Source organism: Oryctolagus cuniculus, chromosome 11 (assembly GCF_051225735.1).
Source record: "Oryctolagus cuniculus isolate XC-2025 breed Fujian yellow rabbit chromosome 11, ASM5122573v1, whole genome shotgun sequence".
Classification (NCBI taxonomy): domain Eukaryota; kingdom Metazoa; phylum Chordata; class Mammalia; order Lagomorpha; family Leporidae; genus Oryctolagus; species Oryctolagus cuniculus.
This window is the reverse complement of record NC_142877.1, coordinates 53,617,216-53,689,304: the sequence shown is the minus strand read 5'-3', so window position 1 is coordinate 53,689,304 and position 72,089 is coordinate 53,617,216. Positions and strand designations below refer to the sequence as shown.

The 72,089-nt window shown below is 42.6% G+C and overlaps 1 protein-coding gene and 1 pseudogene across 1 annotated transcript; both read left to right on the top strand.

The window, feature by feature from the left end:
• Window positions 1–46,230: 46,230 nt before the first annotated feature.
• On the top strand, window positions 46,231–69,695 carry FAM186A (family with sequence similarity 186 member A). Its single transcript, XM_089308324.1, has 3 exons — window positions 46,231–47,979; window positions 65,974–66,166; window positions 69,510–69,695. The coding sequence occupies exons 1-3, from the start codon at window positions 46,241–46,243 to the stop codon at window positions 69,687–69,689; spliced, it is 2,112 nt and encodes a 703-aa protein (XP_089164450.1). The 5' UTR covers window positions 46,231–46,240; the 3' UTR covers window positions 69,690–69,695.
• Window positions 51,042–53,732, top strand: LOC103348301 (guanine nucleotide-binding protein subunit alpha-12 pseudogene; annotated as a pseudogene).
• Window positions 69,696–72,089: the final 2,394 nt, after the last annotated feature.

The following is a 72,089-nucleotide window of genomic DNA, read 5'->3' as shown; positions in this document are numbered from 1 at the left end:
CCGAAGGCAGGAGCCAGGTGCTTCTCCTGGTCTCCCATGGGGTGCAGGGCCCAAGCACTTGGGCCATCCTCCACTGCACTCCCTGGCCACAGCAGAGAGCTGACCTGGAAGAGGAGCAACCAGGACAGGATCTGGTGCCCTGACCGGGACTAGAACCCGGTGTGCCGGTACCTTGAATTTTAAAAATTTAAATGAAAAATAGTTATCAAACCAAATGAAATCATTAAGTTTAATAAGCATCACTTACAGTTTAATCAAAAAGGAACTATTCTGGGGCCAGTTTTGTGGTGCAATAGACTAAGCCTCCGCCTGGGGCATTGGCATCCCATATGGGCGCTGGTTTGAGTCCCAGCTACTCCACTTCTGATCCAGCTCTCTGCTATGGCCTGGGAAAGCAGTAGACCATGGCCCAAGTCCTTGGGCCCCTGCTCCCATGTGGGAGACCTGGAAGAAACTCCTGGCTCCTAGCTTGGAATCAGCCCAGCTCCAGAAGTTGCTGCCATTTGGGGAATGAATCAGTGGTGGAAGACCCTTCTCTCTGTCTCTCCCTCTATCTGTAACTCTACCTCTCATAGAAAGAAAAAAAATTTAAAAGAAACTATTCTCCTCCATTAACTGGTCTTATGTCTGGATACTCTTGTATATCTTGGCTAGAGGACTGCATCTTCTCTGTGATGCAGCCTCACTGGGATGGTTAGGCAACTCTTAGTGTTTTTGGTCTGTAGTATTTAAGAAATATTTTCTTAGCATTTTCATCTCTCTACTTACTTTGGTTACCTGTTCTTGATTTACTTCTTTCCATTAATGTATCTCCTGGCATATTCATAGTTGTTTTAAATTCCTGTCTTGAAGATTCCAACATCCCTGATATACCTGACTTTACTTGGGATGTTTGGTATGTCACATCAGACTGTCTTTATTTTGGCTTTTATTATACCTTGTAATTTTTTTGTTTAAATGCAGAGATGATGTACCAGGTACAAAGAGCTCAGGCAAACAGGACTTTAGTGGTGTGGTAGTCCGGGAACGAGAGGAAATGTTTTACAGTCCTATGATTAGGTCTTGGACCTTTGATGGGCCTATATCCATGGGTTGTGAAATTCACCAGTGATTCTCTGGTTTTTTTTTTTCTCCCCTTAGGTGGAACAGGATGGCTAGAAGGAGCCAGAGTTAGGTATTTCCCTTCCCCTGGTAGGGGAAAGTTTGGCTCTTGGAAGATAGTTTCTCATAAGGGCAGGCCTTATTAGGAATAGAATACATTGGCATATTTCTAATTCATTACTTTTCTCCTCCCACTGTCAGTCCACAGGGAATTTTCCTCCAATCTTTATTGTGATAAGAGTTCCTTTAGGTAACTCTACAAAAGTGTGCATTCTAGCCCCTATTAGAGTTCCATGGAGTTTATCAGAGTGTCCACATTTTGCCTCTAGCAATTAATCAGTTACAGTTTAGATTTCTTTGCACAACTAATGGGTACCAAGTAAGGTTTTTGCTTCACTAAATTGTGATTCTTTCTATGTACCTGTCTCTAGTTTGGGGAGTGGGCAAGGGTTTCACCTGTGACATCACTTCTCTATCAAATCTAAGTACAGTTATTAGAAATTTTTAAGTTTCCAGATTTTTATTTGTTATTTTGATGGAGTGGAAACTTCTTATATTTATACATGTATATATGTACGTATGTGTATATACTTAACTTTTAAATATATATGCACCCATTTTTGATGCATTTCCCTGATGGCTAGTGAGCCTGAACATTTTCTTCATGTGTCTGTTGGCCATTTGGTTTTCCTCTTTTGAAAAATATCTGTTTAGGTCCTTTACCCATTTCATCATGGGTTTTGTTTTGTTATTGTGGAGTTTCTTGATCTCTTCGTATATTCTGGTTATTAATCCTTTATCAGTTGCATAGTTTGCAAATACTATCTCTCATTCTGCCAGTTGCCTCTTCATTTTCCTGAGTGTTTCTTTTGTAGTACAGAAGCTTCTCAATTTTATATAACCCCAGTTGTTAATTTTGGTTTCATTGCCTGTGCCTCTGGGGTCTTTTTCAAGAAGTCTGTGCCTATGCAAATGTCTTGCAAGGTTTCCTCAATCTTCTCTAATAATTTGAAGGTATCGGGTCGTAGATTTAGATCTTTAGTCCATGTTGAGTGGATTTTTGTGTAAGGTGTAAGGTACTGGTCTTGCTTCATATTTCTGTATGTGGAAATTCATTTTTCCCAGAAGCATTTATTGAATGACTGTCCTTGCTTCAAGGATTGGTTTTAGCCCCTTGGTCAAATATAAGTTGGTTGTAGATGTTTGGACTGATTTCTGGTGTTTCTATTCTGTTCCATTAGTCTATCCATCTGTTTTTGTACCAGTACCAGGTTGTTTTGATTATAATTGCCTTGCAGTATGTCTTGAAATCTGGTATTGTGATGCCTCTGGCTTTGTTTTTGTTGTATAAGATTGCTTTGCCTATTTGAGGTCGCCTGTGTTTCCATATGAATTTCGCATCATTTTTTCTATATGTGAGAAGAATGTCTTTGGCATTTTGATTGGTATTTAATTGAATCTGTAAATTGCTTTTGGAAGAATGAACATTTTGATTATATTGAATCTTCCAATCCATGAACATAGAAGACTTTTCCATTTTTTGGATCTTCTTCTAATTCTTTAATATTTTGTAATTCTCATCATAGAAATCTTTGACATCCTTGGTTAAATTTATTACAATGTATTTAATTTTTTTTGTAGCTATTGTGAATGTGATTGATGTTAGAAGTTCATTCTCAGCCTTGGCATTGTGTATGCAAAGGCTATTATTTTTTGTGTATTGAGTTTATATCCTGCTATTTTACCGAGATCTTCCATGAGTTCCAACAGTCTCTTGGTGGAGTCTTTAGGATGCCTTATATATAGAAACTTGTCATCTGCAAATAGGGATAGTTTGACTTCCTTCTCCATTTGTATCCCTTTGATTTCTTTTTCTTGTCTAATGGCTCTGGCTAAAACTTCCAGGACTATATACTGAATAGCAATGGTGACAGTGGGCTTCCTTGTCTGGTACCAGATCAGTGGAAATGCTTCCAACTTTTCCACATTCAATAGGATGCTCTCCATGGGTTTGTCATAAATTGCATTGATTGTGTTGAAGATTGTTCCTTCTAAACCCAACTTTCTTAGAGTTTTCATCATGAGAGGGTATTGTATTTTATCAAATGCTGTCTCTGCATCTATTGAGATAATCATATGGTTTTTGTTCTTCAGTTTGTTAATGTGATATATCACATTGATTGATTTGTGAACGTTGATTAATCCCACTTGGTCCTGGTGAATGATCTTTCTGATGTGTTGTTATTTGGATTAACTAGTATTTTGTTGAGGAATTTTGCATCTATGTTCATTTGGGATATTGGCCTAGAGTTCTCTGTCTCTGTTGTTTCTTTTTTTAGTTTAGGAATTAGGATGATGCTGGTTTCATAGAAGGAGTTTGGGAGGATTTCCTCCCTTTCAGTTATTTTGAATAGCTTGAGAAGTATTGTAATTAGCTCTTCTTTAAATGTCTAATAGAATTCAGCAGCGAAGCCTTCAGTCCTGAGCTTTTCTTTGTTGGCTGTGTCTTTAATACTGATTCAATCTCCATCTTGTTTATTCATCTGTTTAGGTTTTCTATGTCTTCATAACTAAATTTGGTAGATTTTTTTGTGTCAAGGAATCTATCCATTTCTTCTAGGTTTTCTGATTTGTTAGTATATATCTATCTATCTATATATATATATCTGTGTAGTAGTTTAATGATTCTTTTTTATTTCAGTGGTATCTTTTGTGTTTCCTTTTTCATCTCTGATTCTATTTATTTGGGTCTTCTTCTTTTTTTGGTTAGTTGGTTTTTTTTTTTTTTTTTTTTTTTGTCTTCAGAAAACCATCTCTTCACTCACTGATCTTTAATATTTTTGTTTCAATTTATTTATATCTTCTTTAATTATTTATTTTCTCATACTAATTTGGGGTTTGGTTTGTTGTTTCTCTGGTTCCTTGAGATGCATTGGTAGCTCATTTATTTGGTGTCTTTCCAATTTCTTGATATAAGCACCAGTTGCTACAAACTCCTCTCTTACACTGCTTTGCTGTATCCTGTAGGTTTTGATGTTGTGTTGTCATCTTCATTCATTTAAAAAAATTTTTTGGTTTGTCTCTTGATTTCTTCTATGACCCACTGTTCATTCAGGAGCATGTTGTTCAGTCTCCATATGTTTGCAAAGGTTCTAGATTCTCGTGTCCTTGCTACTCATGTGGAACACTGAGATTGAGTTCCAGACTCCTGGATTTGGCCTGCATCTGCCCTATAGTTTCCAACTTTTGGAAAGTGAACCCTACGATAGAAGCTTTCTCCATATACATATATCTCTATCTTTCAAATAAATTTTAAAAAATATTGTCTAGCAAATAATCAGCTATTGCCAAACTTGCTCTTCCTGATTTTTGTCCTAGGAGATATTCTGCCTCCATTATGTGGCTTTCATTAATATGGATTACATACTGATTTTACCAAGCTTATGTCTGTGGGTTCTAAAGCCACTCTTATTTTCCCTAGGATTTAACTACATTTCCACAAATGCTTTTAAGATCAATTTGTAGTAATAATTTTCTTGTTTTATTTCCAGGTCTAAGAAGACTCCCAAGTGATTGCAAAATTAAGTACAAACATTCTGATAGTAAATTTCAATAAAATACCTACTTTGTTCTGTCCCTTTGATGTTAATTGCTTTGTCCCTCCTTTGCCTTTATATTCTGCCTGTAGTTTCTTAGATTAAACATCTCTATTTCCAGAATACTACTATGACCACTCAGAATATCTTCTGTTCCGGTTCCCTGGAAGCCCCTTGGCATGGGCTGAGACATGAAAGGATATGTCTGTTCCTCTAACAAAATAGCAAACTGTCACAGTCTACTTCCACAGTCCAAACCCAAAGATGCGTCAGAAGTAAGAGGTGAATGGGTATATAGAAGGAAAACAAAAACCAGAAGAATCTCCCAGGAAATCAGAAGGTGGCTATGATTTGGCAAAACACAGGTATTGTAATCCTGTGTAGAGAAGGTACAGGTTTCTCACATGGTGGTAAAATTAGAAAGAAATTCCATGTGGGTTTCTTTTTGGGGTGTTTATTTGCTATGCACCACATTTCCCAGACTAGATCACTGCCTTCCCCTTCAGCCCTACTCCAATCCCAAAAAGAGGGCCAAGACTCTCAGGGGATACTACTGTGATGCTGGCTTAAAATATCCAACCAAACAGTATATGCTGTCTCAAGACCCTAAGTGTTTTCACCATTTCCTTTCAAGGATTAGTTTTCACCTAAATGGTTAGACAAACACATTCTTAGAAAGGAGCAAATCCTAAGGTAAAGTATAGAGAAATTCATTAAAGGGCAAATCCCTCTGGTAGGAGCAACACAAAGGATCTTCAAAACTGTACCCCAAATTCAGCAGTAAAGGCACATGCTAAGGCCTAGGCTTCAATGACTGCTTTGTTCTCTATTCATCACCAACATGAGAGAGGAAAAGTTTTTTCTCAAGTGTGTAGAAAGTAATAAGCAGTTCTGTCTTGGATTGACTTCCTACACTGGCTACTACTCCATTTTTTCCCCTTAAGGCAAAAGTCCTTTTTAAAAAAGTGGTGAAGGCATTTCATGTAGCAGTCCAGATGCTTCCTGGGACACCTGCATCCCATATCAAAGGGTACCTGGATTCCAATCTTGGCTCTGCTCCCAACTCCAGCTTTATGACAATGGGCACCCTTGGAAGAAGATGATGATGGCTCAAGAAGTTGAGTCACTGACCTGGATTGAGTCCTGGGCTCCTGGCTTCACTTTATCACAGCCCTGGCTATGGCGACCATTTGGGGAGTGAACCTGTAAGCTTCACATCTCAGTCTCTGCCTCTTAAATATGTAAAATAAAAATATTTTTAAATGTGTACACTCCATGTCTGCTATTTCTCTCTTTTCCTAAACCAAGGGTTGGGAACCTCTTATACTGCCAAAGGTCATACGGCTACTTCTTTTCTTTAATTGAGAAATATTTTACTTAAGGCACACAAACTTCATGCATTTCATATATACAAATTCAGGAACATAGTGATTCTTCACACCCCACCCTTCCAACCACTCGCCTTCCCACCATTCTTCCTCCTTCCTCTACTCTACTGGGGTGAAGAGAAACCTCATTGTGGTTTTGATTTGTGTTTCCCTGGTGGCTAGTGATCCTGAGCATTTTTTCATGTCTGTTGGCCATTTGGATTTCCTCTTTTGAAAAACACCTGTTCAAGTCTTTGCCCATTTTTGAACTGTGTTGTTTGTTTTGCTATTGTTGAGTTTCTTGAGCTTTTTATAGATTCTGGATATTAATCCTCTATCAGTTGCATAGCTTGCAAATATTTTATCCCATCTGTCATTGCCTCTTCACTTTGCTGTTTCTTTTTCAGGGTAGAAGCTTCTCGATTTGATGTAATCTCATTTATCAATTTTGACCTTGATTGCCTGTGATTCTGGGGGCCTTTTCCAAGAAGTCTTTGCCTATGCCAATGTCTTACAGGGTTTCCCAAATGTTCTTGAATAATTTAGGGGTATTTAGGTTGTAGATTTAGGTTTTGATCTATTTTTGGTGGTTTCTGTAAAAGGTGCAAAATACGGGTCTTGTTTCATACTACTGAACATAGAGACCCAATTATCCCAGCATCATTTGTGGAAGATACTGTCCTTGCTCCAAGGATTGATTTTTAGCTCCTTTGTCACAGATTAGTTGGTTGTAGATGCATGAGTTGATTCCTGCAATTTCGATTCTGTTCCATTGGTCTACCATCTGGGTTTTTTTTTTAATATATATTTATTTATTTGAAAGTCAGAGTTACAGAGAGGCAGAGGCAGAGAGAGAGAGAGAGAGAGAATAAAAGAGAGAGAGAGAGTTTAATATTTTGTAGCCTTGTAAATGGGATTGATCTTAGAAGTTCTTTCTCAGTTATGGTTTTCTCTATATCTACAAAGGCTATTGATTTTTGTGTGTTAATTTTATATCTTGACACATTACCAAACCCTTTTATGAGTTCCAATAGTCTCTTAGTGGAGTGTTTTGGATCTCCTATATATGGATTCATGTCATCTAAAATAGGAATAGTTTGACATCCTCCTTCCCAATTGGTATCTCTTTGATTTCTTTTTCTTTCCTAATGGCTTTGGATAAAACTTCAGGACTATATTGAATAGTAAATGTGAAAATGGGCATCTTTGTCTGGTTCTAGATCTTAATGAGAACACTTTCAACTTTTCCCCATTCAATAATATGCTTGTTTTGGGTTTTCCATAAATTGCCTTGATTATGTTGAGGAACATTCCCAATGTGCTTATGGTTTTTATCATGAAAGGATGTTGTATTTTCTCAAATGGTCTCTCTTCATCTATTTAGATAGTCATATGGTTTTTGTTCTGTTTGTTAATGTGATGTATCATATTGATTGATTTGTGAATGTTGAACCATACCTTCATACTGGGGATAAATCCCACTTGATTTGGGTGAATGATCTTTCTGATGTGTTGTATTCAATTAGCTAGTATTTTGTTGAGGATTTTTGTGTCTATGCTCATCTGGGAAATTGGTCTATAGTTCTTTCTCTGTTCTATGTTTTTCTGGTTTAGGAATTAAGTAGATGCTTTCCCCATAGAAGGAATGTGAGAGGATTCCCTACCTTTCAATAGTTTTGAATAGCTTGAGAAGAAATGGAACTATTCATTTGCAGAATAAGGTCTGTGTTAGGACTATCTAGACCATTTGGGATGGAAATAGTTAACTTCACACCTAGAAAACTGAGTCCAATTAGGGGTGACCCTAAGGATGTCACAGTGGAATTTGATGGCCTAAGATTCTTCTGGCTCTAACTTTCAGTCACCTGCCTATCCAAGACATCCATGGCTGTTAATGGCATATATCATAAATTGGTAATTTTAATAAACATCTGCCAAGGGGGCCTCTTGCCTGGTCAGCTCCACCTTATCATTGTGTATGTGGGTCTTTACAGGCCTTTTCCAGGCCAGGGGTATAAAAAGACAACTTCCAGTCACCCAGGAGGCTAACCTTTCTCTCAATCCCCTGCTCACTGTCCAGGTGTACTCCTCCTACTCAACCTCTTTTTTTTATAATATTCTGTTTGTTTTTTAAAAGATTTATTTATTTATTTGAAAGTTAGAGTTACACAGAGAGAGAAGGAGAGGCAGACAGAGAGAGGTCTTCCATCCGCTGTTTCACCCCCAAATTGGCTGCAACAGCTGGAACTGCGCCAATCCAAAGCCAGGAGCCAGGAGCTTCCTCTGTGTCTCCTGCACGGGTGCAGGGGCCAAAGTACTTGGGCCATCTTCTACTGCCCTCCCAGGCCGTAGCAGAGAGCTGAATTGGAAGTGGAGCAGCCAGGACCAGAACTGGTGCCCAAATGGGATGCCGGCACAGCAGATGGTGTCTTCACCCACTATGCCACAGGACCAGCCCCAATATTCTGTTTTTAATAAAACTCTCCTGCCTCAAACAGTTGCCCTGAGAACAGATACCATGAACTGTCCACATAACTTATAAGAAGAACCCCTAACTCATAGGATTGCTAGGCAGAGGAGTATGTGGCTGTAGGAAAGCAAAAAAGGTATTGAAAAGCAGTTTACTACAAGTAACTACAACCCAAACATTATGAATGAGGCTTTAGAATCTCACCTGAGGTGAAATACAGCCTTAACATAAAATTGCAATCTTGCATAATCTTGGAAAAATTTAACAAATCTAAGCCTCTGTTTCCTCAACTGTAATTTGAGGCAAAAATTCCTTATTTTGAAAATTAAATTATATTCATCCTTGTAAAACAGCTAAGACTCACTAAAAACACTCCATGTTTTCTCATAAAACATGTTGGCTTTAAATGGTAAGTAGCTCTGCTATTGTGCTTTAAAAACTATATTACACGAACACCTGTACATTATTTCAAAATAATTTCAAAATGAGATGAAAAGTTAATTCAGACTATTACATCATAGAAAAATAGCTCCACTGAAAGACAAGTTGATGATAGGGGCCAGCATTGCAGTGTAAAACCACTGCCTGTAACTCCAGCATCCCGTATGGGCACTGGTTCATATCCCAGCTGCTCCACTTCTGATCCAGCTCCCTGCCAATGGCCTGGAATAGTAGCAGAATATGGCCTAAGTGTTTGGACCCCTAACACCCACATGGAAAACCAGGATGATGCTCCTGGCTCTTGACTTCGGCCTGGCCCAGCCCTGGATGTTGCCATCATCTGGGGAGTAAACCAGCAGATGGAAGGTATCTCTTTCTCTCTCTCTGTAACTCTTTCAAGTAAATAAATATTTTCTAAAAAAGTAAATTATAGAGAAGAAAATAAAACTGCAACAAAAGAAAATAAAGAAAATGAGACTACAAAAATAAAACTCATGGAAAGTACATGTATATCCATGAACACAAAGAGGAAAGTAAAGTACTTTATACTTCTGACATTAGCAATCCACTTAAAAATAATGCTCAGTGGCATAATTTTGGAAAACAGCTCTTACTGAAGACTATAAAATGGTATAATTCAGGGCCAGTGCTGTGGCACAGCAAGTTAAGCCACCAGCATCCCATATGGGTGCCAGTTCATGTTCCAGCTCCACTTCTGATCCATCTCCCTGCTAATGTGCCCGGGAAAGCAGTGGAAAATAGTCCAAGTACTTGGCCCCTGCCACTCATGTGGGAGACTCAGAGGAAGCTCCTGGCTCCTGGCTCAGGCTGGCCTAGCCCTAGCTGTTTTAGGCATTTGAGGAGTGAGCCAGCAGATGGAAGATCTCTCTATCTCTGCCTCTCCCTCTCTCTCTCTGTAACTCTGCCTTTCAACTAAATAAATATTTTTAAAAGTTAAATTCATATTTCCACATATTAGCATTTACTTATAAAAAAAGAAATGAGGATAATCCAAAGTCAAACAGATAAGGAACAAAGGAAATTATGACACTAGGCAAAATATTTGTATTACACAGACATATAAAATTATTAAGATATTGCATGACATTTTATAAACTCTGAGTACATACTAACACATCACAAAGACAACACTGCTTTTTAATAAACTATGACACATCAAGTATTGTAAGATTTGAAGTTTCAGAGTACTTGAAATATACAAAAATGTGCATGTTAGGATAGAAGAAATATGGGAAACTAACAAAATTGAAAAGTGTCAATATTTACTCAAACTTACATAAATGTTGACCATCTTCTTTGATCATCATTCTATCTTGCATACAAAAGTTTCTTCTGGAATCATTTTCCTTCTAATCCAAGAAGAATATTCAGACTTTAAAAATATTTATTAACTTATTTATCTTTAATTGCAAGGCAGAAAGACACAGAAAGAAACATAAATTGTCCATCCTCTGTATCGTTCCCTAAATGCCCACCCAAGCTGGGACTGAGGAACTAAGAGCTAGGGGTTCATTCTGGGTCTTCCACACAGGAGGTAGGCATCCAAATACTTGAGCCATCATCTGCTCCTCCCAGTTTGTGCATTAGCAGGGAGCTGGAGAAATGCAGAGCTCCCCTGTGCTAGTTCACTCTTCAAGTGACCACAATGTCCAGGACTGGGCCAGGTGAAAGCCAGGAACCAAGAATCAATCCAGATCTCCCATGCAGTGGCAGGGACTCAATCTCTGGAGCCATTATCAATGCCTCCCTGGGGTCTGCATTAGCAGGAATATGGAGTCAGAAGTAGTGCTGTCAAACCTAAGCACTCTGATATGGGACACAAGCATCGTTACTACTAGAATAGATGTTCACCCCTAAAATGTATTTCAGCTAGTGTTTCAGATTTCTTAGCCCATTTTATGTTGCTATGACAAAATAACTAGGCTGAGTAACTTAAAGAATTTATCTGGCTCATGGTTCTTGTTTCTGAAAGGCCAAACAGCACAGTGCTATAGTCTGATAAAGGCTCCTCTGGCACATACAAGGATGGCACATACAAGGAGAGGGAAAGAGCTGCACACAGAGGGGCCAACCGGGTGAAGTCACGTTGCTTAATAGCAACTTGCTCTGACAAAAACTAATCCAGTCACAGGAGACTTGACACACAACTGCAAGGCAGCACTAATCCACTCACAAGGATGGAGACCCCCATGACCTAATTATCTTCCACATCCCCACCCCAAAATCTTAAAAAGATTCCAGTACCTCAATGCTGCCACAACAGGATCTAAGGCTTCCAGAACTTTAGGAACAAATCATCAAAATCACAGTGCCAAGTTTTTAATTTAAAATATTTCTAGAAAAAAAGGTACCAACATACTATCCTTTTTAAAGATTTATTTATTTATTTGATGGGTAGAGACAGAGAGATTAATCTTCAACCCACTGGTTCACTCCCCAAATGGCTGTAATGGCCAGAGCTGGACCAGGCTAACACCAAGAGACAGGAACTTCATTCAGGTCTCCCATAGGCGCAGGGATCCAAGTACCTGAGCCATATTCTGGGGCCATCTAGGTGCATCAGCGAGGCTCTGGATCAGCAGAGCAGCCAATACACAAACCAGCACTTGGATATGGGATGCCAGCATTGGAGATGGCAGCTTAGCTAGCTGCACCACAGCACCAGCTCCTAATATTTTGTTTTAATAAAGCAAAAGAGTAATTCTGAAAATTTATAAGCAATTAGAGTATAACATAAAAATATAGCTTTATTCTGCCATCCAATAATATGTAATCATCCACAATTTCCTCAACTCTAAAAACATAATGCCTACTGGGACCAGCATTGTGGTGCCATGGATTAAGCTGCCAGGGATTAAGCCACCAGTTATGATGCTGGAATACCATATTGGAACACCAGTTAGAGTCTGCAAAGCCTCCTCATGTGTGTTCTGCCACTAATCCAAATGAAATAGAATAAAAGGAAAATTAATTTTTAAAATTACGTTTATAGCCGGCGCCGCGGCTCACTAGGCTAATCCTCCGCCTAGCGGCGCCGGCACACCAGGTTCTAGTCCCGGTCGGGGCGCCGGATTCTGTCCCGGTTGCCCCTCTTCCAGGCCAGCCCTCTGCTGTGGCCAGGGAGTGCAGTGGAGGATGGCCCAGGTGCTTGGGCCCTGCACCCCATGGGAGACCAGGAAAAGCACCTGGCTCCTGGCTCCTGCCATCGGATCAGCGCGGTGCGCCGGCCGCAGCGCGCCGGCCGCGGCGGCCATTGGAGGGTGAACCAACGGCAAAGGAAGACCTTTCTCCCTGTCTCTCTCTCTCACTGTCCACTCTGCCTGTCAAAAAAAAAAAAAAAAAAAATTACGTTTATAACTTTTTGTTCCATGATCCAAATTCCCTACTCAGCAATAACGTAGTATCATTTATTCTCCCTATACCAGTCTCACTTTTTTTTTTTTTTTGACAGGCAGAGTGGACAGTGAGAGAGAGAGACAGAGAGAAAGGTTTTCCTTTGCCGTTGGTTCACCCTCCAATGGCCACCGCAGCTGGCGTGCTGTGGCCGGTGTACCACGCTGATCCGATGGCAGGAGCCAGGTGCTTCTCCTGGTCTCCCATGGGGTGCAGGGCCCAAGCACTTGGGCCATCCTCCACTGCACTCCCTGGTCACAGCAGAGAGCTGGCCTGGAAGAGGGGCAACCGGGACAGAATGCGGCGCCCCGACAGGGACTAGAACCCGGTGTGCTGGTACTGCAAGGTGGAGGATTAACCTAGTGAGCCGCAGCGCCGGCCAAATCTCACTTTTATATCCTAGTTTATATACTAATCCTTGAAATAATATCTTGAAACTTTACAACTGATTTTTTCCCATTCTGTTATTTTTTTAATCTAGTGAAACTGAAGTTTTAAAAATTTTTATTAGTATAAAGAGAACAGATTTCTTGGATTACAGAGGTACAGTTCCAAGAAGACAACCTCACTTCCCTTACTCCCCTGTTCCATCCACCCAACCTGCTCCCTCACTCCTCTCTCTTCATCAGTTTTTACAAAGACATGACTTTATTCCACTCTATATTCACGGGCTTAATTCAACACTAATCATAATATTCAACAAGTAAAAAGTAGGAAGACCACAGTTCCACAATATAAACTAGGGCTAAGAATGACAATCATATCCTAAAATGTCTATTTAATTTCTTTATCTTTTTTGTATTCTGTGTTAACTATCACATATCAAAGAAAACATATGATATTTGCTTTTTTGAGACTGACTTATTTCACTAAGTATAATGGTTTCCAGTTGCATCCATTTTGTTGCAAAAGACAAGATTTAATCCTTTTTATTGCTTAGTAGTATTCCATAGTGTATATATACCATAATTTCTTTGTCTAGTCATCATTTGATGGACATCTGGGTTGATTCCATATGTTAGCTATCGTGAATCAAACTGCTATAAATATGGGGGTACAAATAACACTTTCATATTCTGATTTTGTTTTGTTTGGGTAAATTCCCAAGAGTGGGATCTATTTTCAGATTTCTGATGAATCTCCATACTTTCTTTTACAATGGTTGTACTAGTTTGCATTCCCACCAACAGTGGATTAGAGTACCTTTTCCCCCACATCCTCACCAGCATTTGTTGTTTACTGATTTCTGTATGAAAGCCATTCTAACTGGAGTGGGGTGAAACCACATTGTGGTTTTGATTTGCATTTCCCTGACAGCTAGTGATACTGAGTATTTTTTCATGTATCTGTTGGCCACTTAAATTTCCTCTTTGGGAAAATACCTGTCCAAGTCATTTGCCCATTTTTTAATTGGGTTGTTTGTTTTGTTGCTGTTGAGTTTCTTGAGCTCTTTATAGATTATGGATATTAGCCTCTTATCACTTGCATAGTTTGCAAATATTTTCTCCTACTCTGTCCGTTACCTCTTCACTTTGCTGAGTGTTTCTTTTGCAGTGAAGAAGCTTCTCACCTTGATGTAACCCCATTTACCAATTTTGGTTTTGATTGCCTGTGCTTCTGGGATCTTGTCCAAGGACTGTTTTCCTGTGGCAATGTCTTAAAGGGTTTCCCCAATGTCCTCTAATAACTTGATAGTATCGGGTTGTAGATTTAGTTTTTTGATCCATTTTAAGTGGATTTTTCGGTAAGACATAATGTAGGGGTCTTACTTCATATTTCTGCATACGGAAATCCAGTTTTCCCAGCATCATTTGTTGAAGAGACTGTCCTTGTTCCAGGGATTGATTTTATCTCCTTTGTCAAAGTTGGTTGTAGATGGATGGAGTTTCTATATTGTTCTATTTGTCTACCCATGTTCTTTTGTTTTTTTGTTTGTTTGTTTGTTTTTGTTTTGTTTTGTTTTTACCAATACCAGGCTGTTTTGATTACAACTTCCCTGTAGTATATCTTGAAATCTGGAATTGTGATGCCTCCAGCTTTGTTTTTGTTGGATAAGATTGCTTTAGCTATTCAGGGTCTCCTCTGTTGCCATATGAATTTCTTTTTTTCTAGATCAGAGAATATCCTTGGTATATTGATTTGGATCACATTGAATCTGTACATTGCTTTAGTTGTATGGACATTTAGATGATATTGGTTCTTCCAATCCATGAACATGGAAGACTTTTCTATTTTTTATGTCTTCTTCTTTTTTTAATGTTTTGTAATTTTCATCATAGATATCTTTGATTAATGGCTCTGGCTAAACTTCCAGGACGATATTGAATAGTAATGATGAGAGTGGGCATTCTTGTCTGGTTCTAGATCTTAGTGGGAATTCTTCTAACTTTTCCCCATTCAGTATGATTCTGGCCATGGGTTTGTTAAATTGCCTTGATTGTGTTGAGGAATGTTCCTACCAAATGCTGAACCATCCCTGTATATCAGGGATAAATCCCACTTGATTCGAGTGAATGATCATTCTGATGTATTATTGGATTTAATTGGCTAGAATTTTGCTGAGGATTTTTGCATCCATGTCATCAGGGAAATTGGTCTACAGATCCTTTTCTCTGTTGTTTTGTTTTCTGCTTTAGGAATTAACGTTATGCTGGCTTCATAAAGGAATTTGGGAGGTTATATTATTTTCTGTATTTTTTAAAGATTTGTTCACTTATTTGAGAGTCAAAGCCACAGAAAGAGGAGAGATCTTCCATCCACCAGTTCATTCTCCAAATGACTATACGTGTTGGGGCTGTATAGGGCTAAAGTCAAGATCCAGCTACTTCTCAGGTCTCCCAGATGGGTGGCAAGGGCCCAGCTTCTTGGGCCATCTTCCACTGCTTTCCCAGGTGCATTAGCAAGGAACTAGACCAGAACTGGAACAGCCAGGACTTGATCTGGTGTTCATATGGATGCCAGCATTGCAGACGTCAGCTTAACCCTTTTTGTCCTAAGGTTGGCCCCTATTTTCTGTATTTTTTTACATTAAAAAATAAGAATCATTCATCCAAAAAAACCACCCTACACTTTAACTGCTCCAGTCTCCTAAATCCTTTCATGACCTCCAGAATTACAGAAGCTTCTCAAATAACTCCTTGTTTCTCTTAGAAAGCAGCCAGCTCTGGGGGATCTGTGTTGCGGCACAACAGGTTAAGCCATCGCTTGTGATGCAGGCATCCCCTATTGGAACACTAGTTTGAGTTCCAGCTGCTTGATCTCTGACCCAGTTCTCTGCTAATGTGCCTGGGAAAGCACCAGAAGATGTTTTCAGGTATTTGGGTCTGTGTCATCCATGTGGGAGACATGGATGGAGTTCTGGGTTCCTTGCTTTGGCCCAGAGGCTCTTGCAGCCATATAGGGAATGAACTAGCAGAAAGAAGATCTTTCTCTGTATTTTCCTCTCTGTTGCTCTGCCTTTCAAATAAATAAATATTTTTTAAAAAGGCATCAATCTATGGAACTTCAAAGCTGTCTTAAGTCAAGATTGTCAACAAAACAAGTTGGGTCCAGCACTGTGGCAGAACGGGTAAAGCTGCCACCTGCAGTTCTGGCATCCCATATGGGTGCCGGTTCAAGTCCCAGCTACTCCACTTCTGATCCAGCTCTCTGCTATGGCCTGGGAAAGCAGTAGAAGATGGCCCAAGTCCTTGGGCCCCTGCACCCACGTGGGAGACCTGGAAGAAGCTCCTGGCTCCTGGCTTTGGGTAGGTGCAGTTCCAGCTGTTGCAGCCAATTGGGGAGTGAACCAACAGATGGAAGATCTCTCTCTCTCTCTCCTTTAAGTAAATATATATATATATATGTATATATATATATATATATATATATATATATATATATAACAAAACAAGTAACCAGGCAGTGCTAAGATTGTGATCTTCATCCCAATATTACCTTCCAAGTTACCACATGTCTAGGAACAGTCCATGGACAGCTGAAGAATTGAAACACACTTATTTCATTATAGGCATAAAATATTTATGCAAAACCACAGAAAAGAGAAGAGCAATGGTTACTTTTGATACACTGGATCTTGAATTCTAACACCTAGATTTCAAGCTCATTTTAGCAGGGCTAAGTCTTCTATTTCTTATAAGTATTCCCATTGTCTGTTCTTTCCTACCCCTCCCAGCCCCTTTCACCTTTCTACTCTCACAATATATGGAATACTCAGCATGTATGGTAAAGTCCCTTTAAATAACACTTGAGTCAGGGGTAAATGTCACAATGGGTATAATGTGACATCACCAGGATTTGGAGGCAGTGGTTAGAAACCAGTTAGTATCAGTGTAAGCCACAATCTCTGGGAGCATAAAAGCCCATTTCTTAGCTTCCTATTAGGTATCTTTATTAGTATTTGCCTAGATTATCTGGAAAAGTAGAAATAAGAGAAAATCACCCCAGTTCTCAATATTTTTTATCAAAATGAAAAATGAAAAAGATAGTGAATCTGAATTAGAAAAAAAGGTTGAAAATTCCCCCATCATGAGAAGAAACCCCCAAAATGAATCAGATCCTCCAACGATCACTACGATTGAAATCCCACATGCAGTACAAGAAATCCTCGCTAGGATTGAGCAAGCACAGCTCCTTCGAGCCAGAGAGGTAGGTACATCACCAGAAGTTTAAGTAAAACTTGTTAAATTTAATTGTATTTCTTTGAGTCCGAGAGACAAAAAAAGAGGATCAGAATGACAGAGATTTCCTGTCTGCTAGTTCACTCCCCCAAATGCTTACAACAGCAAGAGCTGGACCAGGCTAAAGCCAGGAGCCAGAAACCCAATCTGGGTATTACATGTGAGTAACAGGAAACCAACTACCTGACCCATCACTTGCTGCCTCCCAGAGTGAACTACAGCAGGAAGCTGGAATTGGGAGGGGGCCAGGACTCAAACCCCAGCACTACAATATGGTATTCCAGTGACCTGACAGTCTTAACCTCCAGGCCAAATGCCCACCCCACACCTTTTTTTAACTTTCCATGACTGGGTACATCTTTTTGGAGATCACTTTATTTTCAAGATATTTCACTGTGTTTGATGTAACTGACTTGAAATGATAATGTCACTTGACTCTGATTCTGTGGTTAACAAGGCTACAATTGGATATTAATCTCTTATCAGAATTAACCATTTGAGAGATATATGCTGTGGGGTCAAAGATGTGAGGCAGAAGTTTAAGATGCCGCTTGCGATGCCAGAATCCCATATGGCAACTGCTCTGCTTCCCATTCAACTACTTAATAGACCTGAGAAAGCAATGGATTATGGCCCAAGTACTTGGGCCCTGCCATACATGTGGGAGACCAATTGGAATTTCTTACTCCTGGCTTTGGTCTAACCTAGATGTGGCATTGTGACAACTTGGGGAGTGAATCAGCAGATGGAACATATCTATCTATTTTCCTATCTATCTACCTTTCAAATAAATAAATATTTTTTAAATGTCTGAGTAAAAACTTTTTCTGACTTGTGTGAATTAGGACCACCATTATAAACTTGAATTAAAAGAATAGGAACACATCCTTGTTTGTTCTTGATTTTAGGAGAAATCACTTGGTTTTCTGCCATTAGATAATCATGACAGTAGTTGTACATTTTTTTAATGGTGCTTTTCAACTGCTTGGGGAATTTCTCTTCTTGTCCTAGTTAGCTAAGACTTTTATCTGAAATATATAATGGGTTTTATTAAAGGCTTTTACTACATTTCAGCAATAATTATGCAATTGTGCTCTTTTCTTGTTGAATCTGTTAATATAGTGAGTTACACTGATTTGGGGATGTTTAACAAACTGTGGAGTGGGAGTTGAGGAAGGATCAGCCCATTCAAAGGCAGATATTGGAATTCTGGGTGCAATGATATGCAGAAAAATGCATCTTTTAGGGGCAGGACTGTGAACCAGGGGGTTCCTTCTGGTATCTGAGCTAAGATAGTATAGGGATTTGGCACAATAGGGTGAAGTAGAACAACTGCCTCATTAATGGCCCTGAAATATTGAACCAGCCTGTATTCCCATATTTGGTTTCAAACAGGCAGAATGGTGCTATTACAAGGAGACTGACATGCAGCCAGGGCTCCATGATTGAGAAATTTATAAATTAAGGGTTGGAGACCCCTTCCCCCTTAACTTCTGGCTTTAATGGATACTGGCATCATTAAGGGAATGTTGTCTCTAAGGTGATAATTATGAGCACAGCATGTGTGGCTCATCCAGGTATCCCCTAATTACAAACTTCAGGGTCTACTCTATCTTTGATTTCAGCAGGAAGATCATCCAAGAGGGGACTTGTCTCAGTACTCATTAGTATCACTAAAAGACTTAGAGTTGGTGGCAATTAACCTGAGAGAAGTATCCAGGAATGATAGCAAATCCTTGTCAAGTAGCAGTTGGCCACTCAGGCACCACCAAAAACTGGTGAGAGAAAAGAACATCTTACAGCAGTGAACCAAATAGGAAAAGTAAATATCTGAGACTGAGGCCTGGCCATCAGCTCCTGTGATGACACAGCTCTGAGGACAATGGTTCCAAGTGGGAATTCAGTAGTAAGTGGCTCCCTCTTTAGTAGGAAATCAACACTCTGATGAGAGACACAGAAAGTCACCTTGGGCTCTAGGCATGAGATGTTCATACAGGTTGTGGGTGCCACATGAGTTCTGGGGCCCTATCAGTCTGCAGACAAGGACACAAAGGGACTTAGGAGACCTCCCTCCCTTTGGAGCTGAAGACAATCTTGTTTTCAACAACCTTCTCTTTAACATTGAGGGAGATGGCTGGGTAGACTTTTCAGGTAGACATTCCTTGAACCAATGTTTCAGCTTCCCACACCTAAAGCATTTTCTCTTAGCTTGTCCTCCATAATAGAAGGCCCTCTGGGTTGACTATGAGATTGCCAGGCACTGGTTATAGGAACTGCTATTCCATGAGCCTGCAGTCTGGGTTGCCTCGCACTTTGGAGTGTCCTTTCCACTTAATCTCTTTCTCTGTTATTAAACACCTGCAACATCAAACATATAGTTCGTGGGCGTCTGAGCTCCCATGTCCAGTTTCTGAAGCTTCCCAATCACTAAGTAGGCACCCTTAGGGGTGAGTCCACAGGGATGGGTCTAGAATCACCCAGAGCTGAAAGTCTCTTCTTAACCTAGGAAGAGAAGAACAAAGTATGGCTCTGCCTGGGCCCCATTATGCTCAAGTGTTCAGCTTGAACATTGGCATTAGTTGTGATCTGGCATCCCAATATCTCCTCTTGCCCCACAACTTGAGGGCTTCCCAAAGATCCACATCCCAGCCCTTTCCAGGACTCCCTGCAAGTTTGATCCAAACCTGAGTTCTCCTCCCAGATTTCAGATGCACTGCCCAGTGTGCCAATCAATTGGAGAGACTTTATCTCTGCACCCAGGAATCTTGGTCTCTAGGTTGTACCTCATCAGCACTTGACCTAGGGCTCCTTGTCCTAGGGGGTTCTAAACTGCATCCAGGAATCCTTAGACTCTGGAACTTCACCATGTATGTGTTCCAGCTCAAACCCTAGGGCAATAACCTAGCTGAAGCTAAAACCCATATCTGAGGTCCAACTCAAACTGCAAAGATAACCCCACAAGCAGGGATGATGAGCTTGGTCATAAGAGATACCAAGCCCCAGCTAACTACTAGCAATCCCACCCATAAGCCAGAACTTGGAACCAGGTGCCCAGACCTGCCTACCGGTTTGCAGCTGTTGCACCTATTCCCAGGCAGAGCACCCCACATTGACTGCCCATAGAGCCAACTTTCCACAGGGCCAGCAGCATTGTTCTATGTGTCTGAGGGGCAGGTGCAGTGACTGCAGATTCCACCAGAACTAAAATCAAGGACTTGATCCTGCCTCCATGAGCAATTGAATCTGGAAGTCTTTTTTAAACTTCTGATACTTGGAAACTACCCCTATAGCCTTAGAGGCCAGAGCCAAGAACTAAATCCATCATCTCTGGGTGCCTGTTCTTGCAACTGTTGCCTTTCCCCGCCTCTCCTGGCTCCCAGGCACTGTTCCTCCCTCCCTGGGAGGCAAGCAGGGAACAGCAACAAAGGAAAAGAAGGAGTTGGAGGTTCAGTACATGGGGGCTCAGCCGTGGCAGCTCTGCTCCAAAAGCAAGAGCAGGGATTCCCTTGGGGACCCTGGCAGAAGATGGCATCTCTTGCAGCATGAGCTAGCTCCAGGAGCATGATGAGGCCTGCTGACTGTCACCCATGTGCCCTGGGCAGATGGCTACATCACACCCATGTGCTTCCCTCATTTGTTAGGAGGATCTAGGAACTAGCCAAATTCCTGTATTTCCTGCTACTTGCACATGGGCTATTTCTCCTGGGACTTATGTGTTTCATGGGGCTTCCAGTCTAGTAATAGCTGGCTTCCAGCTGCTAAGACTGAACAAATAAGTCCCCCAGTTTAAGATTTCAAGCACATGCCCAGGTGATATGAGCCTAAGACAAAATAGCCCCTTTTAAATGTTTGGATTTGTTTGAGTAGTATTGCCATCTTAACACTCTGTGACATCTTAAAATTCATGAATAATGGGATGTCTTTCCATTTACTTGTTTCTCCTTTAATTTCTCTTGTTAATATTCTGTAGTAAATACTAAAAGTACATAAATCATCCATCTCCTTGCTTAAGTTTATTAACTTAAGAATAAATATTCATATTTTATTCTATATTAAAAGAATTTTTAAAATTTCCTTTTCAGATTGATTGGTTTTAATGCACAGCAAAGTACTGGTTTTTGTGGGTGGATGTTGAATCCTACAAACTGTTAAATTCATTAGTTTTAGCAGTTCATGTGCATGTAGGTATGTTATTTTCAGGAGTATTTTATATATAAGATGATGTCACCTGTGAAAAGATAATTTTACCCCTTCCCAATTTTGATGCCTTCTATTTCTTTTTATTGCCCAAATTCTTTTCTTAAGATTTATGTATTTATTTGAAAGTCAGAGTTACACAGGGAGAGGAGAGGCAGAGAGAGAGAGAGAGAGAGAGAGAGAGAGAGAGAGAGAATCTCTGGTTCACTCCCCAATTGGCTCAATGGCCAGAGCTACACCGATCCGAAGCCAGGAGCCAGGAGCTAGGAGCTTCGTCCAGGTCTCCCACATGGGTTCAGGGGCCCAAGGTCTTGGGCCATCTTCTAGTGCTTTTCCAGGTCACAGCAAAGAGCTGGATTGGAAATGAAGCAGCTAGGACTCAAACTGGTACCCATGTGGGATGTGGGCACTGCAGGCAGCGGCTTGATCCGCTACACCACAGCCCCAGCTCCTTATTGCCTGACTTCCATGTTCAGGACTTCAAAGTGATTTAAAGTAATAGTTTTCAGTATTTCACCTAAAGTATAACATTACTGTGGGCTTTTCATATTAAGGAACTTCCTTTCTCTTATTAGTTTTTTTTTTTCTGTTTGTGAGTTTTTTATTTTTACCACAAGAGAAGGTTGAATTTTGTCAAATGCTTTTTCTGCATTATTTGAGGTCATGCATGCTTTTTTCAGTCATTCTGCTAATTTTGTGTATTACATAGATTGACTTACAAATGTTGAATTATCTTTGCATTCCAAGAATAAGTTCAGGAAACATAATCCTCTTAACATTCTGTTGAATTCTGTTTGCTAGTATTTTATTGAGGTTTTTGCATCAATATTCGTCTGTTTATTGTTTTGTAGTTTTCTTGTAGTTCCTTGGTCTGACTTTGGTATTGGGGAATGTAGGCCTCAGAAACTTGAGTTGGCAAGTGTTTCTTCCTCTTCCATTTTCTGGGGAATTCATGAGAAACTGATATGTGTTAATCTGGGATGCTATTCATCATTTGAGCAAAATTTGTCTCCACTTGCCTGTGCTCCTAACGTCAATGGATTTCTGAAACTCCATCACTTCTGTTCCTGATGGCATTATTTCCAGTACCTAACCTTTGAGTGTTCCATCTACATGAGGATTTGGTTATTAAAATCCAAATCTTATTCTCCTTGCAAGAAGTGTAGAGGGAGTTTGGTTTGTCTGAAGACAAAGCAGAGTAATTGATAAAATTTATCAGATTTATTGTATCTTCTTTTTATACTTTTTCTTTGGTATTCACTCTTTTTCTTACAGTTACAAACTTTATATACTTCATAATTACAACTTTAGGAACATGATGATTCTTCCCACCAGGCCTACCCTCCCACCCATACTCCCACTACTCTTCCTCCTCCCTCCCTATTCCCACTCTTATTTTTTTACTGAGATCTATTTCCAAATGGCTTTATGCAATATGATTAACTCTATGTTAAGAGTTCAAAAAATAGCATGAAAAAAACTGTTCCTCAATAGTCAAGACAAGGGCTGTTCAAGTCATTGCTTCTCAAAGCATCAATTTCACTTCTACAGATTGCCTTTTACATGCTCTAGTAGTTATCACAGATCAGGGAGAATATAGGGTAGTCCTTTGGGACTGGCTCATTTCACTAAGTATGATGTTTTCCAGATTCATCCATTTTGTTGCAAATGACCAGATTTCATTTTTTATACCACTGTGTAGTATTCCATGATGTGCATATCCCATAATTTCTTTATCCAATCTGCAGTTGGTGGGCATTTGGGTTGATTCCATGCCTTAACTATTGTGAATTGAGCTGCAATAAATTTGGGGGTGCAGATAACTCTTTCATATGCTGATTTCATTTCCCTTGGGTAAATTCCCAAGAGTGGGATGGTGGGTCATATGGTAGGTCTATATTCAGCTTTCTGAGGTATCTCCATACTGTCTTCTGTAGTGGCTTTACCAGTGGATTAGGGTACCTTTTCCCCCACATCCTCATCAGCATTTGGTGTTTGTTGATTTCTGTATGAAAGTCATTCTAACTGGGGTGAGATGAAACCTCATTTTGGTTTTGATTTGCATTTCCCTGACAGCTAGTGATCCTGAGCATGTTTTCATGTGTCTGTTGGCCATTTGGATTTCCTCTTTTGAAAAATGTTTAAGTCCTTTGCCCATTTATTAACTGGATTGTTTGTTTTGTTATTGTTGAGTTTCTTGATCTCTTTATATATTCTGGTTATTAATCTTTTATCAGTTGTATAGCTTGCAAAAATTTTTCCCATTCTGTCAGTTGCCTCTTCACTTTCCTGTTTCTTTTGCAGTACAGAAGCTGCTCAATTTGATGTAATCTCCTTTAATTTGACTTTGATTGCCTGTGCCTCCAGGTTCTTTTCTAAGAAGTCTATGCTTATGCCAATGTCTTGCAAGGTTTCCCCAATGTTTGATTACAATGTTTTGTGGTGAAGATCTTTTCTGGTCATGTCTGTTAGGCGTTCTATGTGCTTCTTGTACTTGGATGTCCCTTTCTTTCTCCAAATTAGAAAAGTTTTCTGTTACTACTTCACTAAAAAGGTCTTCTAATCCTTTCTCTCTTTCCATGCTTTCAGTAACTCCTAGAACCCATATTTGGTCATTTTATAGTATCCTGTAGATTCCCAACAACACTTTTAGATTTCTAATTTCTTTTTCTTGACTGTATAATTTCCTGTGCTTTGTATTCTGAGTTGGATATTCTTTCTTATGATTCACCAATTCCCTTGTTAAGGGTTTCTAATGCATTTTTTATTTGTTCTATTGAATTCTTCATTTCCAAGATTTCATTTTGATTTCTCTTTAAGATCTCAATTTTGTCAGATAAATTTTCTTTCATGTCATGAATGAATTTCATTAGTATGTGCAGTTGCTTTTGATTACTTCTAAGTAATCCTGTGATCAATTTTTTTAATTCCATTCCTGACATTTCTTCAATCTCTTTATCATCACAATCTAGTATTGAAGTGTTGTATTCTGTTGGGGGCATCATGTTTTCTTTCTTATTCTGGTTTCTTGAAACAGTGCATTTGTTATTTGGCATTTGTGGAGATATTCATTGGTTTCTTCTTTGTTTTTTCACTGTGGTATTTTTTATCTTTGTACTATGCCTCTGTGGATTAGTGGAGTGTTTACTCTTTCAGGGATACCTAGACGCATGCAGTGGGTGTGGCCGGGAGCTCTGTAAAGTTCTTCAGGATGAAGGGCACACCCAGGTTGGGTGTGCTAAATCAATTTCTCTCTCTCTTTTATCAGATGGGATGTTCTGCTCTGTTGTCATAGACTCGGCTCACCTGTTCTCCTAAAGAGACCAGTGTCTTGGCGCTAGCCCCAGTGGGTAAAATATTTGTTCACTCTTCCCCAAGAACCACACAAAGAATCTGTGCAATCCTCAGTGCAAGCACAGATTCCCAAGCAATGTCCCTCACCAGGAAACCAGGGAGCCCTAGTGTGTGGACCCACCCACAGTGATTGCCCAAAGTCCCAGCCACACCCTGAGCCCTCCCATGCAGACTCAATGTTTTCACAGTTCTAGCACACAAGACTCCCACAGTCACAAGTTCCCAGTCCCCTGTCAGTTTTCCCCACAAGACTCAGGAGTTCCACTCAGCTGGTTGCTGGGCACAGACACAAGCTGGCACAGCTATTATGTTATGTCTAAAATTGTGCCTGCTTTCTATTGGGTTGTTACAGGACATCATTGCAGGGTGATTAGGGAGAGAGAAACGTGCCCATCTTTTTTTCTCTTCTCTAGTTTGGCAGGTACACTATTCCCCACAGGGCTCCAAGCTGGATTCCCTCCAGGCATTTCCTGCAACTTTATCACCAGTGGCTTGGGATGCTGCAGTCTGGTCTCACCTCACTCTCCAAAGATAGTGAGGAGGCTCTCGGCTGCTGGGGTCCTGAGTTGTTTGCATTTACACCCTCCACTTAGGTCCACCGTGTCCCTCTAACTTGTGCAGAGTTTCCTCTGACGTTTTCTCCCCAACTTTTCCCTGAAACTGCACTCTCTCCACTTTTCTCAAACTACCTTCTACTAGACTAGAGAAGTAAACCCTCCCTACTCCGCCATCTTAATCTTCAATCTGGTATTATCTGTTGTATCTTCTTAAAATATTTTAAATATTCTTTTTATTCTTTATTTACAAGATTTATTTACTTATTTGAAAATCAGATTTATAGAGGGAGAGAGAAAAACAGATCTTCCATCCAGTGGTTCACTCCTCAAATGGCTGCAATGCCCAGAGCTGGGCCGGGCTGAATCTAGGAGCCAGAGCTTCTTATGGGTTTCCCACATGAGTGCAAGGGTCCAAGGACTTGGGCCATCTTCTGCTGCTTTTTCCAGGTGCATTAGCAGGGAGCTGGATCAGAAGTGGAGCAGCTGAGATTGGAACCAGTGCCCTTATGGGATGCAGCACCCCTAGGCAGCAGCTTTACCTGCTATACCACAGCCCTTTCCTTTTATTCTGATAAAATGATATTCTTAGATAAACTGTCTATACTCATCCTTCTAAAAAATTAATATAAATGGGAAATCAATTTGTAGTAAAACATTTTTCAATGTGTGAATCCTAGGTCAAACTCAAATAGTAGTAGACTGCGGCTTATTATGTAGATGTAGCTTTAAAATAACTGAAAGCTCCAAATCTAGAATGATAGAAATGCAGCTTATTGTACTGACACTACTATTGACACTAGTGCATTGCTACTGGAATTATGGTGTCCCATAAGGGTAAAAAAAATAAGAGAAATTTTAAATAACATTTTATTTATGAACATAGTACTTTTATTCCTGGAAATGTCAATATACAATTAAGTTAAACCAAGGAACTCTTTGCATTTTCATTTTAGGAGTCCTGTTCTAGGCTACGTGTTTTGTAACCCGCACATATGAATGTCAATTGGGGCATTCTAAAGTCCACAAGATGTAGGACAATATTGTTTTAGACTGTTCATTTGCACTGTAGATTTGGCCATCATCTCTTACCATCCCTTAAGATTTATTTATATATTGAAAGGCAGAAATACAGAGAGAGAAGACGAGAGGAGAGAGAGAGAGAGATCCATCAGCTGCTAGTTCACCCCACAAATGGGTGCAACAGCCAGGGCTGAGCCAAGCCAAAGTCAGGAGCCAGGAGCTTCCTTGGGTCATCTACATAGGTGGCAGTTACGCCATCCTCTGCTTCCTTCCCAAAAGCATCATCAGGGAGCTGGATCATATGTAGAGCAGCTGGGCCTTGACCGGCACCCATATGGGATGCCAGCACCTCAGGCGGAAGCTCAATTTTCTATGCCACAGGGCCGGCCCCTTAGTATCCCTTATTAAATACCAGTAGTCAACCCTCCAAATCACTCTGATGACCAAAAAGCTTTCACAATATTCCAAATGTCTCCATCAATAAATACTGTGATACAGTTATGAATACAAAAATTTACTATAGCTTCTTGAGCAAAGTAGATAAAGTCATATTTGAAGAATATTATGCTAGCCAATTTCCACATGTGAAGGCCAAATTAAAAAAAGAAAAAAGAAGCAACATTTAAAAAAATTTGTTAGCAGTGATGGTTTAGAAATAATTTTTGCATATTATGTATACCTCATATGGCTGTGGATTTAATATCTCCACTCTTTAATTGCTGAGACAGAGGAAGCTCAAAGATGTCAAGTGATTTACTAAAAACTTTTAAAATAAAAGCTAGAGTTAGGATCCAGGTTTGCTTCAAAGCAAATACTCTTATTTCATAGCATTTTTAGGATGATGGAGGCAGACAAAGATTTTTTTTTAATTGAGAGACAGGTAAATAGAGCTGGTTCACTCTCTAAATTCCCACAAGATCCAGAACCAAAAGTTCAGGCTTTAAAATGTCCATGCAGAGACAGAGAAGCATCCCAAAAGGAGAAAGGGAAAAGCAGATACTAATGAGGATGGAGCAGCTATACCGAAAACCAGCTACTCCCAACAGTCCCATCACAGAAAGCAGAAGGCACTGGGGTGCTGCTCGTCACGGGGCAGCAGGTCCGATAGAGCTCCTCAGGGCCAGCCTGGGGAGCTCAGGGGCCGAGCCGGATGATGAGTGTCGGCCGCAAAGGAACCACACCACAGCCGGGAGATCAGTCAACACTCAAGGCGCAGCCAGGTTCTCAACTTTATTGGGAGGGGAAGAGCTTTTATAGACACAGAGAGGGGGCTGTCCAGGGCACAAGGGAACCGAGCCAACCAGCAGAAAGGTAAGGCAGGATGTGAGCCGGGCACACCCTGAAGGGCCTATCACAGCTGAGGACACATACCATGCACGAATACGGAAGTCTCCTGTCAGGCTAGGTACCTCCCCCGGGGGCCATCTTGGATTGTTGGAAACACTGAGTCACTGGGATGTGGAAGTGCCGCAAACTGGAGCAAAGGTTCAGTGGCCTTGTCGAGGGAAGGCTTAGCAACTTTGTTTCCTTTTCAATTGGAGCCCCTCACCCCCCGCACTGGGGCTGCCAGATGATAGCACTGTACTTCTACTGAATGCTGTTTGAGATGCTATTTTCTTAAATCAACCTTTATAAAAGTGTTGAGTATTGGTTCTGCTTTTTTTTCAAAAAAATATGACTTCTCGTTGTCTTATGTGGAAATGGTAAATACCATTAACACTTGTAGAATGTGTTTCATAAACTCAATTGAAATGAAGGAAAAATGTGATTTTCTGTGCTGACTTTTAAAGATTATTTTTGGTTTTCAAGACGGATTTCTCTGACATTCCCATGTTGGTCACTTTGGTACAGAAGCCTTAAAGTGCGGAGAGGTCAACTTTCCTAAGTTCTCCTTCCTGAATGCCATCAGTATAGACTTGACTTCCTTAAGCCAAGAAACTTGATATACTCTTGAAACCCCCAAAATAAACTTTTTGGACAGGTATTTGGCCTAGTGGTTGCATCACTGGTTAGGATGCCCATGTCCCACATTGGAATATCTTGGTTTCCACTGATTCAGACCTGGGAGTCAGTTCATGATGGCTTAAGAAACTAGGTTCCTGCCACCCACATGGGAGCCCTCAATCGATTTCCTGGCTCCTTTGTTCATTCCAGACCATACCCAGCTGTAAGGGGCATTTGAGGAGTGAACCAGTGCACAGGAGTGCTCTCCCTCTCTCTCACTCTCTTGCTCTGTCTCTCAAATGAGTTTTAAAAATCAAGTATGTTGGGGCTGGCGCAGTGGCTCACTTGGTTAATCCTCTGCCTGTGGTGTTGGCATCCCATATGGGCGCCGGGTTCTAGTCCCGGTTGCTCCTCTTCCAGTCCAGCTCTCTGCTGTGGCCCGGGAGGACAGTGGAAGATGGCCCAGGTGCTTGGGCCCTGCACCCCATGGGAGACCGGGAGGAAGCACCTGGCTCCTGCCTTCAGATCAGCGCAGCACCAGCCATGGCGGCCACTTGGGGAGTGAACCAAAGGAAGGAAGACCTTTTTCTCTGTCTCTCTCTCTCTCACTAACTCTACCTGTAAAATTAAAAAAAAAAAAATCAAGTATGTTAAGTAACAAAACTCAGATTTTCTGGTGATATCATCAAAATGATATCACTCAAAAGGTTCAGAATTCTTGTTTGTTGGTTGTGAATTCATCTCATCGAGAATCCTGAAAGTTTTAGTGCATTTCTTCCATGTCAGAGTTGGCCTGTGAAAACCTCTTACATGCTCAGAAAGGGTTGGGGGGGAGAGAGAGAGAGAATATGAATCTTCGATCTACTAGTTCATTTCCCAAATGCTTGCCAATAACTAGGGCTGAGCCAGGCCAAAGCTAGACATCTGGAACTCCATTGGGTCTTCCATATTGGTAGCAGGGGCCCAAGCACTAGAGCCATCATCTTCTGCCTCCTAGGCTGCATAAGCTGAAAGCTGGATTGGATGCACGGAGCCAGGACTCAAACTGGCACTCTGAAACAGGATTTAGACATCCCAAGTGATGGTCTAACCTGCTGCACAATGTCCACCCCTGATGCTGTCAACTTCTATGGTCACTTTTCTGGGAGGGGAGTTTGGAAGTTGTAAAATATTATAGGTTGTCACCTGTGTGTCCTGCCAGAAGTAACTGTTTTTGAAAAGTATCATATAAATCCAGAAGCAAGTTGGCTTGCTAGGGGGAACCACTTCCTACCTAATGTTATGAAGATATTCTTTAGAATCTTGGGAAAGTGTTAGTTTTCCTTTTCACATTTGTCTCTAGCCTACTCTGAACTGCTTTTTATGAAAGTGTTGGGTAGAATTTCAAGTTAATATTTTTTCATATGGATAAGCAGTTGTCCCAGCATCTTTTAGGGGAAACTTCATTTCCCCACTGATCTGTAACACTGGTTCTTTCACAAACCATATTTCTGGATGTGTGTGTGATGTGTTGATGATCCACTGGTAGATCTGCAGTACTAAAGATTACTGATTATTACAACTTTAGAGAAAGGGCTTAATAAGAACTAAGATCCCTCCATATTTTATCATAATGTTGACCAACCCTACTTCCAACTCCAATATCCCTATCAAAATTTTCTTCCTTGCAAGTGTCTTGGCTATCCTTAGCCATTTGCTCTTCTATACAATTTCTAGCACTAGACTAAAAAGTTCAAAATCAATTGTAAAAAAGTTGGGAGATCCATGTGATCTTTACAATGTTGTCTTCCAGTCCATAAACATAGTATATAGCCTACATTTATTTAGACTTCTAAAATTTCTTTCTGTAAAGTGTTTTCATTCTCCCCAAGATAATCTATTAACATATTATCCTGTCTTTTTCTTTAGGACATTAATTCACAAATGAATGACATAATGAACAATGTGCATCGAATAATGGCTCGCTACACTCTTGATTTTAACTTGCAGTCTGAAAGGAATACCTTCCTTAAAGAACATATGAAAAAACAGAGAACCATATTTTTGGATAAAATGGCTTCATATGCTAAGAATGCTGAAATGAGAGAGAAGACACTTGCCTACATTCTGGCCTGGTTGGAAGAATGGAGTAAGTTTCCAGAAGTGGTTCAGCAGAAAACCACAAAAGTTAGAGAAAAGAATGTATAAGTAAATGGTAAAAGATAAGTCATATTAAATAAAACAACACAAAGAGGTTGTTCAGAAAGTGGCTGTTCTCTTTTCCAGTAAGAATAAAATGAGAAAAATACAGATTTGTTCACTTAGTGCCCATTATTCTGGCTTCCTTGCTTTTCTTTAAGCACACCAATAATGCTCCTACCCAATGCCATGATATTTACTATTTTATTATCTGGAACATTTTTCTCTAGATAGCCACATGGCTTATTCCTTTAATAAATTTCACTTAAAATAAGGTGTTCTTGGCCGATGCCGCAGCTCACTAGGCTAATCCTCTGCCTGCGGCACTGGCACCCTGGGATCTAGTCCCAGTCAGGGCGCTGGATTCTGCCCAGGTTGCTCCTCTTCCAGTCCAGCTCTCCTGTGGCCTAGGAGGGAAGTGGAGGATGGCCCAAGTGCTTGGGCCCTGTACTCGCATGGGAGACTGGGAGGAGGCGCCTGGCTCCTGGCCGTAGCGGCCATTTTGGGGGTGAACCAAAGGAAAAAGGAAGACCTTTCTCTCTGTCTCTCTCCCTCTCTCTCTCACTGTCTAACTCTGTTAAAAATAAAATAAAATAAAATAATAAAAAAGATATCTTCCATCCACTGCTTTATTCTCCAAATGATAGTAACACCCAGGTCTGGGCCAAGAGGCAGGAATTCTATCCTGATCTCCCACATGGGTGGTAGGGCCCCAAGTACTTGAGCCATCATATGATGCCTTCCCAAGTTCATCAGCAGGAAGCTAGATTGGAAGCAAAGCAGCTGGGTCTCAAAATGCCATTCTAATATGAAATTCTGTCATTACAAGTAGTGGCTTAACCCATTGCACCACAGTGCCAGCACCAGAACTGTGTGTGTGTGTATGTATGTGTGTGTGCACACGTGCGTGCATGCGTGTATGTGTGTGTGTGTGTGTGTGTGTGTAAAATATATTTTCTTATAAAAAGGAATTTCAGGGGCTGACATTGTGGCAAGGCAAATTAAGCCACTGCTACAATACCAGCATCCCATGTGAGCACGGATTTCAGTACTGGGTGCTCCACTTTTTTTTTTTTTTTTTCATTTCAATGATTATTAAATAAAGCAATAATTTCAATGATACAAGAGATTAAGGTGATTGAAAATTATGGATAAATGAACAAATGAATGATTTGTTTTCCAATACCCTTTTTTGGTTTTTTAAAAAGATTTATTTATTTGAAATTCAGAGTTACACAGAGAGAGAAGGAGAGGCAGAGAGAGAGAGAGAAAAAGTCTTCCATCCGCTGGTTCACTCCCCAATTGGCCGGAGCTGGACTGATCCGAAGCCAGGAGCCAGGAGCTTCTTCCAGGTCTCCCACAAGGGTGCAGGGGCCCAAGGACTTGGTCCATCTTCCACTGCTTTCCCAGGCCACAGCAGAGAGCTGGATCGGAAGTGGAGCAGCCAGGACTCAAACCGGCACCCATATGGGATGCCAGCACTGCAGGTGGCGCCTTTACCCGCTATGCCACAGCTCTGGCCCCTCTAAAACCTTTTCAAATGATCAAATGGAGCAAAAACTTTAAACAAAAATACCTAAGTATGACTTTCCAGTATTTTTTAAAACTGCCTTTTTCTGTGCTCTTATGGAGCAAGCCATAATGAATTAAGGTTGGCTGTGTCCCAATTAAAACTTAGTTTAGGTCACAGAAATGTCAATTTCATCAAATGTTCACATATCACAAAATACTCTTAAAATACTTTTTAAAAACCCATTTAAAAAAAAATGGAATACACATCCTTAGCTCGAAGTCCGTACAAAAATTGACAGCAGGTAGAATTTGGTCATAGCTTGCTGACTTCAGCATTACCTCCCTGGGTTGATGGGAGTTTCCTGTTTGGCCAGATACACTTGCAATTCTACTGTCAAGTGAACTGGATAGAGTTTTCTCACCAGCTTTGCTTCTCACCCAACACTTTGTACCACCCTGCAGGCCTGGAGAGGAGGGAGCTCTATTTCGTGTTCTTATGGCAGGGGTGGCCCTCTATGCTTAGACTGTAGACTTAAGGGCTGTCATTTACAGGCACAGGCAGTGCTGTGAAGGGTTTGAGCTTTTTTTTAACAGAAAAATTTTCTTTAATAAATATAAATTTCAAAAGTACAACTTTTGGATTATAGCAGTGCTTCCCCCCATAACCACCCCCCCCATAAACCATCCCATCTCCCACTCACTCTCCCATCCCATTCTTCATTAAGATTCATTTTTCAATTATCTTTATATATAGAAGATTAACTCTATACTAAGTAAAGATTTCAACAGTTTGCACCCACACAGAAACACAAAGTGTAAAGTACTGTTTGAACACTAGTTGTACCATTAATTCACATAGTACAACACATTAAGGACAGAGATCCTACATGAGGAGTAAGTTCACAGTGACTCCTGTTGTTGATTTAACAATTGAGACTCTTATTTATGGCGTCAGTAATCACCCGAGGTTCTTGTCATGAGCTGCCAAGACTATGGAAGCATTTTGAGTTCGCCGACTCTGATCATATTTAGACAAGGCCATAGTCAAAGTGGAAGTTCTCTCCTCCCTTCAGAGAAAGATACCTCTTTCTTTGAAGACCTGTTCTTTCCACCAAGATCTCACTCACAGAGATCTTTCATTTAGGTAATTTTTTGCCAGAGTGTCTTGGCTTTCCATGTATGAAGTGCTCTCATGGGCTTTTTAGCCAGATCTGAATCTGGCTGCTCCACTTTTGATCCAGCTCCGGCACCTGGGAATCAACGGAGGATGGCCTAAGTGCTTGGGCCCTGTCATCCATGTCAGAGACCTGAATAGCCTTCCCAGGATCCTGGCTTCAACCTGGCTCAGCCCTAGCCATTGTATTGTGGGAGTGAACCAGCAAACGGAGGATTTCTATGCATGTGAGTCTCTCTCCCTTTCTCTCTCTCTCTCATCCCTTCCTCTCTGTAATAATGCCTTTCAAATAAATAAATCTTTTTTTAAAGTCAAAGTTATTTGAAATGTTTTTAAATTAAAAATAAAAGAATTTCATTTTGTTGCAAGAAATTTTGAGTAATGGCATCAGAAAATACAAGAATAGTGGCCAGCATTGCGGCACAGTGAGTTAAGCTGCAACTTGTGACACCAGCATCGCATTTGAGCATTGGTTTGAGTCCCAGATCTTCTGATCCAGCTCCTTACTATTGTGTCTGGGAAAGCATACGATGTCCCAACTGCTTGAGCCATTGACACCCACCTGAGAGATCCAGATGGAGTTCCTGTCTTCTGGCTTCAACCTGGTCCAGCCATAGCCATTGTAGCCATTTGGAGAGTGCACCAGCAGAAGAAAGATGTGTGTGTGGGGTGTGTGTGTGTGTGTGTGTGTGCGCGCGTGTGTATGTGTGTGTTTCCCTCTCTGCATGTAACTGTACCTTTCAAATAAATAAGATAAAACTAAATATTTTTTTAAAAAGGAAACACTAGACAACTTGCCAAAGGGATTGATTGGGATTTAAATACCCAATATTGAAGCAGTACTCACATTTTGATACCCACTTCCCTGGAGTATAGGAGCTAAACCCAAGAGACTCCTTTAAATTTGATTCACAAGTCTTACTGCCCAACCTCCTATTTAAAACCTGTTTTAACTTTTTTAAGAGAAAAGCCTCAGAATACCAGCAAGTGAAAGATAACTATACTCATATGCCTGAATACTACTATTTATTGAGAAGTTATCCAATATTATGAGGCTACACGGTTATAATTATTTTTATGCACAAAAATAATGTTTTACTCTCTTCAAGATGCTATTTTGTCTGACATAACCGCAACTGATATTGATGAGCACTACCATTGGATAGTACAAATGGAGCTATTTCCAGACACACTGAGAGCTATTGAGAACAATGTCAATATACTATGTAGAATTAGTACATCTTTCCTTGAAGAAAAGAAGAAACACAAGAAAAAAATACGTAAGTGTGTTTTATAACTTTGCAAAGAGTTTTATCTTTTCCAAAAATGAAGTTTTGTTGAGGTGTAATTGTATATCATAAAACTCATAGATATTAAATATTGGATTAAATTATTTTCACTAAATTTAGAGTTCTATTGATCATCATAATCCAATTTTAGAACATTTTCATTATTCCTTGTGTTCTTTTGCAACCAGTCTTCATTCTCATTCATTTCTCCAACCACCCACTAAAATAGATTAGTTTATTAGATCTACTTTCTGTCTCAAAATTTGTTCTTTATGGATATTTCATATAAATAGAATAATTAGGTCACTTATGTCTGCCTTCTTTCAACTAGCATGTTTCTGAGGTTCAGTCATGTTATAAGATATATCAGTAGTTTTTCCCTTTCAATTACTGATTGTATATAGCTGTCTACATGGATCACATTTTTAGACCCATTCACCGGTTTGTAGATACTTGGACTATTTCCACTCTTTTGGCCTTTATGAATAATGTTGCTATAAGTGAATATGGGTAAGTCTTTATGTGGATATATGCTTTCACTTATTTGGGGCACACATCTCTGACTAGAACTGCTGAGTCATCTGATCAATTTAGTTTAAACATTTAAAGAAACCATCGACTATTCCAAAGTGACTAAGTGACTTCATCATCTTGCATTGCCACCAGCAATGCAGGAGAGTTCAGTTTCTCCGCCAGTTCAGCAGCACTGTCACTGTCTCTCTTTTCCACTTTGATTGTTCTACTAGATCCAAAGTGGCATCTCACTGTCGTTTTAATTTGCATTTCCCTAGTGTAAGCAGTACAGATGATGTTGAACATCTTTTCATGTGCTTGTTAGTCATTCCTATATATTTTTGATGAATTGTTGAGTCAAATACAAGCTCATTCTTGTTACTGAGTTTGAAAATTTCTTTATATTTCTGGATGTAAATCCTTTATCAGAAAAGTGATTTGTGAATCAGACTGCAAAGGGTTTTTTGGTGCCTTATAGCCCAAAAATATTTGCTTTTGATGAAGTCCAATCAATCTACCAGTTATTTCTTTCATGAATTGTGATTTTAGCATTGTATTTAGAACTCATATCAGTCAGGACTCAATGAAGTGAAGCAGAACTAATGGATTATATATAATCCATATGCATATTGCACGATTGGGGAATATATTTTGTATGACTTCAATTCTTTTAAATTTATTAAGACTTGTTTTCAAGCTAACTATATGGTCTATCCCAGAGAATGGTCCATGCATACTTGAAAATAATATATATTCTGCTCTTGCTGTGTAGAGTGTCCAAAAATTGGTTTACAGTATTCAAGGCTTCTAAATATTTCCTGATTTCCTATTTTTGAACCCATTATTTGGATGAGAAAATGAATACCCCAACTATGATTTCTGAACTATCTATGTCTCTTTTATATTTTGTCAGTTTTTACTTTGTGTATTTCAGGGCTTGGTTGTGTATGCTTGTAATCATAAAAGTTTGGTGAAAGACTGACAGGTTATTATGGTAAAATGTCCCTTATTATCTCTATAAGTGCTATTTTTACTTTATTTAAGGTACACAAATTTAATGTATTTCATGCATACTAATTAAGGAACATAGTGATACTCCTCACTCTTCCCTCCCTCCCATCCACACTCCTAGCCTTCTTCCTCCTCCCTCTCCTATTCCCACTCTTAATTTTTACAAATGTCTATTTTCAGTTTACTTTATACTCATAAATTTAACCTACACTGAGTAAAGAGTTCAACAAATAGTATGAACAGAAAACACTGTTCAACAACAGTCAAGACAAGGCTGTAAACACATCATTGAATCTCAAAATGTCAATTTCACTCCTATGCATGACCTTTTAGGTACTTGATTATTTACTACAGATCAGGTAAAACATATGGTATTTGTCTTTGGGGGACTGGCTTATTTCACTAAGTACCATGGTTTCCAGTTGCATCTGTTTGGTTCCAAAAGACAGAATTTCATTTTTTGTGCTGAGTAGTATTCCACAATGTATATATACCATAATTTCTTTATCCAGTCATTAGTAGATGGACATCTGGGTTGATTACATATCTTAGCTATTGTTAATTGAGCTGCAATAAACATGGGGGTGCAGATCACTCTTTCATGTGTTGATTTTATTTCATTTGTGTAAATTCCCAGGAGTGGGATGGTTGGATAATATGGTAGGTTTGTATGCAGATTCTTGCAGTATCTCCACACTGTCTTCCACAGTGGGTAGACCAGTTTACATTCCCACCAATAATAGATTAGGGCACCTTTTCCCCAATGTCCTCACCAGCATTTGTTGTTTGTTGATTTCTGTATGAGATTCATTCTACCTGGAGTGAAATGAAACCTCATTATGGTTTTGATTTGCATTTCCCCGATGGCTAGTCATCCTGAGAAGTTTCCCAAGTGTCTGTTAGTCATTTGGATTTCCTTTTTTTGAAAAATACCTGTTGAGCTTTTCCCATTTCTTTTTTTTTTTTCTTTTTGACAGGCAGAGTGGACAGTGAGAGAGAGAGACAGAGAGAAAGGTCTTCCTTCTGCCGTTGGTTCACCCTCCAATGGCCACCACGGCCGGTGTGCTGCAGCCGGCGCACCGCGCTGATCCGATGCCAGGAACCAGGTACTTATCCTGGTCTCCCATGGGGTGCAGGGCCCAAGGACTTGGGCCATCCTCCACTGCACTCCCTGGCCACAGCAGAGAGCTGGCCTGGAAGAGGGGAAACCGGGACAGAATCCGGCGCCCCAACCAGGACTAGAACCTGGTGTGCCGGTGCCGCAAGGTGGAGGATTAGCCTAGTGAGCCGTGGCGCTGGCCTGAGCTTTGCCCATTTCTTAACTGGATTGTTTGTTTTGTTGTTGTTGAGTTGCTGGAGCTCTTTATAGATTCTGGATATTAATCCTTTATCAATTGTATAGTTTGCAAATATGTTCTCCCATTCTGTCAGTTGCCTCTTAACTTTACTGAGTGCTTCTTTGGCTGTGCAGAAGATTCTCAGCTTGATGTAACCCCATTTGTCAATTTTGGCTTTGATTGCCTGTGCTTCTGGGGTGTTTTCCAAGAAATATTTGCCTATGCCTAGTAATTTATTGGTATCAGGTCATAGATGGAGGTCTTTGATCCATTTTGAGCAGATTTTTGTATAAGGTGAAAGGTAGCAGTCTTGTTTCATACTTCTGCATGTGGATAACCAGTTTTCCCAGCACCATTTGTTAAAAAGACTGTCCTTGCTCCAGGGATTGATTTTAGCTCCTTTATCAAATTTAAGTTGGTTGTAGATGCATGGATTGATTTTGGGAGTTTCTATTCTGTTCTATTGGCCTATATGTCTTTTTTCTGACAGTCTCAGGCTGTTTTGTTTAAAATCATCTCATTTTCAAATATGGATAGTTTGAGTTCCTCCTTTATAATTTTTATCCCTTTGATTTCTTTATCTTGCCTAATGGCACTGGATAGAACTTTTAGAACCATATTGAACAGCAATGGTGAGAGTGGGCATCCTTGTCTAGTTCCAACTTAGTGGGATTGCTTCCAAATTTTCCCCATTCAATAAGAAGCTTGCTGTGAGTTTGTCATAAATTTTTGATTATGTTGAGGAATGTTCCAATTTACTTAAGGTTTTCACTATGAAAGGTTGCTGCATTTTATCAAATGCTTTTTCTGCATCTATTGAAAAAAATCATATGATTTTTGTTTTTCAATTTGTTAATGTGAAGTATCACATTTATTGATTGTGAATGTTGAATTATCCCTGTATACCAGCAATAAATCCCACTTAGTCTGAGTTAATAATATTTCTCATGTGTTGTTGGATTTGATTAACAAGTATTTGGTTGAGGACTTTTTGCATCTATGTTCATCAGGGAAATTGGTCTATTGTTCTCTTTGTTGCATGCTTACCTGTTTTAGGAATTAGGGTGATGCTGACTTCCTAGAAGGAGTTTGGGAGAATTCCTTCCCTTTCAATAGTTTTGAATAGCTTGAGAAGAATTGGAATTAGTTCTTCTTTAAAAGTCTGTTAGAATTCAGCAGTGAAGGGCCGGCGCCCTGGCTCACTTGGTTAATCCTCCACCTGTGGTGCCGGCATCCCATATGGGCACTGGGTTCTAGTCCTGGTTGCTCCTCTTCCAGTCAAGCTCTCTGCTGTGGCCCAGAAAGGCAGTGGAGGATGGCCCAAGTGCTTGGGTCCCTGTGCCCGCATGGGAGACCAGGAGGAAGCACTTGGCTTCTGGCTTCATATCGGCACAGCTCTGGCCATAGCGGCCATTTGGAGGGTGAACCAACAGAAGGAGGACCTTTCTCTCTGTCTCTCTCTCACTGTCTAACTCTATCTGTCAAAAAAAAAAAAAAGAAAGAATTCAGCATTGAAGCCATCTGGTCCAAGGCTTTCCTTTGTTGAGAAGGACTTTATTACTGATTCAATCTCCATATTGGTTACTGATTTGCTTATTTTTTCTATGTCTTCATGACTTAATTTTGGTAGATTTTATGTGTCCAGGAAGCTACCCATTTCTTCTAGATTTCCTGATTTATTAGCAATCAGCTTTTTGTAGTAATTCATGATGATTCTTTTTATTTCTGTGGTATCTGCTGTTACAGTTCCTTTTTTATCTCTGATTTTATTGATTTGAGTCTTCTCCCTCTTTTTTTTTTTTTTTTTTTTTTTTTGTTTAGTCAGGTCAATGGTGTACCAACTTTGTTTATTTTTTCAAAAATCAGTTCTTCATTTCACTGATCTTTTGTATTGTTTTTATTTAGATTTTGTTATTTGTCCTCCTCCTTTCTGCTCCTCTCTGATTCTAAGTACTCCTATGATTAATCTTTTGAATTCTGAATCAGGCATTCCACCAATGTCTTCATCTTCATATTCTAATATTGACCCCTTGGGGGAAGGTGGTCATGTTGTCTTCCTTATTCTTGTTTCTTGATTTTTTTTTCATTTATTTTTAGACATTTGGGATGACAATTGCTTGTTTTTTCCTCTGATGGCTTTTATCTTTGAACTATGCCTCTGTGGCTTAGTGGACTGTGTGCTCTTTCAGTAAATACTCAGAGGTGTGTGTTGGATGTGTCCAGGGTGCTCTGTCCCACGCTCCAAGGTGGGCAAGTATCCAGGGTGACACCCAAGTTGGGCATGGTAGATCTCTTGTTAGCAGAAAGGAGGCTAGGAGCACCTCTTTTGGTGTAATCACACCCTCACCTCCTCTCTTCCAACCTGATCAATGCCCAGATGTTAGTATTGGTGCAATACTCATCCATGCATCTACATGAACCACACAAAGGATCTGTGAAGACTTCAATGTGAGACATTTTAATGTCCCACCCCAGGCAATCAGAGAGCTCTGAGCATGTGGAGCTAAACACAGTGATCGCCCAGAGACCCAGCTACAATCTGCTACCTCTAGTGCAGTCACCAAGATCCCACAGTCTTAGCACACAGGACTTCCACAGGCACGGGGTACAGAGGATCCACTCCACCCCACTAGCCTATCTCATCCACAGAGAGGCTGAAACATTCCCAAAGACAGCTGCTTGTTGGTCCTCAGCTTAGGCAGCTTGAGCCCCAGAGCCTAGGACATGTTGAGAGGCTGGGGGCTCCTCACAGTCCTACATGGGTACCCAACCCCCTGTCAGTCCTCCAAACCAGAATCAAAGTCAATTGGGGCCGGCACCGCAGCTCACTAGGCTAATCTTCCACCTTGCAGTGCAGGCACACCAGGTTCTAGTCCTGGTTGGGGCGCCGGATTCTGTCCCGGTCGCCCCTCTTCCAGGCCAGCTCTCTGCTGTGACCAGGGAGTGCAGTGGAGGATGGCCCAAGTGCTTGGGCCCTGCACCCCATGGGAGACCAGGAGAAGCACTTGGCTCCTGGCATCGGATCAGCGCCGTGCGCTGGCCGCAGCACACCGGCCGCGGTGGCCATAGGAGGGTGAACCAACGGCAGAAGGAAGACCTTTCTCTCTGTCTCTCTCTCTCACTGTCCACTCTGCCTGTCAAAAAAAAAAAAAAAAAAAAAAAAAAAAAAAACACACAAATAAAAAATAAAAAAAAGAAAAAGAAAAATGCATCTGAAAAAAAAAAGTCAATGGGACTGCATATTTTTCCCTTTGATAAAATCCCTGGATCACACACAGGCACAGGAGCTGCCAGCCACAGCCCCTACTTGTTTCACAATGGTGCCTTCTCCTCAGAGCTTGCAGGGTGTGCACAAGAGCCTCTGCGGTACTGATGCCAGAATGGCTCCTTCTCTCTGCCCATTGCCAGGTGCGCGCACACAGCTGCTGCCACTGCTATTGCTGTCAAGATGGCGTCTTGCCCTCTGCAGTTGCTGGGCGTGCACACAAGAGATGCCACAGCTGCTACCTATGTCCAAAATGGCGCCTGCCCTCTCTCTGCCAGTAGCCGGGTGCCATTATTGGGGGTAGGAAGAGAGATAAACATGCCCCCTTTTTACACTAGGTTAGCAAGTACCCTGCCCCCCTCAAAGCTCCAGGCTGGACTCAAATACAGTATAGCCCGCCAGACTTTCCCACCAGCTATATCACCTGTGGCATGGGCTCCTGCAGTCTGAGCTCACTTTGTTCTCCAATACAGGCACTCTCTCCAGCTCAGGGCTGCTGGGGCCATGTGGTGTTTGCGTGCTCTTTGCTGCATGCCCATACCTTCCACACAGATCCATGGCATCCCTCTTCCTTCCATAGAATTTTGACTGCAGTTTTTCTCTAACTCTCCCCTTGAGAATGTACTTTCTCCACTTTTTTTCTTACTGATTCCCTCTAGCATAGAGCAGTTTGCCCTTTCCCTACTCTCCCATCTTGGAATCCCTCTAGAACTATTATTTTTATATTAAAGTCTATTTTGTCATATACTAGTATAGTCTTCTCAGCTCCCATGTTGTTACTGTCTTCAAAGTGTATCATTTTCTGTCATTTTACTTACAATCTGTGTATTTGAATCCAAGGTATATCACTTCTAGTTGGGCCTTTCTGGGACTTTTTTCTTTGGACACACATCTGACAATCCAGGTCTCCCTCACAAGTGGCAGGACTCAAATATTCGAGTCATTGCTCTTTGGGGGAAATGTTGCTCTGTTTCTCACTCAGCCATTCTGTAAATTCCATTAAATGTCTGTCTTTTATCTGTTTCTTTATGAATCTTTCAATAAACAAAAGGTAGAAAAGAGGAACAAGAACACAAGAGAGAAAAATGAAAGCATCAAGCATACCAAAAGTCAAGGGAAGTTTGGGCTTACATTATATGTCATCCTGAAGTTGTGAATGAGAGTTAAGGTCATGGCTGTGTTCATATCCTTAACTCTAGAAGTAGAAGTTCTAGATGATTGTAGAAAAGCAGTCATTCTTTTAAAAACAGAAAAATGTTTTCTGATCAATCTTCAACCAATAGTTATCTGTCAGTCTAAATTCTTTAAGCACAGAGTATAGCACAGAAGGATAAATGCAATCTCACTGTTTTGTGTTTTTTTTCTTCCAGTATCAAGAGGTGCTCTATGGAAAAATTGGAAAGAAAGAGCTATAAAACGACCTGCAACAACCCATGCTTTAAGACCAGATCAGATGATTGCCGACCAATTTGCAATAAATACAAAAGTTTCAGAAATTCAAAATATGCTGCAGGAACTCATAGGCACTGGAATATTCAACAAATTAGAAAACACTGCTATTAAATACATATCATCCACAATACTAAATCTTTTAAAAGCCTTGACTGTCGTAAATGATGAATTAAAAATTATTAACATCCGAAGTGGTAGTATATTTACAGAGACATATGTAACAGAAAAAGAGCTGTCCCTAAAGATGATTCAAGACCTTAGTCAACAAAATGAGATACTTCAACAAAAATTGCAAGAGGCAGAAGAAAACTATGAACAACTCATTCAATTCAAAGGTATTACAGACCGCCAAGAACATACACCACTACCTGTATCCACAGCCATTATCAAAGATGATAACATGGAGGACAGTATGGATAATATTTTATACAAAGAATTTGAAAACATTGCTGGTGAGTTCAAAATAAAAGATAAGAAAGCCCCTGGGAAAAAGTGGTTCTCCAAGCTTTCACACGCAGCCCCAGACGACATGACTCCAGATGTGACTGCACAGCACCCTGTACCTGAAAACCAGAAAAGAGCTTCCAGGGTTTCTGAAGAAATTACTGAAGATAAAATGCCACTGAAGAAAGATGATGTCTCTCAGAAAGATGGGGCTGGTCAGTATCAACCACAGCAAAGAAAGTATACGAAAGGCCCTCAGGTAGAGGAGACCTCTAGGTCAAAGCTGAGGGAGGATGTCGGTGAGGATATAGGATTAGAGGCCAAACCTAATCAGTACTCCATGCTACAAGTGCCAGAAAAGAAGAGAAAAGAAATAAAACTATCTTCTGAAATCAAATCAAAGTCAGTCACTGAATCAAAAAGTCAACACTTCCTTCCCACTGAGACAAAGAGCCGGGATGGCAAAAGTAGAACAAGCGGTATGCAAGAGAAACCCAGAAAACTCAAAACCAGATCTTTAGTAGACAAGAGTTCAGTTTTGCTAGAGGATACTGAGTCAATAGACAAACAGGGGAAAAGTGAAAGTGACAGCTTATCAGAGTCACTCAGTATGACCCAAGTGAAACACACATCTATGCCGCTTAAAGCTGAGATCGAAGGAAAGACACAGCAAACCTCTTCAAGCACTACCATAAGCAAAGAAGGAAAAACTAAAGGAAAAGAAATGCTAACCAAGTCCAAACTTGATAAATCGCACTCAAGGACAGCTAAAGTGACTCCAGAAACTATCCAAGATCTAGGAGCTTCAGAGAGCAAAAGTGAACGGAGTAATGTAGAAGCGTTTCAGAAAGCCATAATGAATTTCTTAAAGGAGAAAATTAATAACATACAAAAGCCCTCTGATAGAAGCACCATGCTGAAAGAGGAGGGGGAGGAGGAGGAGGAGCTATTACAAACAGCAGAAATTGAACAATTAGGGATCATAAAAGAAAAGATAGAGGAATATTTCAAAAATGTAACTGAAATTGTTACTAACATCCTGAGGAAATATCAGGTTTCAAAGAAGGAAGAACAGGTTGAAGAGAAACCTATGAAAGAAAAAAAGGAAGCTTCGTTTAAACTGGCATCGCATTATCCGAAGTCATCAATTACTACTGCAGAGTCCGAAATTAGCACCTTCCTCTCCAATGAGAGTGTAGATCCCGCAATTAAACATTTAATACAAGTGGTTTTAACTGAAATGGAGACTGCAAGAGATGCTACAGCTCTCCCCACAGTAGCGAAAGACCTGAAGAAGGAAAAACAAAAGCAGGAAGAATATTTAGAAGAGGATCAAGAAAAAATATACGAAGAAGCAACTCTCCATAAGAAGGATTATAAAAAAATCCATAAGACCTTGAGGAAGAAAAAGGAATTGTTCCAGAAGGAGGAGGAAAGCCAAGGGCAGGAGAAGGAGAAGCAGGGGCCGGAGGAAGAGCTGTGGGCGGAACAGCAGAAACAGAGGCTCCTGAAGCAGACTGAGCAAGAGGAGCAGCACAGGGAAACGGGAAAGGAGAAGGAATGGAGGGCCAAGCAGCAGGAGGAGGCAGGCAAGCAAACCACGAAAGAGGGAGGCGCGCTCTTGGAGAGGGAGAATGAAGAGGCGATGAGCCAGGCTCCAAAGGCAGCGAGACACCCGGAGCCGAAAATGAGAGGAAAGAGAGAGAAGCAGAAGCCAAGTGGAAGGGTAGAGAGCCTGGAAGGGCAGAGGGAGAATGAAGCAAAGGATCAGAAGTTGAAGGGGAAAGAATCTGAAGAGCGCTTTCGAATGGAGGCCCAGACTCCCGCAATGTTAGATGAATCCCAGTTACACCACGGAGACAACTTCTACAGAATCTTAGAGCTGCTTCGGGGGACAAGTGGCTCTCCCGCCTCCACCCAGTCCTCACCATATGCAGCCCTTCCTATTTATCCAGAGCCCCTCCCAACATACCAAACTCTCACTCCTCAGCAGGCCCAGGACCTGATGACCATTCTAGCTCCTCAACAGGTCCAGGACCTGACAACCCCTCTGATTCCCCAGCAGATCCAGGCCCTGGGGACCACTCTGACCCCTGCACAGGTCCAGGCACTGAGAAACATTCTGTCCTCACCACGGGCTGTGGCCCTGGGGCCCATTTTAACCCCTCAGCAGGTTCAGGCCCTTGGGACCACGCTAGCTCCTCAGGAAGCCCAAGAACTGGGGGCCACCTTGACCCCTGAACAGGTCCAGGTGCTGGGAACCATTCCGTCCCTGCCACAGGCTGAGGCCCTGGGGCCCACTTTGACCCCTCAGCAGGTCCAAGCCCTAATGACCACTCTGACCCCTGCACAGGTCCAGGCCCTGGGGACCATTCTGTCCCCACTACAGGCTGAGGCCCTGGGGACTATTCTGACCCCTCTGCAGGCCCAGGCCCCAGTGACCACTCTGACCCCTGCACAGGTCCAGGCCCTGGGGACCACACTGACCCCTGCACAAGTCCAGGCACTGGGAACCATTCTGTCTCCACCATGGGCTGAGGCCCTGGGGACCACCCCAACTCCTCAACAGTCCCAGGCCCTGACAACCACCCCAACTCCTCAACAGTCCCAGGCCCTGACAACCACTCTAACTCCTCAACAGTCCCAGGCCCTGACAACCACTCTGACTCCTCAACAGTCCCAGGCCCTGACAACCACTCTAACTCCTCAACTGTCCCAGGCTCTGACAACCACACTGATCCCTCAGCAGGCCCAAGCCCCAGTGATCACTCTGACCCCTGCACAGTTCCAGGTGCTAGGAACCACTCTCACCACTCAGCAGGCCCAGGCCCTGACAACCACTCTAGCTCCTCAGGAGGTCCAGGGCCAGGGGCCCACTCTGACCCCTCTGCAGGCCCAGGCCCCAGTGACTACTCTGACCCCTGCACAGGTCCAGGCCCTGGGGACCATTCTGTCCCCACTACAGGCTGAGGCCCTGGGGACTATTCTGACCCCTCTGCAGGCCCAGGCCCCAGTGACCACGCTGACCCCTGCACAGGTCCAGGCACTGGGATCCATTCTGACTCCACAACAGGCTGAGGCCCTGGGGCCCACTCTGACCCCTCAGCAGGTCCAGGACCTGACAACCACTGTGATTCCTCAGCAGATCCAGGCCCTGGGGACCACACTGACCCCTGCACAGGTCCAGGCACTGGGAACCATTCTGTCTCCACCATGGGCTGAGGCCCTGGGGACCACCCCAACTCCTCAACAGTCCCAGGCCCTGACAACCACTCTAACTCCTCAAGAGTCCCAGGCCCTGACAACCACTCTAACTCCTCAACAGTCCCAGGCCCTGACAACCACTCTGACTCCTCAACAGTCCCAGGCCCTGACAACCACTCTGACTCCTCAACAGTCCCAGGCTCTGACAACCACACTGATCCCTCAGCAGGCCCAAGCCCCAGTGATCACTCTGACCCCTGCACAGTTCCAGGTGCTGGGAACCACTCTCACCACTCAGCAGGCCCAGGCCCTGACAACCACTCTAGCTCCTCAGGAGGTCCAGGGCCAGGGGCCCACTCTGACCCCTCTGCAGGCCCAGGCCCCAGTGACCACTCTGACCCCTGCACAGGTCCAGGCGCTGGGATCTATTCTGTCTCCACCATGGGCTGAGGCCCTGGGGACCACCCCAACTCCTCAACAGTCCCAGGCCCTGACAACCACCCTAACTCCTCAACAGTCCCAGGCCCTGACAACCACTCTAACTCCTCAACAGTCCCAGGCCCTGACAACCACTCCAACTCCTCAACAGTCTCAGACCCCAGTGACCTCTCTGAGCCCTGCACAGGTCCAGGCTCTGGGAACCACTCTCATCACTCAACAGGCCCAGGCCCTTGGGACCCTATTCAGCCCTCAGCAGTCCCAGGCTCTGATGACCACCCTGATGCTTCAGCAGCCCCAGGCCCAGGGGACCCCTCAGACCCCTCAGCAGATCCAGGTCCTTGGAACAACTCTGACCCTTCAGCAGGCTGAAGCCCTGGGGACCACTGTAACCCCTCTGCAGGCTAAGGTCCTGGAGCCCACTCTCACTCCTCAGCAGGCTCAAGCCTTGGGGACAGCTGGGGCTGAGGGCCTGAAACATACACTGACGCCTAAGCAGGCACAGGCCCTGGAAACAATTCTGACCCCTGAGCAGGCCCAAGTCCTAAGGAACACACTAATGTCTCAACAGGCCGAGGCCCTGGGGCCCACGCTTACCCCTCGGCATGCCCAGACTCAGGGGACCCCCTTTATCCATGAGATGTACCAGGGTTTGGATATGGCACCCACTCATGATCAGGCCAAGGCATTGCAGGCTCCTCTCACTCTGGAACCAGCCTTGAAACTGAGAGTCCCTGGTGCCCCTCAGTATGCCCAGACACTGAAGACAGCTGGCACTTTACAGATCCAGGCAAGGCAAATCCCACTAACTGTGAAACCGACTCAGATATTTGGGGTCCCTGGCACTCAAGAACAGGCTGAGCTTGCCCAAGCAATTGGAGCCACCCTCACTCCTGAGCTGGCTCGGGCAACAGAGGTCCCTCTCACTTTTACTCAGGGACAGTCCTCAGGAGTCTCTCTTATACCTGGGGCCCCTCCCACTCCAGGGCAACCCCTTGAGCTGGAGGCTCTTAGCTGTAGGCAGTTATTTCTGTCTAAGCACCCTCTGGCCCCTCTGGCTCCCAGGCGGTCTCTTAAATCAGAACTCCCACCCTTTTCTGGAAAGATTCCCAGTCACTGGGCTCCTCTCCCTTCTTGGCAGTCCTTGGCTCCTGGGGCCCCTTCCACCCATGAAGAACTCTTGGAATCTGGACCCTTAGCCTTTTCCGGGAAGCCTCAGGCTTTCTTACCTTCTGTCTCTGCTGTAAAGTCTCCCTCTCTGCAAGCCACTGCTGCCCTCGGACAGTCCCTGGCACCGTCGGCTTTCCCTGGGCAAGCCTCCCCACCACAGATCCCTCCCCTTTCTGGGCATCTCCCCACATTATGGACCCCCTCCGTTGCTGGAAAGCCCCAGAAAGCTGAGTCCTCGTTTGATAGAAAGAAAAGATCGACATCTGTTTCCTTTCTGAAATCGCAATCATCATTGGTCCAACACAGTGTTCCAGATTTCAAGGCAATTCAAGCTCCTTTCACTGCGAAGAAGATCCGCATTTCCGAGGTCTCTGTCACTGCTGAAGAAACATTTCAGTCCTATATCACCAGTGACAGGGCACCGGTGTCACACACCTCTTACATTGAGGAGGAGGCTCTTATTCCGCAGAAACCTAGGACAACGCTACCTCCTCTCACTGCGCGACTGCTGAAACCATCGCAGTTACCAGCTCTGCAGAGGCGCTTGAGAACACGACTGCCCTCTATAGACAAGCCTTGGATCAAGACTTCAGCTTTAGGTATCAAGGAGACCAAAATGATGGTGCCCCCCTCCTCTCCTCAAGAACCTGAAAAGATGACGTATTTTGTTGATGTGGACGCTCAGAGAAAGAACCTGATACTGTTAAATCAGGCCATAAAAACTTCCGCAGCTCCTTCACAGCTACACGTAACAGCTAGGAACCTCATAATTGAGACCCTTCATGCGGACGCCATTCGGCTGGGATTCCTGTTCCACAAGTACATAGCCTACAGGCTGATCCAGCGTGCCAGGTAGATAATTCCCTAGTTGTCTAGTGTCATATGCACAATTTTCTGATACAGTTCTGATATCAAATATCCTCCCTCATTGCCATAGAAGTATATTCATATTTGTCAGATCGAAAAATCCTTTTATAGAGGTTTTATTTTCTTTTATTTTCAGGTTCCAAAAAAAAAAAAAAAAAACTTTTATAGAAGGTCTGTGGAAGGGAACCCTGTTTAAGACAGCAAAAGGAAACATGTCTTTAGGGAACAAGAAATGGCATATAACATGACCCACTTCATTTATATCTCTAGTAGAGATGATAAGATATGTCTGGTGGATCATAAGCTTTAAGATTTATCAATATTCTTAATAATGCTTGGTGCTTTCTCAAGAAAGGCTCTCTCTCCAATCTAAGATATATTTAAATTTTTCTGGTTTCTTTTGACCCTTTTTAGGTTGGTTATTAGGTTTTTTGGTTTATCTTCTGGTTAAGTCTGATTCTAAACTTCCTACCTTAAGATACTGACCTTACTTTTTTTTCCTATAAGGTTACTTCGTTGCACCATCACCCTTTATAAAATAATCCAATTTTCTCTCTACTGATTTGAATGCACCTTTATCATAAACTTTCATACAATTTGGAACCACATTTGGGATTTTTATTATTTTCTATTGCTCTATTGATGAGTGACTTCCATACTATATTATTTATTGTAGTTTCTTTAAAAGAATACATACTTTAATTGGAGAGGTGAAGAGATCTCCCATCTGCTGGTTCACTCCCCAACGTGCCCACAATAGCCTAGACTGGGCCAGGCTGAAGTCAATAGCACAGAACTCAATCCACGTAGGTGGCAGGGGCCCAATGACTCGACCCATCACTTGCTGCCTCTTAGGGTGCACACTTCTGGGAAACTAGACTTGGGAGCAGAGTCAAGACTCAAACCCAGGCACTCCAGAATGGGAAGTGGGTGTCCACGTGGTTTCTTAACCACTAGGCCAAGCACCCATGCTTGTAGTTTTATTTTTATGATGCTGAGTCTTTGCAGTAGTTATTATTGCTGTTTCCCCACATGTGTCATTGAGATGTGAGCAGAATTAATGTGTCACTTATGGGCTGAGCTTTTCATTGCTGGTTAAAGACCCTCTAGAACAAGACCCTTCTTCTGGTATGATAACCTTCGATGTACAAGGAAATGGCTATTCTGCTTAGGCTTTGTCCTGAGAGAATACAGCAAAGCTCCCTCCCTGCAGGATGGCATAGGATTCATTGTGTGATTGCCAAGTAAGCTTTTAGGATTTTGGGAGTTATTTGTTAAAACAGTAAAATCTAACTCATCTTAACTAATATGGTCTTCCTATTCAAGACTGTGGTGTACCTGTCTTTTCCTTGATGCTTTGTGTGAGAATTTTAAAATCTTCATCTAGCCCTTGCATATCCCTTTGTATTTTTTTTATTTTTTTGGTGTTAATATTACAAATGAAATCTTTTCTTCTATGATATTTTTGAACTGGTTATTTGTTTAAACGTTTCCATTATGCATGTAGCCATTTTACTGAATTCAAGCATGTGAAAGTTTTTACACCGATTTTCTTGAGTTTTTGAGGTATGCTATCTCACCTATAAATAATTTTTGCATCTAGATTTTCCAACTTTTTGAAAGGTAGTGTTACAGAGAGAAGGAGAGAGCACTTCCATATGCTGGTTCACTCCCCAAACAGGCACAATGGCTGGGAATTGGACCAATCTGAAGCTAGGAGCCAGGAGCTTCTTCTGGGTCTCCCACATGGTGCAGGGGCCCAAGGACTTGGGCCATCTTCTGCTGCTTTCTCAGGCACATTAGCAGAGAGCTAGATCAGAAATGGAGCAGCCAGGACTCGAACCATCACCCATATGAGATACTGGTGCTGCAGGCGACCACAACCTGCTGCACCACAGGACTGGCCCCAATTTCCCAACTTTTAAGCATCAAATTTCTTTTTTTAACGTTTATTTAATAAATATAAATATCCAAAGTACTACTTTTGGATTATAGCGGCCTTTCCCCCCATAACCTCCCTCCCACCAGCAACCATCCCATCTCCCACTCCCTCTCCCATCCCATTCTTCATTAAGATTCATTTTCAATTATCTTTATATACAGAAGATCTACTTAGTATTTACTAAGTAAAGATTTCAACAGTTAAGCATCAAATTTCTGTCTCTTGTATATGAATTGGTTAGCACCCCCAAAACTTTAACTATAACGGTGACATGGAGATAGGCACAGCAGTTGAGCTATCGCTTGGGACTCTGCAATCCATATCAGAGTGCCTGGGTTTGAATCCCAGTTTGCTCCTGATTCCAGCTATCTGGTAATGAGTACCCGAGAAGCAGCAGGTGATGGCTAAAGTGGCTGGGTTCCTGCCCTTCACGTGGGAGTCTTGAATTGAGTTTCCACCTCCTGGCTTTGGCCTGATCCAATCCCAGCTGTTGAAGACATCTGGGGAGTGACCCAGCAGATGGAAGCACTCTCTCTTTCTCTGCCCTTCTCTCTCCCTCTGTGTGTGTGTGTGTGTGTGTGTGTGTGTCTGTCTGTCTGTCTCCCTGTCTCTCTCTGCCTTTCAAATAAATTAAGTAGATAAGTAAAAAAAAAAAATTAAAGCTATCCACAAAGCTATCCATGGTCATTTTACTTGCCCTTAGTAACAGCTAGGAGTGCCTTTCCATGGCCACATGTTTGTTTTGTTTTGTGCTGGTTCACATCTTAAATGGCTATAACAGCCAGCCTGCAGACAGGCTAAAGCCAGGTGCCAGGAACACCATCTAGTTCGCCCATGTGGTTGAAAAGAACTCAAGTACTCTAGCCATCATCTGTTGCTTCTCAGGTGCATTAGCAGGGAGCTGGATTGGAAGCAGAGTAGCCAAGACTTGATCTGGCACTAGCTACAGGAATCAGGCATTTTAAGTGGTGGCTTAGCCCACAATGCCACAGGTTTGCCATGTTATTTTTGTACAGCAAAATTTCATCTTCAAGAGTTTTTAGGGTGATGGCAACAGCGGTGGACTTGGAGCCTAGCCCAGCTCACCCTAGTCAGCAAAGAGTCCATGGGCCTCGGGGCCCAGCCATGGCCTCAGAGTCCATGTCCAGGTTGGTGCAGATCCTCAACTACAACTTGCTGCCAGCAGGGGCCAGAGCTGGGGCCAGCAAGTGCAGGGCAGGCAGCACAGCCACAACATCGAGGTGGTGCTGGCCAGCCAGCTGCACCGCCATGTGGCACCTTGCCAAGATCCTGCTGCCAGGAGCGGGTGAGAGTGACAGTCCATGTTCCTGAAGCAGAGGTACATCCTCCATGACCGTGAGTTCGACCAGAAGCCACTGCTTGAGTTCCCTGATGCCATCTTTGACACAAAGGCTTCTGTTGATGCATGAAACAAGCTTGGTATTCTTTGGCAGTATTCTCAAAATGAAAAGCATGGCATGTTCTTGATGGCCTTTGAGACACACAAAGCAGGACTGCCTGTGGAGTCTGCCACCGTGCCTGCCCTGGGCGCGCTCCACAGGGGCTCTGGCATCCAGGAAGCTATCCGCCAAGGAAGCAAGTTTCAGCTGGGTGAATCAGTGAAGTACTTCCCATCAACCTGGACCAGATTGGCCAGCTGAATTACCTCCCCAGTTAGTAAGACATCCTGTTGGGGAGGAAGGCCACCAAAAGGATCATGGAGCATGACTTCATTATTTTAAAAAACTCCCTTCAAGGCCGGCGCCGCGGCTCACTAGGCTAATCCTCCACCTTGCGGCGCCGGCACACCGGGTTCTAGTCCCTGTCGGGGCGCCGGATTCTGTCCCGGTTGCCCCTCTTCCAGGCCAGCTCTCTGCTGTGGCCAGGGAGTGCAGTGGAGGATGGCCCAAGTCCTTGGGCCCTGCACCCCATGGGAGACCAGTACCTGGCTCCTGCCATCGGATCAGCTCAGTGTGCCAGCTGCAGCGTGGCAGCCGTGGCGGCCATTGGAGGGTGAACCAACAGCAAAGGAAGACCTTTCTCTCTGTCTCTCTCTCACTGTCCACTCTGCCTTTCAAAAAAAAAAAAAAATTCCCTTCAAGATGGTAGACGTGGCTGGCCAGTGGTCTCAGTGCTACAGGTGGTTCCGGGCCTTTGCTTTGATGGGATCATGTCCATCCTCTTCATCTCCTGCAGCGAGTACCAGGCCCTCATGGAGGACAAGCCCACCAACCGGCTGGTGGAGTCACTAGCCTGTGAAATCTTTGAGACCACAGTCAACAAGATCTTCTTCCACCCCTCCACAATTGTCTTCCTCAACAAGACAGACCTCCTGGTGGAGAAGGTGAAGACTGAAGGCATCAAGAAGCACTTCCCAGGTTTCAAGGGCCACCAGCCCGGGGCCCAGGATTTTGACAGAAAGAGATGGGATCACGGAAAGCCCCTGTGACACCACTTCACTGCGGCCATAGACACCCAGAACACCAGATCTCTTTGGCGTGTATTCTGTCTTTCAGTGGCTGTCTGAGATCCATGCCATCGAAAACCTGGCTTGTGAATGCTGCCAGACCGGCCGCACCAGGGCACTCGAGGCAAGAGCACCCTGAACCAGGGGATGTTAGCTACTGAATCCTGGGGACTGTGAAACTACCGAAAACACCGGCAATTACTTTGGTATTAATGTGTGATACTTAATAACACAAGTTTCTTTTTACTAAAACTTTATTCCTTTTCTGACACAATTTAATCAAGGATTGTGTGTATCATGCACATACAAGCACACTCTTTAATGACAAAAAAAAAAAAAAAAAAGGCAGCTGTAACTTGCAAGTCTTCACCGGGACAAACTAACCTGGAAGCATTGCCTTCCAGTAGCTGTAGAGATGCTTGCTGGTGCTGCTAACCTCAGAGTGCCCAGGCAGCCTGGTCACTGGGTCTGACTGCCACCTCCCGAAGGGAACACTGTCTTTTAAAACTGCCTTTTAAAACTCTCGTACCAGGGGCTGGTGCCATGGTTCACTTGGTTAATCCTCCACCTGCAGCACCAGCATCCCATATGGATGCCGGATTCTGTCCCGGTTGCTCCTCTTCCAGTCCAGCTCTCTGCTGTGGCCCGGGAGTGCAGTGGAGGATGGCCCAAGTCCTTAGGCCCTGCACCCGCATGGGAGACCAGGAGGAGGCACCTGGCTCCTGGCTTCAGATCAGCGCAGCACGCCAGCCCTAGTGACCATTTCGGGAGTGAACCAATGGAAGGAAGACCTTTCTCTCTGTCTCTCTCTCACTGTCTGTATCTCTACCTGTCAAATAAAAAATAAAAAATAAAAAAAAAACCTCCCGTGCCAGAGTTCTCGGAGCCCCAGGTCCCAGTATTTTCGATTAAACTGAGGGACCCCCTCCTGCTGCCCAGGGCAGGTTGGGAGCTTTGCAGGTATGAGCGGACCTGCCTTCATGTCCCACCAGTGTGCTCAGTGATTCCGCCCTGTCACACTGCCCAGCGACATGGCATGGAGATGCCGCTGTGGCTGGGAGCACACAGGGATGCTTTTTACTCCTTAACCTCTCCCCGCCCCCACCCAATGGCAGAGACCAGTGGCCTTGTGGGAGTCCTCTTATGTGAAATTCTTCTTCTGACACTCCTTTTGGAAACAAGGAGCCTCACTCCCTGCCTCTGGGGCCTCTGAAAGCCTGTGAGATGACAGCAGCTTTGCTGTCACCACAGCTGCCTTTCAGAAAGCTCCGAACCCTGGAGAGGTCCGAGTTTCCCCCCAGCTGCCACTACACCGATGCCTTTGCATAGCTGTCACTATTCTCAGCTTTCCTTGAAGTCTCATTCCCGTCAAGACCAATGGCTTTGGTGCTGTGGCACAGCAGGTAAAGCCACCGCCTGCAGTGCCAGCATCCCATATGGGCGCCGGTTCAAGTCCTGGCTGCTCAACTTCTGATCCAGCTCTCTGCTATGGCCTGGGAAATCAGTAGAGGATGGCCCAAGTCCTTGGGACCCTTTACCCACATGGGAGACCTGGTAGAAGCTCCTGGCTCCTGGCTTTGATTCGCACAGCTCCAGCCATTGTAGCCATCTGGGGAGTGAACCAGCGGATGGAAGCTCTCTCTCTCTTTCTCTCTCTGTCTCTCTGTAACTCTGACTTTCGAGTAGAAAAATAGACAAATAAAGAATCTTTAAAAAAAAAAAAAGAGAGTCCACCAGTGGCTTATATTACTGTACACACAGAACAAGAAAGCAGTGTGAGATGTGACTCCCATTGGGGTGTCTACCTATTGTTTTGGGGGCTTTTCCTTGCATTTAAAAGAAACAAAAAGGTCTCCCCTTAGCTGGCCGCAGAACGTTTCTGCCGAGGCCCTGTCCTGTGGCTGCACCATCCCTGGCCCTGATGTCCCTTTGTGATCTCACTCGTGAGTTGTTTTCAGCGAAGACGGGTGAATGGGCACCTTGTGGGCAGCTGTGGAGGTAGAGAAAGAGAGGCAAGCCTGCCTCTGTGTGGCCTTTGCATCACACGTTTTTAGTTAGGAGCAGCATGAGACTTTCCCTGTGGCTGCTCGCGAGTGTCGTTTAGGGTGCGCTTTTTTTTTTTTTTTTTTTTTTTGGCTGGAAAAAATGCTGTTGCTGTTTCTGGACTGCTTCCTGTGACTCTTCACAAACTGGAAGGATGTGACCTAGGAGGAGTGCAGATGGCTGAAGTCAAAGGAGAGAGAATGCGCTGGGCAGGGCTCAGCAGACACATTTTCTGTGGAGTGCGGGGAGCGGTCCTTGCCCTAACCAGTGTTCCGTGACCCCTGCGTTTGCTAGAATCCAAAGCCCGCAGGACATGCGAGCTGTGCCTCCACCGACTTGGGAGCTACTCCAGTGGCTCTGCTGGAGGTAGCAGCCCTGCGGCCTTGTTTGAAACAAGAGCTGAGGTCAGCCTTGTCAGTGAGAGCTGTTCCTCTAACAGGCTCATCTGTTTACTAGTCGCTCAGGAGAGATGAGACATGGTGATTTCCGTATTACTGAACAGACAGGGGATGTCCGGGGCTGCTGAGGGCTTGGGGCCTCGGGCAGCTCAGCTCCTCAGCCCAGGCCCTAGTTGCAGCACTTGGTCTGGCAGAGCCTAATGACCTCAGTGGACTGGAATGTCTCTAACCAGATGCCCCACTCTGAGTTCTGGAATGTGTTGTGATTGGAGAAGGCAACTATTTACAAGACTAAACCAAAATCATTCACAACTTTTCTGCCCATGGATTATAGTCATGTTTGTCTCCAAAACTGTAGGCTTTTGTATTTTTTATTTTAATATCACTGTTACCCTTAATCATTGTCTCTTTTAGTGAGATGTGGAGAGGCAGGAGGTAGGTGTACCTCACCTAATATTGCAGAAATGTAACAATAACCTTCCTTGGAATTTAAAAAAAGTGTCTTAAAATACCATTTGGATTTATATTCTCCATTTTGAAAACTTGCAAAGCCTTCTTTTTTTAATGCTTCAAAAACTTATTGCCATACCAACCCACTGGTGCAGTGCATAGAAACAAACAGAAAGTTGCCCCCACCCCGCCGCCGCCCCAGGCAAACACATCCAGCTGTACAGACAACAGTGACATCCTTAGCTTGATATGGCTAAGGTGACAGTGACCTTGATGGAGGACAACTATGTGTGCCTTCTCAAGTGTAGTTCCTTATATACCCAGCCCAGTTCTTCTCTAATGTCTCCCCTTGGCATTGTACTGTTTTCATTACCAGTCTTAGTGGAATGGGGCAATTTCATTTTTGTTTTTTTGGTTAGGAACCTCTTGATCCTGAAAGTCTAGTGAGAAGGCATGACAGGAAGAGAGGCACATTCACCCCAAAACACAAAACATTCTTAATTTTTGTCAGTTTTGCATTTTTTTACTTTCTCCATTCATGTGTAATTCAGATTGGCAAAATTCTTTCTCTCATTACCAATTAGTATTATACAATTAGACATTGATTTTGAAAATTTGTGGTGACAATGAACTTCTTTCTAGTATTTGTCAGTAAGAAAAATGCTGACTTTGGGTTTGAAGTACATTTGATCATATTAAAGAAGTATCCAGGGGCAGGGGCTGGTGCAGCAGTTAAAATGCTGCTTGGGGGTCCCTGTAAACCATAATCAAGTACCTGGGTTTGAGGCCAGCGCCGCGGCTCACTAGGCTAATCCTCCGCCTTGCGGTGCTGGCACACCAGGTTCTAGTCCCGGTCCGGGCACCGGATTCTGTCCCGGTTGCCCCTCTTCCAGGCCAGCTCTCTGCTGTGGCCAGGGAGTGCAGTGGAGGATGGCCCAAGTCCTTGGGCCCTGCACCCCATGGGAGACCAGGAGAAGCACCTGGCTCCTGCCATCGGATCAGCACGGTGCGCCAGCCACAGCGCGCCGGCCGCGGCGGCCATTGGAGGGTGAACCAACGGCAAAGGAAGACCTTTCTCTCTGTCTCTCTCTCTCACTGTCTACTCTGCCTGTCAAAAAAAAAAAAAAAAAAAAATCAAGTACCTGGGTTTGAATTCCTGCTCTGCTTCCAATTTCAGCACTAATGCCTACCTAGGAGCCAGCAGGTGATGGTCCCAAGTACTTGGGTCCCTATTACCCATATGGGAGACCAATATTGGATTCCAATTTCCCGGCTTCAGCCTAGCACAGCTCCATTTTTTTGGGGGAACTGGGAGACTGAACCAATGATTGGATCTCTCTCTCTTTCTCTCTCTCTCTCTCCCCCTCCCTCCCCTTCTCTTTCCATCTCTATGACTTTCAAAAGCAAGAAGTGGATGCTTCTGTTTCTGTTCCTTTTTTTTTTTTTTTTTTTTTGACAGGTAGAGTGGACAGTGAGAGAGAGAGACAGAGAGAAAGGTCTTCCTTTGCCGTTGGTTCACCCTCCAATGGCCGCTGCGGCCAGCGCACCGCGCTGATCCGAAGCCAGGAGCCAGGTGCTTCTCCTGGTCTCCCATGGGGTGCAGGGCCCAAGCACTTGGGCCATCCTCCACTGCACTCCCTGGCCACAGTAGAGAGCTGCCCTGGAAGAGGGGCAACCGGGACAGAATCCGGCGCCCCGACCGGGCCTAGAACCTGGTGTGCTGGCGCCGCAAGGCGGATGATTAGCCTAGTGAGCCGCAGCGCTGGCCCGTTATTTTTTAAGCCAAGAGTGGATGTCAACTTTTATTCAATTTGTTAAGTAACATTTTGTTATTGTGACTTCAGCTCTTAATTTTCATATGTATTAAAGAAAATACTAAGAGCTGACACTGTGGCACAGCAGGTAAAGCTGCCACCTGCAATGCCGGCACCCATGTGGGCTCTTTCATTTCTAATGTCCTGGCTCTTTCATTTCTAATCCATCTCCCGGCTAATGGTCTGGGAAAGCAGTTGAGCATGGCCCAAGTGTTTGGAACCCTGCCACCAATGTGGGAGATCTGGATGAAGCTCCTAGCTCCTGGCTCTTGGATTCATCCTGGCCCAGCTCTGTCCTTTGCAGCCATCTGAGGAGTGGACCAGTGAATGGAAGATTCTCTCTCTCTCTCTCTCTCTCTCTCTCTCTCTCTCTTTCTCTGTCACTCTCTAACTCTTTCAAATAAATAAATAAATCTTTAAAAAAAAAAAAAGGAAGAAAGAAAAGAAAAAGGGCCAGCACTGTGGCGCATCAGGTTAAGCCACTTCCTGCAGCGCCAGCATCCCATTTGGGCACTAGTTCAAGTTCCAGCTGCTCCACCTCCCATCCAGTTCCCTGCTAATGTGCCTGGGACAGCAGCGGAGGATGGCCCAAGTGCTTGGCCTGTACCCATGTGGGAGACCCAGATGAAGCTCCTGGCTCCTGGCTTTGGCCTGACCCAGCCCTAGCTGTTGTGACCATTTGGGGAGTGAACCAACAGATGGAAGATTTTCTCTCTCTCTCTCTCTCTCTCAAACTCTGCCTTTCAAGTAAATAAAATAAATATATTTTAAAAAAAGAAAATACTACTTTTCTTCTTAGACTATTACTATAATTAGTTATATTAAACCATTTATTCCTGGTATGAATCCATATATCATTATTGTATATTTTATTATTATTTTTATTTATTTTGGGAAGCAGTGACAGAGATGGAGAGGGGGCTTCTGTTCTTTTTTCCACTCACCCAAATGCCCAAAATGGGCTGAGCTGGGTCAGTGTGAGGGCCAGGAGCTGGGAATTCAACCCAGGTCTCCCATGTAGGTGGCAGGGACCCAATTACTTGAACCATTAAGCATTGTGGCCTCCTAAGTTCTGCATTGGTGGGAAACTGGAGACAGGAACTAGGGCAACAAATCAACCCAGACAGCTGGAATGTGGGACCTGGCTGTCTTAACTAACCATTTGGCTAAATACCCACTGTCAGGATATCCTTCTTTGAACATGTTGTAGAGCTTGTAATATTCTATTAAGGAATTTTTCATCACCATTAATAAGTTTGTCAAGTGGTTTACTTTTTGTGGGTTGTCTTTGTCAAATTTTATGATTTTAAACTTGTACCATTAAGTAAGTGTAGAAGATTATCTTTTTTATGCTCTAGAACAGTTTGAATAATAGTGAAGTTAACTATTATTTCACTTATATTATAGAGAGTTGGTACTTTCGGGGGGGGGTTCTTTAACAGCTTTCTCAATGTTCATATGAATTTTGATTGACAGACTTATTGAAGATTTTGAATACATAAATGAGATGATCACTTTTTTCAGCAAAATAATCTAAAAATTGAAATATATTGATCAACATTCCATAACAATATTGAACTTTATACAATTATAACTCCACTCCCATTAAAATAAATCCAAAGAGCTTTTCAGAAAGCTCTTTAATTTTTTTTAAAGATTTATTGATTTATTTGAAAGGCAGGGGCCAGCGCTGTGGTTGACTGGGTAAAGCCTCCACCTGCAGTGCTGGCATCCCATATGAGTGCTGGTTTGAGTCCCAGTTGCTCCATTTCCAATCTAGCTCTCTGCTATGGCCTGGGAAAGCAGTAGAAGATGGCCAAGTCCTTGGGCCCCTGCACCCATGTGGGAGACCTGGAGGAGGCTCCTGGCTCCTGGCTTTGGATTGGCGCAGCTCCAGCCGTTGCGGCCAATTGGGGAGTGAACCAGCGGATGGAAGACCTCTCAGACCTCTCTATCTCTATCTCTCTTTCTCTCTCTCTCTCTGCCTCTCTCTGTGTAACTGACTTTCAAATAAATAAATAAATCTTAAAAAAAAAGAAAGAAAGAAAAGAAACATTTTAAAAAGGTTTCTTTGTCGCTGGATTCTGTCCCGGTTGCCCCTCTTCCAGGCCAGCTCTCTGCTGTGGCCAGGGAGGGCAGTGGAGGATGGCCCAAGTACTTGGGCCCTGCACCCCATGGGAGACCAGGATAAGTACCTGGCTCCTGCCATCGGATCGGCGCAGTGGCCACTGGAGGGTGAACCAACGGCAAAGGAAGACCTTTCTCTCTGTCTCTCTCTCTCACTGTCCACTCTGCCTGTCAAAAAAAAAAATTTTCTTTGTTTATTTGAAAAGCAGAATGATGGGGGCCAGCACTTTGGCGCAGTGGGTTAAAGCCCTGGCCTAAAGCGCTGGCATCCCATATGGGCCCCAGTTCTAGTCCCGGCTACTCCACTTCCGATCCAGCTCTCTGCTATGGCCTGGGAAAGCAGTAGAAGATGGCCCAAGTCCTTGAGCCCCTGCACCCACATAGGAGACCCGGAAGAAGCTCCTGGCTCCTGGCTTCAGATCGGCGCAGTTCTGGCCGTTGTGGCCATCTGGGGAGTGAACCAGCCGATGCAAGACCTCTCTCTCTCTTTCTGCCTCTCCTCTCTCTGTGTAACTCTGACTTCCAAATAAATAAATAAATCTTAAAAAAAAAGAAGAAGAAGAAAAGCAGAATGATGGATAAAGAAATTGTCCAGCCACAGTTTGTTCCCCATTTCCTACAACAGCCAGGGCTGGGCCAAGCAAAGCTGGGAGCCTGGAACTCCATCCAGGTTTCCCTTGTGCATGGCAGAGACCAAGCACTTAAGCCGTCATCTGATGCCTCCCAGGATGCACAGTAGCAGGAAACTGGATCAGAAGTGGAATAGCCAGACTTGAATCAGGCACTCTGATATGGGATGCATACTTCCTAAGTGACATCTTAACCAGTTGAGCCACAATGCCTGCCCCATTTTTTAAATGCTCATTTACTTATTTTTACCTACTTGAAAGGCATAGAGAGAAGGAAAGAGACACAGAGCGACATCTTCCATCTGCTGGTTCACCCAAATGCCCACAATAGCCAGGGCTGGGCTATGCCAAAGTCAGGAGCCAAGAACTCCATCCAGGTATCCCACATGGGTGGCAGGGGCCCAAGCACTTGAGTCATCATCTGTTACCTTCCATGAAGTATAAGCAGGACCTAGATCCAAAGCAGAGTAGCTGAGACGATCTGTCACTCTGATATGGAATATGGATGTCCCAAGTGGTGGCTTACAGAGTGGGATGAAAATGCCCACCCATCTAATATTGAATGCTGTAATAAAATAATAAATACATATAAAAGGAATAAAATATTGACAGATTAAAGGTTTTATAACAAGGATGGATGGAAAAATAAAATTCTAAAATTATACATGTGAGAAAATACTATAAATTATTTTCAAACAAAAATGTTCTTTAGAATCCCTATTAGCAAATGCTACATTGTATTTTAGAGGGAAGTCATTTAGCACTGCAGATAAAATAACACCTGGGATGCCCATATGCAATATAAGAGTGCCTGGGTTCTGGCCCTGGCTATGCTGCTAGTGCCAACTCCTGCTAACTGCCCTAGGAGGCAGCCATGGATGGCTCAAGTAGTTGAGTCCATGCCTCCCATGTAGTAAACACACAATGAGTACCAGGATCCTGATTTCAGCCAGATTCAGTCCTGTTACAGGCATTTGTGGAGTAAATCAGTACATAGAAGATATTCTCTCTTCTCATTCTCTCTCTCTCTCTCCTCCCTCTCCCTCTCCCTGTCTCTCTCTCCTTTTGATTTAAAATAAATAGAGCTGTCTTATCACATGATTAGTGAAATATATCTAAAAGGGGATGAATGGGAAAATGTAAACTAAGATCAGATGATAGTGAGACATTTCATTATCATATATATTGAATAAAGTCCTCAAAAGTACTAAATATTGTAGTGATTGAAAAAGATATTTAAGTTCCTCAATATGTTTTGAATATCCACTACTTGTGGAGATGGTGTTAATACAAAGGGGCAAAGGACAGAAGGATACAAAGATGGATAACTCATATGCCTGCCTTTGGACAAGGCACCAAAGTCTACTCCGAAAGACAGTAATACATAGAGATGATTATAGAATATGACATGCAAAGAACAATGATGGCAAATACACAAAATATATAGAAGTGGGCTGAGGAAATGGTAGAGTTTCTTGGAGTCTGGACCAGCAGAAGACAGTCTTACAGAGGTCATGGTATAGCAGAGCAAAGAAAGGTAGCAAGAAGAAGCAGAGTGTGTGTGTGTGTGTGTGTGTGTGTGTGTATGTAGGTGTGAAGGTGTAAACTACTTTTGCTGGTAGGACAGGAAAAAGCAGCTAAGTGTGGCAAGTGACAAGACTGGGAAGAGGTCAGACCAAAGAGAATCCTAACTACCATGGGAAGGAACATGTAATTCATTCTGTACATAACAGAGTATAACTGAAGAATTCTTAGCAAAGGAAGTAAAATGTCATTCACCTGGAGCAGATTTAAGCGGAGTGAAGTTTCTGCAAGGGCTTAAGTTAGGACCAGAGGGCATCCACCCAAACCTTTTGAAGGAATATGACAGTAAGAATGAGATTACTAGTCACGTATTTCCTGTTGTCTTCAAGGATCCTATGCCATGGCAGTATCTCAACATTTTAACTCTTACTTAAAAAGGGAAATGTTGTAGAATCTAATTAAAAAGTAGAATCACTGTTCTCTTGAAACAGCAAAAACTGATAGGTTAAAGAAATATGAATTTTTTAGGTGGGGTGGGCATTTAGCCTAGCAACATATTGGGGTTAGCATCCCATATTGGGGTTCCCCGGGCTCAATACCTGGCTCTGGCTCCTAACTCCACCTTCCTGCTAATGTGCACCCTGGGAGGCACTGGTGATGACTCAAGTAATTCAGTTCCTGCTCCCCACCTGGGAGAGCACTACAAGGAACAGGGGCTTTAGATACATTATTGTACTCACCTTGTCTATGAGGAATGAGGTTCACAAAGTTCATCCTATTTGGCAAAGTCACAGTAAATGATAGAACTGAATTTTTAAAACTCATTTCCAAAGGTAATACCATGCTATACTACATATTATATTACATTGCCTTGAAGTAGGAAACCATAATAGTTTTATGTTGAAATCTTAATCATGCTTTCTCTTAAACATACACTTTGAAATGTCCAGTTCTGAACCTCTCTGAAATGCAAATGTGCTGATTACAAAATGGATATAATTTTTTTTTTTTTTTTTTACAGGCAGAGTGGTCAGTGAGAGAGAGAGAGAGAAAGGTCTTCCTTTGCCATTGGTTCACCCTCCAATGGCCGCCGGTAGGACTGGCGCACGGCGCTGATCCGAAGGCAGGAGCCAGGTGCTTCTCCTGGTCTCCCATGGGGTGCAGGGCCCAAGCACTTGGGCCATCCTCCACTGCACTCCCAGGCTACAACAGAGAGCTGGCCTGGAAGAGGGGCAACCGGGACAGAATCCGGCGCCCCGATCGGGACTAGAACCTGGTGTGCCGTCGCCGCTAGGTGGAGGATTAGCCTATTGAGCTGCGGCGCCAGCCCTGGATATAATAATATTTTTAAAATGCTGGAGGGGCTGGTGCTGTGCACAGCAGGTTAAAGCCCAGCCTGCAAGCACCATATCTCAGCTGCTTCTCTTCCAGTACAGCTCTCTGGTTATGGCCTAGGAAAGCAGTGGAAGATGGCCCAAGTACTGGGTCTCTGCACCCGCATGGGAGCCCGGAAGACCCTCCTGACTCCTGGCTTTGTATTGGCTCATTTCCTGCCATTGCAGCCATTTGGGGAGTGAAACAACAGATGAAAGACCTCTCTCTCTCTCTCTCTCTCTGTTCCCCCCCACCCCTTAACTCTGTATTTCAAATAAATAAGTCTTTAAAAAGAAAAGAATACTTGGCCAGCGCCGCGGCTCAATAGGCTAATCCTCCGCCTGCAGTGCCAGCACCCCGGGTGATCCGAAGGCAGGAGCCAGGTGCAACTAGAGTTTGTCAGGGTACATATCTTATGTAATTCTCTCAAGCTTTTTTTTTTTTTTTTTTTTTTTGCCAAGCAGAGTGGACAGTGAGAGAGAGAGACAGAGAGAAAGGTCTTCCTTTGTCGGTGGTTCACCCTCCAATGGCCGCTGCGGCCGGCATGCTGCGGCCGGGGCACTGCACTGATCCGATGGCAAGAGCCAGGTACTTATCCTGGTCTCCCATGGGGTGCAGGGCCCAAGTATTTGGGCCATCCTCCACTGCACTCCCTGGCCACAGCAGAGAGCTGGCCTGGAAGGGGGCAACCGGGACAGAATCCAGCGCCCCGACTGGGACTAGAACCCAGTGTGCTGGCGCCGCAAGGTGGAGGATTAGCCTAGTGAGCCGCGGTGCCGTCCAAGATATGTGAAGTTTCTAGCATAATGTCTGACTCATAGCAGACACTCACTAAATGCAAAATATTGTCCATATAAAAAAACCCCTAGGATGAGAGCAATATTTTATCAGTATAAATGACACAGAGTAGAAAACAAAAGGTAAGGAGGATAAATAGCCATGTTTCTAGATACAGATTTTTAAATAATGAGATACCCCATAGTTATTCCTGAACTGAGTATTAAAAGTATTAAAATGAATTATCTCTAAAGATCTATGAAGAGCAAAATTCCTAAGACTGAAATGAAACTAAATGTTTCCAACTAGTGAAATATCATTTCAATAAGGAAAAAATATGGTGAAGTCTCAAAATAATATGTAGTAAATAGAAAATGATAGGAAAGTTTGGGTTTGAAATAGAGGTTTACTGGAAAATTAAAAAAAAAACATATTTAAGCTTACATGTACAATAGATTCCAAAGCATTAATTATAACCACTCACAAAAGAGGCATAAGAGCTGAGTTATACTCCCTAGGTAGGTAGGTAGGTATAGATAGAAAGAGGTAGGTATAGATAGTAGGCAGATAGAAAATTTTTCAAACAAATTTTCAGGTAAATCTTATGAATTCACCTAAGAAAACATATTACACACACACACACACACACCACAAAGGTACTTCAAAAAGTTAACAGGAAATTGTGTTATAAGCTCCTTTTGGTGCCAAAAAAATTTTTGAAGTTCATGGATATGAAAAGTTTTCAAAAAGTCATGGGAAAAATGCATATTATGAAAAATCTATGCATGGATTTGAAAATTTATATATATTGAGAAAAATATCTTTGATGGTCTGTATCACCTATAGAATAAAATCCAAATTCATTAACACATGTTTTAAGGCCTTTAATAATCCCTCTGTTTTAGTCCCCTTCTTCCACTACATCTTGTCACATCCCTTCATACACCTGTGATCTCCCAGACTACTCAACACTCCCAAAATATAACTATCATTTTCTGCCTGTTTACAGTATTCTTTCAACCTGAAATGCTTCATCTTCTTCTTCATTGTTCTGTTGGTTAGCATAACAGTTTTCAAACTTTGGTAAGATTTACTTGAGATTTTGTTTAAAATGTAGATTCCTGCCACCAAGGTATTGATTCAAAAGGTCTAGGGAAGCACCTGCAAAGCTTTAAACAAGCACCTCAGGGCCAGCGCTATGGTGTAGCGGGTAAAGCTGCCGCCTGCAGTACTGGCATCTCATATGGGCACCGGGTTGAATCCCGGCTGCTCCTCTTCTGATCCAGCTCTCTGCTACAGCCTGGGAAAGCAGTAGAAGATGGCCCAAGAGCTTAGGCCCCTACACCCATGTGGGAGACCCGGAAGAAGCTCCTGGCTCCTGGCTTCAGATCGGTATAGCTCCGGCTGTTTCGGCCAGCTGGGGATTGAACCAGCAGAGGGAAGACACCTCTCTCCCTCTCTCTCTGCCTTTCCTTCTTTTTGCGTGTAACTCTTTCAAGTAAATAAATCTTAAAAACAAACAAAAAACAAGCACCTAAAATGCTTCAGTTCAGGTGATCAGGGTCCACATATTGGGAAATCCTCATATTGGCATTATGGAAAGAAAGATCTGGATCTCAATTTTGCTATTTATTAAACATAGAACTTCAGAAAAATCAGTTAATTTTGTTGAGATTCCTTTCCCAGAAAGAGAGAGAGAGAGAAGAGGCATAGAGAAAGAATTACGACTCTTCTTCAATATTCTATTTGATACTTCCCTTTAAACCTCTGTTGGAATGGGCATCTGACACACAGGTAAGACACCTAAGTGCTTGGGTCCCCACTAACCAAGTGGGAGACCTGGACTGAATTCCTCTTGGCTCATGGCTTTGGCCTGGTCCGTCTATGCTTGCTTTGGGCATTTGGGGAGAATGTTTGTGGATGGAAGATCTCTGTCTCTGTCTTTCAAATAAAATGAAAATAGATTTTGAAAAGTTGGGCCATCCTCTGCTGCTTTTCCCAGGTTGTTATCTTTGAACTGGATAGGAAGTGGAGCAGCCAGGACATGACCTGGTGCCCATATGGAATGCTGGCATCATAGGCAGTGGCTTTACCCACCATGCCACAATGCCAGCCCCTCCTATTGCTATTTTACAAATCAAGTATTTTGTCCTTTAAGGTAATTTTATTATAATTATGCATTTTAATACATTGAAATAATAATCAATACTTTTTTAATAAGCAATATTTTTTAATGTTAAAAAGAAATGAAGAGTTAATGAAACTTCCATACCCATATAGACTATTCAAAGTTCATTCAAATAGAACAGTAGATTAAGGTCTTGTTAAAAAAAAATAGCCTCCTGTTGCATCACTTGCAAGAGATGGTGTGAGAATTGAAAAAATATAGGCTCAGCACCTATATCAATCTAATTCTTGTTAATTTTTTTCCAAGAAACAACATAATTCGTCGAGTAAAAGCCATCCAGAATACGGGGAGAGGTTATGAGACCAAGAACCTCTATGTCATGCTGAGCAGGATTGATGACTATCAGAAAAAGGTGATGCATATCTGGACCGAGAAGCAGAAACTTCTAGAGGAAAAACGGAATCAGTGCCTGAGGATGATGATACCCGTATTTAGCCAGGTAACCTGTTTTCTGTCCCCTTTCTCCGGTGTCTTGTGAAAAAAGATGAAGAAGAAGAAGAAAAGGCTAAGCTATGAAAGTAACGCTAACCTGGGGAGAGGGGAGACGTGTATGTTAGTTTTCTAGGTTGTCAAAACAAATTACCACAGACTTGATGGTAGAAAATAGAAGTGCATCCCCTCGAGTTCTAGAGGCCAGGATTGTGTAAAATCAAGGAGCTGCAGGGCTGGTTCCACCTGCAGGTTCTCACGGAGAAATCTCTCCTACACTGACTGAAATGCCATTGGCAATCCTTGGCATTCCTTGGTTTGTATCTGCTTAACTCCCATCTTTGCTTCCATCCTTCAAACGGCCTTCTTTCTCAGTATGTGTTCTGTCTTCTGTCTCTTAGGAGATCACATGCCCATCAAACATAGGACCCAATGGCATCCTGGTTAATCCAGTATGATCTCATCTTGAGATTCTTAACTTACATTTGCAAAGACCCATTTTCCAAAGACACAGTCACAGGTTCTGGGTGGACATATCTTTCGGGGGGCCGCCACTCAACCTACTGCTACATCATGACCAGTGACACTCCTCCTATATTGACAAGAGGAATACCGACTAGATATCTAGGTAAGAAAAAATGTTAGGCTAGAGAGAGTTCCAGAAATGCTCAGCTCCTGCCTGGTCAACACCCATCTACCAGGCTCCAGCACTGAAACCTCCTTAAGTCACTCCTCCCTGACTCCACATGACTACCTTTCTCCTCAAAACTCTCAGCAGGCTAAGTTTACTATCACGAGTTCACAAGAAAGGAGATAACTTGTTTTTACAGAACCAGGCACAGATGATTCTGTTCAACCCTGACATCCACTCATTATGACCTAGAACCCCTTCTCAGACAACCAGCAATATGCTTTAGGGAGTGACAGTCACCTTCCAAAAGATTGTAGAGCTGAGATTAGAATTCTTTACCCTTGGATTGCATACTCAAGAATGCCTAGCGCAAACAGAAGTTCTAATTATAAATAACACAAGTTGGAGTTCTAAGAATGTTTTGTATCTAAATAGTCTAAGAATGTTTTGTATCTAGTCTTTCCTTTCATCAACAGTGATTAGTTGATATGATCAGTCCATTTGTTACTTTGGAAGGTACAGAGAAACATCTCATCATAGCCTGACCAAATCCAACATTTAATCTGAATTTTCTAGAAGCTACTTTAAGATATTATAGCTTTTTGTTAAAAAGAAAAAAGAAAGAACATTTCTCAGTTTTGGTTTTGCAAATATGGCCAATGTACATGGATCAAAGCAAGATGGGTTGGCAGTGACATGAGCCATCTAACAGGAATCACAATGTCTGGGCCATTTCAGAGGATGAGTAATACAGTAATTTCAGAGGATGAGGATACAGAAATAAGAATATGAATACATTGGGTTTTTCAAAAATATTTATTTATTTCTGAAGGGGAGAGTTAGAGGGGGGGATCTTCCATCGCTGATTCACTCTCCAGATTGCCACGATGGCTAGGGCTGCGCCAGGCTGACGCCAGGAGCCAGGAGTTACATCCAGGTCTCCCATGTGGGTGGCAGGGGCTCAGACATTTCGGCCATCTTCTGATGCTTTCTTAGGCCATTAGCAGGAAGCTGGATAGGAAGTGAAGTAGCCAGGACAGGAATTGGCACTCATATGAGATGCCAACCTCACAGGAGGAGGCTTTACCCACTATGCCACAACATCAGGCCCAAAACTATGAATATATTGTTTTCAACACATTAAGAAGGAAGAGGAAAAAGCACAATGGATAAGAGGGCAGATAGGAATAAACGTCTTACACTGAATCAGGGTGATGGTTAACATACTCTGCTACCAGACTAGGAACAATCACTTTCACCTCATGCTGGCTAAGATACTTGGACACCTTAAGTTTTCATAGCCTCAACATGGTCAGGTGCTCTAGCCTGGTCTCCCACATGGTTGGCAAGGACTCAAGCACTTGAGCCATCTCTGCTGCCTCCCTTGTGTATTAGCAGGAAGCTGGATTTTAAGGCAGAAATGGACTTGATCTCCAGCACTCTGATATGGGAAATGAGTATTCCAAGTAGTAGTAGCTTAATCTGCTGCATCACAACACCTGCCCCAACACTTAAAGTTTTCAGAGCCTCAGTTCCAACATATGTAAGACAAGGATAATAACACCTACATTGAATGCTAGTTATAAGTCAGAAATGAGCCAGTGTCTGGAAGGTGCTTATCTCAGTGTCTGGCATGTAGTAAGTATTTAGTAAATGTTATGTATTATTACATTTGCATAGTGCTTCACAGTTTATATTCTGTGTATGTTGTTGTTTTATACAACGTTAACAACCTTGTGTCATTATTCCCATTTTTTAAAATGAAGATTAAACAGGTGCAGATAAATTAAGCAACTAAACAAAAGTCTCATAGCTACAACTAGGACTGGAGCTTAAATAGGACCAAGGTTTTTACATGTCATACCTGCCACCTCTGAAATTAAACATGTTGGATGTGGGTTGGAGGTGGGTTGGAGGAGGAAGAGGACTTGCAAATTTATGAAAGAGGGATTGTAGTTCCAACAAGAGCAAGTACAGAAGACCTTCTTAAAGATTCTGTTTCTTATTGTACTTTTTAAATTTTTTTTAGCTCCGAGAGATGTATAAATTGAATCTTAGTCAACCTACCCCGTTGATCACTGACAAAAAGCAGATCCCTGTCTCTACCAAATACGTTCAACAGCCAATCCAAGAGTTACCAGTAGAAAAGGACAGACTATCTGATAAGAAGATCAAGTATGTAGCAGAAAGACTGACACTAAACATTGTTTAGAAGATATGTGAGACCTGTGGCCTATTTTCCTGTCCAAGATTTGCCCCACAATGATGATACAGTGCAGTGGAGTCTAAAGGAGTACTAAGTTTTTTAGCTAATTTATCAACAGTTTTATATACTGGTTGTGAGTCTCTTTTCTTTAAAAAAAAAACTGATTCTTCTTTCCTAAGAAACAAATTGTTTTAAGAATGTATAATAAAGAACATTAATTCCTGCAGGAGCTTTGGGAAGGGAATGGGAAAGGCTGCATGGTCTGTATACTCCATGAAGCTAAGAAGGCAGTTTTACTGTGAATTTCTAGGTGAAGTCATAGAAATGCAGCTTTGTTAACCATTTCAGTAAAGTCTGCTTTTTCAGCCACCTCTGTGAAAGTGGGCATAGTTAATGTTTGTCAGTGCAAGGGGGAGGGTATTATAGGACAGCTGGGGTAAGAGATGTGGAGAGAACAAGATTCATACATTTAGATTGGCTATGGAGCTCAGGAGAGCTGTGTCTCTGATTCTATAGACAACAAGAAGACCAGTTGAAGGCCATCTGGAATGCCGATCTGTCCACTTCAAGCTACCCAATAACAGAGAAGACGCCAGTGAGCTTGCTCTGGGCCCAGCTGGGTGGGTTTCCAGATATTCCGAGGCTGCTCCAGTTAGATATCCAGTCTACCTACAGGAAATCCCTTGCATCCCTTAAGACACGGTAAGTGAAAGACTGGGAGCACTCAGGTAACTAGACCTCTAGTCATATGTCTACTGTTTCCCTAACCTGACTTTCTCTTGCAGCACCAAGGACTTGCCAAAAGTAAGTGTTTGGTGTGAGGTTAGACTCACTAGCCAGAAAATAATACAGGTAAACACAGCATTAGTCTGTTAGTTTTTCTCTTCAAGGGCCTGAGGATGCCACCTATGAATAATACTAAACAAGCAAACACAAAGCTCGTCATAATTCTAGGACTCTAACCTGACACCAGACAGGCCCACTTCAAATTCCACCCTTAGAGAAGCTACTGGAAGAACCAAGAAGACCAGAGTAGAATGTCTCTGTCCACATTATGGCTCAGTGACATGACCTTAAAAGCAGTTGTCATATCTAGGCAGAATCTGCGGTAACTTATGGGATATATTCCTGACTGTACTGACGAGACTTGGAGAGAACAGGTAAGGTGATCAGGTGGCTCCACATTCCCAAATTCTATTGAACTCAGTTCTTAAACGAATAGAAGTTTCAGAAGTGAAGAGCTTTAGAGTTGCATTACCTCTTTGAGGACAGAGAATTATTTAATGACCTAAACCAAAGCTTAGAAAATTGAACACTGAACCTCTGAGAGTTCACAGGAGCAATTTAATGTATTTTAGTGAATCCCAGTCCCAAATTAAGTACTATCAACTTACAAATTTGGTCAGGTGGCAGACATCATGAAATAAGGCATTTAAAATTCTATAATATGATAAAAATAGCAAAAAATGACCACATAATGTATATAATATAAAATCATATACCAGGAGCACATGTGTTTATTGAAAAAGTTATCAAACCAAACATAACCATTAAATTGAATAAGCATGAGTCACGGTTTAATCAGAAAGAGAACTTTTTAAAAAAGCTTTATTTATTTGAAAGGCAGAGGGACATAAAGAAAGGGAGAAACAGAGAGAGGTGTTGTATCAACTGGTTCACTTCCAATATGGCTGCAACAGCCAGGTCTGAGACAAGCCAAAGCCAGGAGACGTTAATGCCATTCAGGTCTCTCATATGGGTGGCAGGGGCCCAAGTACTTGTGTAATTTTCCACTGCTTTCCCATGTGCATTAGCAGAAATCTGTATCAGAGCAGATCAGCCCAGACTTGAATTCGTACTCCAATAAAGAACTAGCTTTACCTAGTGCACCACAATGCTGACCTCGAAAGGAATTTTCCCCCCAACCAGTAGACAGTTTCCTGACCTAACCATCCACTTCTTACTCATAGGAAGTTCCTATAGACTGGGGCTGGTGTTGTGGCATAGCAGGTTAAGCTGCTACCTGTGATGCCAACATCCCATATGGGCACTGGTTCAAGTCATGGCTGTCCCACTTCTGATCCAGCTCCCTGCTAATAAGCCTGGGAAATCAGAGGAGGATGGCCCAAGTTCTTGGGATCCTGCACCCCCATGGGAGACCCAGAAGAAGTTCCTGGCTCCTGGCTCCTGGTTCCTAGCTTAGGATCAGCCCAGCTCTGGCCATTGAAGCCATCTGGGGAATGAACCAGTGGATAGAAGTGCTCTTGCACTCTCGCTCGCTCGCTCTCTCTCTCTCCCTTCTTCCCTCCCTCCCTCCCTAACTCTGCCTTTCAAACAAATAAATAAATCCTTTTTAAAAAATACCTACACAATAAGGAAAATCCCTGTTTCCAGTTTATTATTTAGCCCCTTTCTTACTATTTAATCATAATCAGGAGCTTTGACTGCTTTGGGAGATTTTTTAAGTTTGTTTCTAGATTTTTTTTTTTTAAGGAATGGGTATAGTTTTGAGTTTTGACAAATGTCATGGCAGCCACTAACCTATTTTCTGTCTGTATAGTCTTACATTTTCCAGAATGGCATATAAATCTAATTTTAGCATAATTCCTATAAAATTCATCCATGTTTTCATGTTTTTATTTACTTACTAGTATTATTCCATTGTATGTCTGTATCATGTTTGTTTAACCACTCATTAGGTGAGGGACATTTGTTTCCAGTTCTTGACAATTATGAATAAAGTAATTGGGTTTTTGAGTGAACAGAAATTTTCATTCCTCTTATATAAATAAGAGTGGGAGGGTGGTGCTATTTGACAAGTGTATGTTTAACATATAAGAAATTTTCAAAAGTGCCTGTACATTCCTTTATATTTCTTTGGATGAAAATCTAGTTGGTCCTTTGATACTTCTGGTAACTTTTTCATGACATAGGTTTGTCTGATCAGGAATTTAAATTTCCAAGACCATTTACAATTAAAACTTTAATGTTGTTTTTAAGTTGAGGCTTTTTGGGGCTGGCGCTATGGCGTAGTGGGTAAAGCCGCTGCCTGCAGTGCCGGCATCCCCTATGGACACCGGTTTGAGTGCCAGTGGC

Bases quoted from the DNA above. Each gene is read 5' to 3' on its own strand.
- FAM186A (XM_089308324.1), top strand. From the start codon at position 46,241: ATGCTTCAGCAGCCCCAGGCCCAGGGGACCCCTCAGACCCCTCAGCAG. The intron at 47,980-65,973 runs GTAGATAATTCC...TTTTTTTCCAAG, and splicing joins AGGCTGATCCAGCGTGCCAG to AAACAACATAATTCGTCGAG. The intron at 66,167-69,509 runs GTAACCTGTTTT...CTGATTCTATAG, and splicing joins TGATACCCGTATTTAGCCAG to ACAACAAGAAGACCAGTTGA.